The sequence below is a fragment of the Carya illinoinensis genome, chromosome 6 (assembly GCF_018687715.1).
Source record: "Carya illinoinensis cultivar Pawnee chromosome 6, C.illinoinensisPawnee_v1, whole genome shotgun sequence".
Taxonomy (NCBI): Eukaryota; Viridiplantae; Streptophyta; class Magnoliopsida; order Fagales; family Juglandaceae; genus Carya; species Carya illinoinensis.
The window spans coordinates 11,073,829-11,145,917 of record NC_056757.1 but is presented as its reverse complement, the minus strand read 5'-3'; the positions used below and the strand labels follow the sequence as shown (position 1 = coordinate 11,145,917).

Here is a 72,089-nt window from a genome sequence, read left to right as displayed (position 1 = left end):
AAAATGCCATGTCGAGAGCTTGGCTAGGGAATGGCTTAGAAATGTCAAGCATACTTATTCGGAAACTAAAATAATTCGGGATACGTTAGTGTTTAGTTTACTTTTATACATGTGTGCACGCTTAAAAGGACTCCATAGCTTGAGTTTAGTGTTTAGTTTACAGTTTACTGCCAACAAAAGAATAACATCCAGTTCTACCATTCGAAAAATTAACAACCTTGCCCACAAAAGAATAACATCCAGTTCTACAATTCAAAAAATTAACAACCTTGCCCACAAAAAAATAACATCCATTTTCAACTGCAAAAGTTTGAAGATTTACCAATCAAGCAATGTTCAATAAAAAATCAAAATCATAGTTTTTGCCCAACCACATAACATGTGGTTGGGTAGCCACTAAAATTAGAATTTTGCAAATTTGCCCAACAATTACAAATCTCCACGATGTGTGAATGGAGATATAGATGTAGCTCCATAATTATTCTTCGATGCCTTATAAATTTCCCTCTGAAGATTAAGAAAATAGTCTTGCTGCATGACATTTATGCCAACTAGATCCAATCTCATAATCTTAGGCTCAAACTTTTTCTTCTTAAGTTCTAGTTGTTGACTTCTATCGTGATCTGCCTTCATTACCGCTGCTCTCCTCTCTACCATGCACATGTGTCTATTTTCGATCATTCGAGCTAAAGCCATATTGAACTTAACATCATTAGATTCTTGAAACATCTGCTTCCTCTCCATTTTTTTCTCAGCATTTTTGCCTGGTGGTCTCTCACCAAGAACCTTCATATTCTCATCCAGAGTGTTGTCGGCAACTTGACTTGAGTGGTTAATGGTTGGATGTTTATCGTGTGGCCTTCTCCTCATATTCAATGTCATTATGTGTTGCTAACATTTGGGTTGGTGTCTCAACAGACACCAACACTCCATTGTGAAGTTCTCATTCTCTATCTATTTGTACATAAGTTTTGTCTTCTCATTTTATAAAGGTGAAGAAATATTATTAGTTAATAAATCAATCCTACACAAATGCATAATTAAATGAAAAGAATATATACTTATCTTACTCCGTTGCACCAGTCGGATGCAACGATTCTACCTGTGTTACAAATGTACAAAATTTATTTGTGCATTTTTTTTATCAAGGACTAGCGACTCATCAATGACACCACAAAACGGTTCACAATGTTTAGTTTTTTTTTATATTCATGATAAAAATCAGAAATTCTATCCCATATTTGAGTAGATTTTTTATCAGTATCCTGTATAACATCAATGCTAATGTTGAGCCAAGTGGAGACAAGAAGATTGTTCTCCTCTACAGTGAAAGATGTATCTCTTTGAATTTCTTTTAGCGGGTGGCATCTTTTCACTATTAATGGGTGTTACTTGGACCACAACATTGGAATTTTGCGTGTACATGGGATGCTATTATAACCTTCTCCTCTACTTTTTAAGAGAGTGGTGAATAATGAATCATCATCGAATGATGTGTCCATCCTTGAAAAAATTCTAATTATTAAGGAGTCGGACAATTTGAATACCACTTAATGACCAATGTATAAAACTATCCAACTATGAGCATATACACAAGTAATAAAAATGTCCAACTAGAATCACGAGCAACGAGGAGTAGTAGAATGTATGAGTTATAGGCAAATGCCAGTTAATGTACTCACAAAAATTGAGACGTAGAACTAAAAAGCAATTGGAGATAGAACTTGTACAACACCAAGATACAAACACACATATTATAGTTTGGTTTAAAACTTTTAAATGAGATAAGATTACTCCACTTTATCAAGAATGATACAACGCAGTGAAATAAGACGTAATGCGACTTGCCAAATGAGGAAATAACAGAGTATGGAAAATATTCTTTTTGTATTATTTTTCTATACTGTCATGTACATATGCGTCTATTTATAGTTACAAGATAATGGAAATAAGAAGCAAAAAAAAATAATCAATATGTATATACAGCTCAGCTAACAGAATAACAAACTGCAGTGTCCTGCAGTGTCCATATGCATCATCCTGGGTGCGTGTGGAACGGTTGGTGATTTTCCTCTTTGAATGTTAATACCCCCCCGCAAGATGGAGAGTAAATGTTGATGACTCCCATCTTGGTAAGAAGACGATTAAAGGCTGGAGAATGAAGAGGCTTTGTGAGCAGGTCGGCCAATTGATCAGATGATGAAACATGTGCAGTGATTATTTGGCCTTCGGAAATCTTGTCACGAACTAGATGACAGTCTAGTTCGATGTGTTTCGTTCGTTCGTGAAATACGGGATTTGCCGCAATATGCATGGCAGCTAAGTTATCGCAGTACAAGCGTGCAGGGGCAGAGATATCTATCTTGAGATCCTTGAGAAGATATCTGATCCATGTTAGCTCACAAGTGACAGCAGCCATTGCACGGTATTCTGATTCGGCTGATGAACGAGAAATGGTATTTTGTTTCTTTGACTTCCATGAGACCAAGGAACTGCCGAGAAATACTGAAAAACCAGTGGTGGATCTCCTTGTGTCTGGACAATTAGCCCAATTTGCATCTGAGAATGCAATGAGTTCAAGTGTGGAGGTGGCTGAAAAAAAAATTCCTTGCCCCGGGGTACCTTTCAAATACTTAAGAATTTTGATAACAGCATCATAATGTGGGACTCGTGGAGCATCCAGAAATTGACTTAATAAATTGACGCTGTAGCTTAAGTCAGGTCTAGTGTTTGTCAAATAAATCAATTTGCCAACTAGTTTTCGGAAAAGAGTAGGATCATGAAAGAGTTCACCAGTGTCTTTTTGCAGTTTAATATTCGGCTCCATTGGCAAAGGAGAAGGCTTGCAAGATAAGAGACCAGTCTCGGCAAGTATATCTAGAGCATACTTGCGTTGGCATAACTGGATGCCATTCTGTGTTCGGGCAATCTCCATCCCGAGAAAGTATTTGAGTGACCCCAGATGTTTTATCCGAAACTTGGTTGCCAAAAACTGTTGGACTAAATTGCTTAAGGCTGCATTAGAACTCATCAAAATTACGTCGTCAACGTAAACAAGTAAGGCAACAAATGCTGTGGATGTGCTCTTTGTGAACAGGCTGTAATCAGCCTTTGACTGCATGAAACCGAATTCAGCAAGTGTAGAAGTAAGCTTGGAGTTCCACTGGCGTGAGGCTTGGCGCAGACCATATAAGCTCTTGTGAAGACGGCATACTTGATTGGTTTTAGCTGCTGGATGGCCAGGAGGGGGTCTCATATAAAGTTCTTCATCAAGACTACCGTAAAGAAAAGCGTTGTTGACGTCCATTTGCTGGAGATCCCAGCCTTTGATGGCTGCAATGGCTAACAGGCAGCGAATGGAAGCATGCTTAGCTACAGGGGAGAATGTTTCGTGAAAGTCGATACCTTCTCGTTGAGTGAAGCCTCTTGCCACCAATCGAGCCTTAGCTCGTTCCACAGTTCCGTCGGCTTTGAACTTATATTTGTAAATCCATTTGCAATCAATTGGTTGCTTTCCAGGAGGTAAATCCACGATGGTCCATGTCTCGTTCATCTCTAGAGCTTTCCTGAGGTGGTTGATGATGAAGGGACCAACATCCTGGATGCCGTGGCGTGGGGATCGTGTTTAACGGCATGGTGACAATGATAGTCACGAAGATAGTCAGGAGCTTTCCGTGTACGGGTTGATTGTCTTAGTGGAGGAGGGATGATGTTGGGAAGGCTGGGTTGAGATGTAAGTTGTTCTGTAAGGGCGGGTTGAGTGGATGAGGGAGATGAGTGGTTATGTGGGGGTGTGGAATTGAGCAAGTCGTTGGTGGGTAGATGTGAGGAAGTGGGATGTGGTTCGGCCGTAGGTATGAGTGTTGATTCCGCAGTGGGTACTGATGCTGGGTGCGTATATGAAGTGGGAGGGAAATCGGTACAAACAAAAGGGTCCGTGTAAGTGCCAATGATGATGGGTGGAGAGGATGGTGTTGATCAGTCAGTGACGTTGGGCGTGTGTTTAAGTGGAAAAATGTTTTCGTGAAAAATGACGTCGCGTGAAATAAAAACATGATGAGTAGTGAGGTCGAGAAGCTTATATCCTTTTATGCCATATGGATAACCAAGGAATAAGCATTTTCGGGCTCGTGGGTCGAATTTGTGTCGATTGTGAGAAAGGGTGGAGGCATAGCACAAGCATCCGAACGTTTTGAGGTTGGAGTAAGATGGTTTGATTTTATATAAAAATTCAAATGGGGTTTTATGGTCGAGAAGTGGGGTGGGAAGTCTATTGATGAGGTATACGGCAGTGGCAACAAAATCGGACCAGTATTTCATGGTTAAGCCGGACTGAAACTTGAGGGCTCTGGCTACGTTTAGTATATGTTGATGTTTGCGTTCGGCAAGTGCATTTTGTTGGGGTGTAGCGACGCATGTAAGCTGATGGATGACGCCTTTAGAATTGTAGAAAGTAGGCATATTAAATTCCGCACCATTGTCGGATCGAAGAATTTTTATTTGAGTGTCAAATTGAGTTTCAGCCATTGAGAAAAAATTTTGGAGTGAAGTGCGTGCTTCAGATTTGGTTTTAAGTAAATAAAGCCATGTGCAGCGTGTATATTGATCAACAAGAGTGAGAAAATATTTATGACCATCGTAGGAGTGAGTGGGATTGGGTCCCCAAATATCAACAGAGACAATTTCAAATGGTTTGTTTGCTTTGGATTCAACTGTTGGAAATGGAAGTTTACGTTGTTTAGCAAGTGGACAAATTTGGCAAGGATGATTAAGGTCGGTAGAGTACTTAACATTTGGATTCAAATCATGTAAAACATGCTTAGTCATTGAGCTGTGTCCAAGTCTATAATGCCAAAGAGTAAATAAATCAAGCTTGGCAACATTATTCACGGAAATTGAAGATAACTGGGAATGGGAAAAATGGTGTAAGCTGTTGGGGTTGGGTCTGGTGAGTTGAAGATGATAGAGTCCGTCACGCACCATCCCCACTCCAATCGTCATCCAAGATGAAAGGGCCTGAATATAACAAGAATTTGATAAGAAAATTAAGCAACAATTTAAGTGATGTGCTAAAGATTTGGCAGATATGAGGTTAAACGAAAAATCAGGAACATATAAAGCATTATGAAGGATTAAATCAGGGGTCAAGTGTACATCACCAATATGTGTGACAGTGCTGAAATGACCATTGGGAAGCTTTATAGTTTGATGAATCGGCTTAACATTATGAGTGAAAAAATTGAGACTGCAAATCATGTGATCCGTAGCTCCGGTATCAATGATCCATGAGTTGGATGCATGAGAAATATGGTGGTGTGTGCGTGTAATGTTAGAAGAAAAAATACCAGACGTGATCGAGGAGCATGTATGGGCGTTGTTTGCAGCAGGAGTGGAAGCCGTATTTTGAGATGAATGGAGTAAGGCAAGTAGTTGATCATACTGCTCTGGAGTGAACGAGGGACCATTGTTGATTGTATCCTGCACAATGGAAGATTGATTAACAGAGGATTTGGATTTGAAATTAGCCTTGTGCCCGGGAGGGAATCCGTTCAATCTATAACATTTTTCTTTTGTGTGTCCAGGTATTCGGCAGTGGGAACACACTGGCAAAGATGGATTAGCCTTGAAGCAACGCTCCAAGGAGTGTCCATGGATGTTACAGTGAGAACAAAATAAATGGTCACGTCGTGAAATGGATGGATTACGAGAATCATGTCCTTTGGTGAGCATGGCAAGTGGAGCTGGTGCAGGGGTAAGTTGACGTCGTCGCTCTTCTTGTTGGACTAGTGAGAGGACACGGTTTAGGGGTGGAAGGGGATCATAAAGTAATATTTGGGCACGGACAGCGCCAAACGAATCATCAAGACCCATGAGGAATTGCATCACCTTGCCTCGATGGATAGATTGCAGCAAGTTGTTTACAGCTCCACATATGCACGCCGGCATTGGTTCATAAATTTCAAGTTCATCCCAATAGCTCTTAAGCTGGTTGTAATATTGGCTAACGGAATCATTGTTTTGTGTGGAAGAAGAGATGGCTTTTGTAAGTTGGAAGATTCGAGGGGCATTTTGGATGGAGAATCTCTCCTGTAAATCTTTCCAAACATCAGCAGCGGTTTCGGCATGAGCAATGCTCGATCGATGTTCGGGACTAACTGAATGTAATATCCAAGCGATTATTACATCATTGCAGCGTTCCCAGGCGGAATAAAGAGGATCAGATGGAGTTGTGGGTTTTACAATTTTTCCATCGATGAATCCTAATTTATTTTTGATGTTTAGAGCTCTGCGCATTGTTCTTGCCCAGGTGACATAATTCTCAGTTGTGAGTAAATCAGGAACCAAGGAAGAAGAAGCTAACTCTCCAGGTTGGATGAAGAACGGGCTGGCGGGATGGTGGGGGTTGGCTTCGGGATTGGAAAGAGTGTGAGAATCAGTCATTGCTCTGGTACCATATCAAGAATGATACAGCGCAGTGAAATAAGACGTAATGCGACTTGCCAAATGAGGAAATAACAGAGTATGGAAAATATTCTTTTTGTATTATTTTTCTATACTGTCATGTACATATGCGTCTATTTATAGTTACAAGATAATGGAAATAAGAAGCAAAAAAAAATAATCAATATGTATATACAGCTCAGCTAACAGAATAACAAACTGCAGTGTCCTGCAGTGTCCATATGCATCATCCTGGGTGCGTGTGGAACGGTTGGTGATTTTCCTCTTTGAATGTTAATACACTTTGATCAATTATGCAAATAACATTCCCAAGATTTTATGCAAATCTGGTTCTGTTTTAGTTTCCTTTTCAACAATTAATAGTTGTTTTTTTTTTTTTTGTGCATGTGTGCTTTTGGTCACTAATTAAATTAATTGATATAAACTTCTAAACTTCTGATAGGTAAGCGATCATCATTTTGCCCAATCAAGAATCTCCAAAGTTTTAAGTTTTGATCTCAAGAACAAGACTAATTAATTTCAAAGAATGGTATGACCATAATTATTGTTTTAGTATTTCCAAGATAATCACTATTGTATAATATGTATATAGGTACAAGAAAAAGGAAAATGAGCCAATAAGAAAAATGGTCATGATCTCTAAAAGAACTAATGTATAGTATTCCAAGAAAAGAGGGGCAGAAAAAACACTAATATATAAGAGTAATATAGGTACAGTTAATGCAATCTATTAATCCTTGAAAAAATGTCTAACCAAACATCCAAACAAAGAAATTAAAAACATAAGAAACAAAAAGATAAAACATGTTAAACCTATAGATTGCTTTATTACTCTAGCAAGGCCTTTATTTCTCCTCTCACACAGTTTCTTTACGTATCTTCACACATGTGTTTACACATATTTACACACATATCTTCACACATGAAAATCAAATGGGATATGTTTTTAAGATTTTTCTTCAAGTCAGCAAACAGAAAAATGCCCATTTCTAGACAACAAACAAGGTTGGTATTTTCATCTTCACTCTTGAATGTCTACATTTAAGATATGAATACATAAAATAACTCATCTTTGCCATTCAACAATGAGCCAACAACTCTTCAGTCTTCACCATAACGACATATTTGTATTTGGTGTTCACATAAAGTACCTAAAGCAAAAGATTGTTTACTCCAATAATTTTTTTATAATCAATTTTCTCTAATAATTTTATTCCAACAAACCAGAAAAAATCAAACCACAATGCAAAATATGGTGATTGTTAGAATCACTATCCCAACACAGGCCAGAATTGGACAAACTACTAAATTTTAGTAAATACATTGTCATGAACAACAAATCAATAAACATGGCACCACCCTAGATGTAAATCACACTAAAATCTACGACACAATCACTGGGAAATCACTTTAACAAAACCTAAAATCTAAAATCCATATAATAAACATACGGCATAATCATTGGATAACCACTAAAATCATCAAAATCACAACCAACAAGGGCAAAAATAACACACAATGAAGTAAGATAAAATAGAAATAAAGAAATTTTTACCCTTGCATATATCGAAACCGAAATAGAGGGCCTTAGAGAGACACTTTAGGGCAAAAATCAAAGATTCTCTCTCGGCGTCTTAGGGACACCTTCAATGTTGATTCTCAGTCCAACCAATTGTCCTAGTTGCTCTTTGGCTCTTGAGCCAAGTCGAGAGAGATGGAATTACCAAATAGGGAAGTAAACAAGCAATGAAATAGAAAAAAGGGAGACAGAAAGGAAGTGTCCGGCCAAGCTCTACAAGAGAAATGAGAGAAAATGAGAAAAAAGAAGAGAAAGAAGAAAAATGAGGGAGAGAAAGAATATTGTCATTGCCATTCAAGAGGAATAAAGGTTCTTGCCATTGTGATGATTATTTTGCAATAAAATACATCTGTGGTTGGTGAACAGTGGCTTGCCAAGTCGAATTTTGCTTTTGATTTACTGTAACTCTTAGTCTCACTTAGGTGGCTTTAACTAATCCAATGGAGTAGATTTAACAAAAAATGAGCCATATTTTTTGCTTTTTTGATATTTAGCTAAGTCAATGCCAATGCTTTACTTCTTACTTAAGCAATAAGGTGCCTAGCACAATGAATAAGGAGAACCATTGGGTGACTTGTGAGTAGTGAAAAATGAGAGAGAGTAAAGAGGTTGAGGAAAAGAAAGAATAGGTGTGCGCAATAGAGGAATAGTAAAAAATCAAAAGTGTACGAAAAAGAGAGAAAAAGAAAGAAGAAAAAAGAAGAGGGGTCTAGTAAAAGTACAACATACTTCAACAGTGTTAAAATTTATGTGATCAATATAAGTGAGAATTGTGCTAATCCTATAAACAAACTTGTGGATTATTTGTCCAGTATTAGTTATTATATTATGGATCTCGATTTTTGTTTTGCATTCACAACTAATTGTTTAAGTAGTGTTTGTTTATTTGATGTCAAATTAATAATTACTTGTCATTCTGGCATTTGTCTACTATTTATTCAATCCATTGAAAATGATTAAAATTAGCAAACTTGTATATTTTTTTCATCACTCATTAAGTTGCGCATGCTCACACAAATGATATTGTTTTAAGCATGTCCCTATAACAAGTTAATAGAATTATGAAGATAATGTTGATTAATTTTTATAATTAAAGAATTCAACTAAATATATTACAGTTTTGAGATCGGTACCAGATCCAATTATAGGACATTGCAATACATCCGATAGTAGATGTAGTCTTGGGGGGATGCATACCCCATAGTAGGAGACTACCAAGTCATATGAGATGAAAATATTAGATAATGAAGGGGAGTAAAGCACACACAACTTACTTGGGGGAAACCATGCGTGTAGGTTACAGGATGTTGTGAACAGTGAACAATGATAAATGTGAAAATTTGGGATAAGTTAAAATAAAGATGAAAAATGAGTTTGTTGATAAATGTTGTACATATTAAATGTCTATATGTTCATTGTTGCACGTCTATTATTATCAAATGAATGTTATTTGTGCACTAAAATCTAGTTAGTGTAATCTGATCATTTGTTCACACTACTAACACTGGATCTTCCACTTATTGAGTTGTTAAACTCAACACTTACCCTTCATTCTTTTATAGGTGACACATTATAGTAGAACCATGATTGAAAACTTTTGAAGTATGACAGTCACTATCATAGTAGATAATTATATTCAAATGCATGATGGAAACTTGCGAGTATTTTTCTGGACAAACTCTCGTCAAAGAATAATGGCAAATGGTAGGATATATGGGGAAATCCTTGGTTTCCCTCTAACCTCCTGATAGTCGAGATATACCATCCTTTGCTAGTATCAACTGTAGTGATTTCTGCCCTACACCAAGAAATGAGTTTATCTTTAGTACAACGGTTGTCCAAAAGATAAAATTTTTATGTATTATAATTCTCTTACGGTCAAGAATGTTTTGTAACCTTTTTTTTCAATTATTTTTCTATGTAAAGAACAATTCACTTTTACTGTTTAATACATCATTTTTATTTGTCACCATTTTCTTGACATATTTTCTTCCATTAGCCAATAACCACTCGTGCAAAGTGCTCATTACTCACCACTAAGCACATTATAGAATCCAATTGCTTGCCACCCAACGAGAGACGTAGGTAAGGATGATGCTTACCATCTATGCGAGGAATATAAAGAGAGATTGAGCTCGGGTGGTAGGCCAGCAATACCGAATGCAAAGTGATCGTTACTTGGTGAGCATTACAATGTACAATTGCTTGCCACTCAGTGAGCAATAGCACAATGGAAACAAAGTGCTTGTATCCCAAGCAAGTACTTAGAAAAGTAAAGAGCTGGCCACCTTGGCAATAAAATTAGAGAGAGCACTTGCCGCTAGGCGAGCATCTTGATGACAAAAGAAGATATAATAAAAAAATGCAATATAATGAAAAATTGAAAATATAATGGAAATATGAAATAGGATGAAAAAATTCAGGTAGGACGGGAAAATGCAAAAAGAAGGCTAGGTGATATTATAAAGTTAGAGAAAATATCCCAAGACTATATTATCTATGTGGAGTATTTTAAGTTAGGATTAATAGTTTGATATTTACTTAATTACTTTTTTTGGTAAGATTTTATGATAGACTATTTTGAGAGAAATAATAACAAATATTTAGGTTTTGGATGGCCATATATATAAGAAAATATTTAAAGGTTGTATAAAAATTAAAAATCTCGATCTTGAAAATATATGAGTCATCTAACCAAGTGTAAGCTACGTAATTGGGAAAAAACCATCAACAGTGTGACGTTGTTCATAAGATTTGAGTTGTTGCTCTCCAAATAAGAAGTCTCATGATTTACCACTTTTGAGTAACTCCTTTTTCTCTCTCTAGAATAGAGTTCTCTCCGCACCTTCTATAGTGTTCTGACAAAGTTAGGCTACCACCTTAACTCTATCATCTTTCTTTCTCTCTTACCAATTTTCCTCCTATGGATATGGAAGAACTAATTCACTAGACTGAGGCTCTCTCTTGGGAAGGATTAAATTTATCTCCAGAAAGGGAACCAACAAGTGATCAACCTGATCTAGCTCTCCTTGGTAATATAGTGGCTCCTCGACCTCTCAATCGAATTTCTATGCATGCCTCTTTCAGAGCAGCTTGGAGTTTCCTTAGTAAATTTCACATCGAAGATTTGGATGCAAACTTATTCCTTTTTACTTTCCAAAATGCTAGAGATAAAAGCAGGATACTGAATCAAGCTCCTTGGAACTTCAAGGGTCATCTTCTTCTTCTTAAAAGCTGCACTGCAGATTCTACATGGAAAGAGATTAGTCTAAACATTTCACCCTTTCATGTTCAAATCCATGGTCTTACTCGAAACCACATGACAGAAAAAATAGCTTTTAAAATAGGGAGTGCCCTTGGAAGTTTTATTGCAGTGGATATTGATCCGTTATTTGGTTTAGCTTGCAAGAAATTTATCCGGAGTAAAGTGGAGATTGACATTTCCAAACCTCTGAAACAAGGCCTTTGGGAGCCAAGAGATAACAATCTTGACACGTGGGTTTCGTTTAAATATGAACGTTTATCATATTTCTGTTATGCATGTGTAAGGATTGGTCATTCTCAAATTTTCTGCAACTTCCTGAAAATCGATTCCGGAACAAATGCCTTTTGGACCTTGGTTACGTGCAGAATCTCCAATTTTTATGACTGTTCAACCTACTCCTCGTGATCAAGATAGGTCCCAAATGCTTCTGATGACTAAATGGTTTGCATATGAAGCTAGTCCAGAAAAATCTCCATACGCTCATGGGTCAGCCGAAAATGATTTATTTGGCTCTTCGGCACTTTTTTTACAAATGCCCTCTCAGATTGGAGAAAATATGGAAGCTATCCAGGTACGAGAACAGATTGCAATAGGAAAAGGAAAAGGAAAAGCAGTAGTGGAAGATGACAGCCTCTCGGTTCATGGCAATCCTTTTGTTAGAGGAGCTTTGCATCCGATCAGAGTCACTAATACTCAGGCACTTTTTTCCAACTCATATACTGCAGGATATCGGCTGAGATCTCGGACCATAGACTGCAGCAATCAAGAATTCACTAAACTTACCTATTGGCAAACGGAGAAGCAGCAGCTACGAGTTCAAGCACTGGATTTCCAACAATCTTCATGGCGTTGGGTGGTGAAGCTCAGCCACCTTTCAGTTTTTCCGAGGGACACAACCATGCACCGACCAAACATCCTGTAGACTACAGTAACCAAATTCATTCAACCATAAATGCATTTTCACCTACCGGATATTATCCCTCAAGTCAGAACATTGATTCAAGCTCATCTACCCAAGTCCCATCAACGTTTCCAGCCATTCAAAGTTTCGGTCATGAGACTTTCTTCAATAAAGATGGGGTGGCTGCTTCTATAGGTTCAGAAGCTTGGATAACCAAATGGTTGAAATCTAGTTCAGACTTAATGCAAGCATCAAATCCCATGGTCACTTTGTCAACCGACAATATGAAGCAAAGGAATATTTTGCATCAGCCTTTTATGGATAAACCGAGCATATTGGGAAGGGGCCCACAAGAGAATACAAATATCTCTAAAGACACAGCTGCAGCGTCTTCCGGTGTCAAGGTTGGTCTCCAATCTAAACATGGCCCACCATATAATGTGAACAGCCCATCGGGATCAAAGCCCAAGGTACTTAATTACTCACCTTCTATTTCCTACATTCCAGTCCAACTAGTGGGCCCATCAGATCCAATATCTAGCCCACATTCTATCTCAAAGCAATTAAAGGAACTAGGGCCTTGTTATGTACATAGAAATGAAATCTCCTCTTCTGAAAACCCAGTATTCACAAAAACAAAAATGTCACAAAAAAGAGAGTTCACTCCTGGATTCAATGACCCACTCTTACACAGATCTAAAGTCCAAAAAATTGAAGTTTCAGAGACTCTACATTCTGGAATTCTAGTTAAAGATACAAGAGATGATGATAAGGAGATGGTTGATTTACTCCTATCTATTAAATCTAAGTCCTCTGGGAAAGCCAAAAAAACAAGAGAGGCTGCAAAGAAAAGACCCTATAGCAGAATCACACCAAAGGCATCAATGTCTAAACTCTCCAAGAAAGCTGACGAGGCGGGCTCTACCATGCCTCCAGCTAATCTATGAAGACATTAGTGTGGAATTGCAGGGGTTTAGCCCGCCCCAAAGCAATTAGAAGTTTAAGGGATTTTATAAAAAAATATAACCCTGATATTATCTTTTTGTCGAAAACCTTGGTGGCTAATAATAGCACCACTACTATTATAAATAGTCTAGGTTTCCATCTTTTTGTATTCGTTCCAGCCTCAAGAAAAAAAGGCAGTCTTTTGTTACTATGGCGACCGGGTGTTGATATTGAACCGATCTATACTAATGTAAATGTTATTTCTGTTTTGTGTTATTCTGACCCACCATATCATCCTTGGTTAGTATCTTTTGTTTATGCACCGGCTCAATGGAAACAAAAAGCAAGCTTATGGACCTTTTTGGATAGTACTCATAGTTCATTTACAGGCCCTTGGCTTTGTATAGGGGATTTCAATGACTTATTATGCCAAAATGAAAAACATGGAGGTAGGGCCGTCACATCATCATCCATAGGTGGTTTACAAAACTTAATGGATACTCATGGTCTTATTGATATTGGTTTCTCAAGACCCTCTTTCACATGGACAAATAACAGATTTGGAAGAGTGTTGATTAGAGAATGGCTTGATCGAGGAATAGCAAATGCAAAATGGCGTCAACTCTTCCCAGATGCTACTATCCAACATATCAACTATGTGGCCTCCGACCATAATCCTCTATTACTACATATTGTGAAGACATCAAAAAATCCTTCTCCTTTTAAATTTGAGGAATTTTGGACCAAGGAACCCTTCAGCAACATAATCATCCAAGAAGCTTGGAACTTACAAGTACAAGGGAATCCAGCACTCATAGTCTGCAACAAAATCAAGGAAGCAAAAAAGGCACTTAAACGTTGGAACAAACATCATTTTGGGAAAATTCAAACAAATATTCAGCAACTTGAGATGGAGCTTAGCAATCTTCAGAACAACAATCCAGATCAAGAGAGCCTACAGAGAGAAAAACATCTTCACTTCAGAATTCAAGAGCAACTCAAGAATGAAGAAATTTTGTGGAGACAAAAATCAAGAATAACATGGCTCACCACCACGGATCTGAATACAAAATTCTACCATCTGTCAACTACAATTCGTCACAGAAGAAATGAGATTGATTCGATCAAGATAAGCCCAGGTAATTGGACTGTGGATCAGAATATTATTGATTCTACTTTCATTAACTATTTTGAATCCATTTATACCACTTCACACCCTATTTTTTCGGAGCATCTTGAAAATCTTTTTCAAAGACAGATCTCAAATGATGAAAATGAATTCCTAGTTGCCATACCTTTGGAAGCTGAAATTCTAGGAGCTATAAAGCAAATCCCAAACAATAAGGCCCCAGGACCCGATGGAATGACGGGCCTTTTCTATAAATATTACTGGCACATTATCAAACTTGATGTGATTGCAGCAGTACAAAATTTTTTTCGAAGTGGGAAACTTCTAAAACAGATAAACCACATTCATATAGCTCTCATTCCAAAAATTGCAAACCCAAATGCTCCACAACACTATAGACCCATAAGCCTAACCAATGTCATTTACAAAGTTATCACAAAAATATTGGCAAATCGTTTAAAGAAATCCCTTCCAAGTATCATATCCCCTTTCCAAACAGCCTTTGTCCCTGGGCGTAACATAAAAGAAAATTCTATAATTGCTCATGAGATATTTCATCATTTAAAGCACCACAAAGGCAAAAAAGGGCAGATGGCTTTGAAGCTTGATTTGGAAAAAGCTTTTGACTATATAGAATGAAACTTTCTGTTTGCGGCTATGAAATGCCTCGGCATCAACTCGACTTGGATAAATCTCATCAAGGAGTGTATAACAACAGCTTCTTTCTCAGTTCTTATCAATGGATCTCCAAAAGGTTTTTTCAAAGCACAACGAGGACTTCAACAAGGTGATCCTATTTCACATTTTCTCTTTATTCTATGTACGGAGGTCCTTTCAAGGCTTTTGGTGAAATCAGAAACATCACGGCATTTAGAAGGTATCAAAATCAGTAGAGAATGTTCACCTATTTCTCACCTTCTTTTTGCAGATGATCTTATAATCTTTGGGAAGTCAAAAGCAAAATCTATCATGGCTATCAACAAAGCACTAGAGAAATATCAAAATTGGTCGGGCCAAAAAATCAATCAAAGCAAGTCCTCAATCTTTGTTACCCAAAATACAAGCCAGGCGACAAGAAGGCTCATCTCGTCAAATTTCTCGTATAAAGAATCGTCCTAAAAAATGAAATATCTGGGAATGCAGACCACATTTGGCCGATACAGAAAAGAAGATTACAAAGATTTGTTGGCAAACATAAATAGTAAACTGAAGGGCTGGAAATCAAAAATACTCTCTCAAGCTGGAAGAACTATGCTCCGCCGATCAGTAGTAAGCTCTATTCCAACATATCAGATGTCTATACATATGTTCCCAAAATCTATTTGTAAGTCACTCAATAGTAGTTTCAGAAATTTCTGGTGGGGAAAATCAAACGATCAAAGACAAAAGCTTTATCTGAAATCTTGGAAATCTATATGCCAGCTGAAAAAAGATGGAGGTTTGGGTTTACGACTGATGGAAAATATGAATATGGCATTGATAGCAAAAACTGGATGGGAAATGTTCAACATTCAGCCTAATAGTATTTGGCAAGAGCTATCATCGAAGAAATATCTGAAATGAAGCGTCAAAAGCCACAGACTCACCATTCTGGAAAGGATTACTCAAGACAAGACCCTTACTGAAAAAGGGTAAGTGCTTCAAAATCACAAATGGCTTATCTGTTAAAGTTTGGTCTGATCCTTGGATACCGACTTTGGAAGGTTTCAAACCTATCCCTCTGGATCATATGATAGATCTCTCCAACACTATGAAAGTATCTGAATTGATTTCTCAAGCCACTGGATTCTGGAATATACCCATCCTACTGTCTCTTTTTCAAAGGGATACTATCAATAAAATCCTTAAAATCAATATACCTCTTTCAAGCCAAGCTTCGGATGAACTTGTCTGGACTCAAACCCAAAATGGTACTTTCTCAGTCAAAATCGCTCATCATCTAGCTTCCAATCTTACTAATCCTCTTAGAGAAGTGATTTAAGATATCCAATGGAGGAAAATGTGGAGGCTAAGAATCCATGATAGGCACAAACTTCTCTTATGGAAAATAATATGGGATATTCTGCCGACAAGAGATCACATTCAACAATTTATCCCAACATTATCTTCTCTAAGCTGCCCGCTTTGTGATGGAACTGAAGAAACTTTGTTCCACCTTTTCATAGAATGTCCTGTATCAAGGATTTTATGGAGTCAGAGCAGCTGGCCTTTAAATCTTTCTTCCTTAAGACTAAATTCCATGAAAGACTGGATATAGCTCATCTTATATCCCACGCAAAAGTTGGGATTTACCTCCCAAGACGAGCATCCTTTCAAGATTTTTGCTGGCCTAATATTGGATTTTATTTGGTGACTTCGAAATGACTCAGTTCATAACCAAAATGGATTTCCCCTCCAGAAACTCTCTTCTCAGCTAAATCTCTCTTATGAAGAAAATCTGCAAGCTTGGAAAGAACATACCATCTTCAAACCTGGAAAAAAGTGGCAAAATCTTTCAACAAATCATATTTGCATATCTTTTGATGCAGCGGTTAGAAACTCCTATTCTTTAGCTGCACCAGTTTGTAGAAACTCAAAAGGAGATGTTATTAAAGTCTGGACTGAGAAGCATCCTACTACAACTCCAGTCATCGCTGAAGCTATTGTCGCACAAGTAGCTATCAAAATGGCTGAATTCATCAACTTTCCTCACGTTTCATTAGTAGGAGACTCCCAGTTGGTAATTTCCTCTATTTTAAAAACAGAGGTGATTTGGCAAATATCTACAATCTCTGAAGACATTGCAAATTCTCTAAAGTTGCATTCTAGATGGTGCTTCAACAAGATAGATCGATCTCAAAATCTACTTGCGCACTCAGTTGTGCAATGGGCAGCTACGAACTTTTTGTTTGGTAGCATTCCATTAGATTTTATCTCTCATAGTATCTTGCTTTTAGATAGTGGAAAAGACCCACCAGATAGTTTGTAATATGTTATATTTTATTAATATATGCATGCTTGATTAGAAAAAAAAAAAAGTCTCATGATTTAGGAAGAAAATCGATCCAGATATTGAAAGATAAGTCGACTAATTTCTTCTTTGAGTTCTCCCCATTATTATGTTGCTTCGCCTAAAAACCTACAGGATAATGATACTCTTACAACTCATTTATTATTGTTATACTATCTATTTTTTTCTATTTGCTCTTTGAATCTAGATTAAAAATCTCATAACACCATGCATAATTTAGAAGAAAATAAATTCAATCAACTAACGTAATCATGTAATTTAATTAAAAATAAATTTAATTTTATAAAATTGTCTCAAAAAGCAAAATAATTTCAATTTTATAAAAATTGTCTCAAAGAGTAAAATAATTTCAATTTTCTTAAAATTGAATTTATTTTTAATTAAATTATAAGAATACATTGGTTGATTGATTTTTTTTTTCTAGATTATGCAAATTGGTCATATTTTGGAATTTTTAATCCAAATTCAAATATAAAAAAAAAAAAAAAACTAAATAGTAAAACAATAGTAAATGAAGTGTAAGAGTATCATTGTCCAAACCTATGTTGACTGTATAAAAACCTTTTGTAGTCCCAACATCATGTGGGCTTAAAACATGTTGTTCGTGCCTAAAAAAACTGCTTTTATAGTTTAACACTAGGGGAGTGAGGACACTGCCACCGATCTAAGTCGAGTGTGCGCGCCTCCATTTATGGGTCGAGCATAGACCAATGCTCCCCATTTCCAAACATAGAGACTAACAAAAGGTGAAATATGAGGCTTTGACTCTTTGCCTTGAATGGCTTATAAGAGATTACATTTATAGAAGAACCTGTTTACAATGTAGAATCTATTACAATATTTGAATTCAAAAGATGATAATATTTGATCCTATAAATATTGGCTTGAGATGAAGGTATCTGAACACTTTAGATGGAGTTCGACTTGGAGCTATTTTCTTTTGAATATGAGTTGTCCTTATCCTTATCATGCCCCTGCAAGTATAACGCATGAGATTTCAAGTTGACCTTGTCCTGAAGATGTGAGAAATGAATAGAAACTAGTCGTTTGGTGAGCACATCAACAATTTGATCCTTACTTGATAGGAACCGAACATCTAAAGATTTGTTATGAATCTTCTCACAGACAAAATGATAAACAATTTTCACGTGCTTTGTATGAGCATGAAATACTGGATTAGTTGTCAAATAGGTCGCTTTTATATTATCACACCAAAAGGCTAGACAAGAAGGAATAAAAATGTGAAGCTCACAAAGAAAAGACAGTAGCCATAAGGTCTCGGTAGTAGCATGAGCGATAGCACGCTATTCTGCCTTGGTGCTTAATCAAGCCACAGTGGGCTACTTTTTGGAGCTCCAGGATATAAGGTTGTGGCCATGGTAGATGTAGTAGCTAGAAGTGGACTTACGATCGTCAGGAGAGCCAGCCCAGTCCGCATCGGAATAGACTGAGAGTTGTGCGGAGGAGCTAGGCTTGATGAGTAAACCAAAATCAATAGAAAACTTAAGATACCTAATAATTCTTTTAATAGTAGTCCAGTGGATGTCTATTGGCTTGTACATGAATTAGCACACATTGTTCATTACAAAATAGATATATGGGCGAGTGAGAGAGATACTAAAGAGCTCCTACAATGCGGAATAGACTCTCATCAGGACAAGGGTTGTCATAAAAAGGAGATAACTGCTAAGAAGAAGACATGAGAGAGGAGATAGGCCTGGCCTCTGTCATTTTGGTGCGTTTTAAGAGATTAAGAATGTGTTGCCTTTGTGAAAGGAGAAGACCCGCTAAAACTTGTCAATTATCTGAATACCTCTTCCATCAGGTTCTTTTATTATTTATAGAAGAGTTACAAAGTTGCTAGATATTTCAGCACCTAATTCCTGCCAAATTTCTTTACACTTTATGTATATCCCATGTTACCTACAACCCAGATTTTCTATATACATTAAGTATTTTCCACGTTATCTACAGTCTAAATATCTACCATATATAATCTAAATATATCTAAATTATCCTTATAACATTCCTCCTCAAATTGATGCGGATAGATGAAGAAGTAGTAATTTGTCAACCAAGAACTGATGTTAATGTCGAGAAAGAGCTTTAGTGAATATGTCTGTAGTTTGACGTTCAGTGGAAATGTGAGGGAGAGTAATCACATGTTTGTCAAAGGATTCCCATATGGAATGACAATAGACTTTGATATGTTTTGTACGCTCATGGAAGATAGGATTAACAGCAATCTGAACATCATTAGTATTATCAGCATGAAGAGGAGTGGAATGCAACTGAGGAAAACCAAGTTCACCCAATAATCCATGAAGCCATGTGATCTCAGAGCATACGGAAGACATAGCACGATACTTAGACTTTGTGGAGGACTTGGAAACTCTGTCTTGCTTCTTACTCTTCTAAGAAATGAGTGCATTGCCTAAGAACATGTACCAGCCTGTAACAGAGTGGCGAGTATCCCATCTGGCCCAATCAACATCACTATACCCCACCTACTGTAAGGAAGATTCTTTATGAAAGAACAACCCATGTGTAGATGTGCACTTTGGATATTGGATAATGCGGCGGACAACAACTAAATGAAGATGTTGGGGAGCTTACATAAATTGACTGATTTGTTACACAACAAAGGAAATATCAAGACGAGTAATCATCAAGTAGTTCAAACTCTCGACAAGTTACCGATACAAGGATGGATCGAGTAGAAGCTCACCTTCCTCCCGAAGAAGATTAAGATTTACCTCTAAGGGAGTAAGAACAGAGTTACCCGATTAGAGACAAGCCAATGAAATCATTTTCATATGTATTTGTGCTGGTGTAATAGTGTACTAGTCGGAATAAGCTGCACCTCAAGGTCAAGAAAGTACTACAAGGGACTAAGATCTTTCATGTGAAAAGAGGCCTTGAGATGTTGTTGTAATTACTTAATTAACTCAGTGTTGGAGCCAGTAATCACAATGTCGTCAATATATATTAGAAGCAATGCAATTCCTGCAGAAGTCTTGCGAAAAAAATGGGGGAATCAAACTGACTCTAAGTAAAATGAAAAGCAAGCAGTGTAGAGTGAAATTTATCAAATCATGCATGTGGAGCCTGTGTCAGTCCATACAAGGATCGGTGTAGCTGAAAAACCTCTAAGGAAGGTGTAGCAAACATGTCGGGAGATGGGGACATATAGATTTCTTCATTCAAATCTCTATATAGAAAAAAATTCTTCACATCCATTTGCCAGAAAAACCACCCTTTAGACACAGCAAGTGCCAAGGTAGTCCATCTAGTAGTCATTTTGGTAACAGGTGCAAATGTCTCTTTATGATCAATACCATACGCTTGTCGGTTCCCAAGAACCATGAGACTAGCCCTATATATGTCTAGTGACCTATAAGCTTGAAACTTAACTGATTACACCCATTTACAACCAATAAATTTGACACCAGAGGGACAAATCACAAGATCCCAAGTGTGATTGTCTTGAAGAGCTTAGATTTCTTTTTGCATAGCTTGCTGCCAACATGCTTTGGTGGCTGCTTGGGTATAAGAGTGAGGAACAAAAACAGTGTCGAGAGTGGTAGTAAGCAAGATATGAGGAAAACTATACCTATCCGATGGATGTGTAACCCTGATGGAGTGTCGAGGTATAGGAACCGCAGAATTAGATGATGGATCAGTGTCTGGAAGGGGAGTTGGAGAAGAGGAAAGACGTCGACGATACACCATACCTAGTTTAAATCACTCAATAGAAGAAAACACATCATCAAAAGCGGGAAGAAAAGTAACAGGAGGATCAGAAATAACCTGAGACTAAAAAAAATATTGATTTTCAAAGAAAATCAAATTTTATGAGACTCGAAATTTGTTTGCATGAGCATCATAATAAACAAATCCTTTTTGAGTAGGACTATATCCCATAAAGTCAGAGGGATAGATTAGGCAGCAAGCTTGTGACGCTCAACAGGTGGCAGATGAACAAAACAAACACACCCAAAAGTATGAAATGATTGATACTCAAGAGGTATGCCAAATAACCAAAAATAGGGAGAATCATAATCTAGAGTGGCAGTAGGCAAACGATTGATCAAACAGACAGTAATGGATAAAGCTTCTACCCAGAACCTAGAAGGGAGAAAAGAATGAATCAACAAAGTATGGACAACATCTAAGAGATGACGATTCTTATGCTCAGCGACTCCATTTTATTGAGGAGTATAAGGACAAGAACGTTGGGAAATGATCCCCTTTTGCTGAAGAAAAGTCTGAAAAGAATGAGACATATACTCCCCCTTGAGTCGAAGAGTAAAGTTTTGATACAAGTACTAAACTATGTCTCAACAAGCGCAATAAATTTTTGAAAGATAGAAAATATGTCAGCTTTAGAATGAAGAAAATATATCTAGGTGAAACGACTATAATCATCGATAAACGTCACAAAATAACGATACTGATCATGAGAAATAACAGGACTCACACCCTAAACGTCAGTATGCATAATCTCCAAATAATTAGAAGCACGACTACCGTACACAAGAAAAGGTAAAGTTTTATTTTTACCGACGACAAGTAACACAATCAAAAGATACATGAGAAGAACATGAATCTTTATTGCCCAAAAAACCATGTTTCATAAGATGAGATAAGACAACAGAATTAGGATGACCTAATTTCTTATGTCAGACTTCATTTGTATTGGTACTAGCCATACAAGCAAGAAAAATAACATTAGGAATAGAAAACTATAAAGGAAATAAACGTTCCACTTTAGGCCCCTTCATGATCATTGTGTCCAACACCTAATCCTGCACAAGGCAATCACCATGAGAAAAGTTAACATCACAATTTTTATTTACCAATTGTCCAACATAAATTAAATTGGTAGACAATCTAGGAGAGACAAAAACATCGCTAAATGAAGAGCATAATTTACCAATAGCAGTAATAGAAAGAGTACTGCCATCAACGATCTGAATATTTTGCATGCCTTTATACTTACAAACACCATGGAGACTTGTCATATTACCAGTCATATGATTAGAAGTACACGAATCAACAATCCAAAAAGTTGAGTTAGTACCCGTACCTTGCAGGCCTTAGGCTGTAAAAGCAAATAAAATCATCTGTTGGACCATTGTTGGTGTGAGAACAGATGAATTAGAGCTTATAATAGGTGGCACAGAAGAAGAAGAAGAAAGGGACTAAACATTAGCCTGAAAAAGCTTAGGATTGGTAATTCTGAGGCCACACTTGACAATCTTTAATGATATGACCCTATTTCTTGCAGTAGTTACAAACTTTCTTAGGATGATTGCAAGCAATATGATCAAATTCCTTTCAATTGAAACACTACAACTTGTTTCCCCTCTCCCTTATGTTGCATAGGCTACATTCACAACCTCAAAAAATACCTTCTCATAAGTCATACTCATCTGAGTGGATAATCGATGTTCTTCATGCAATAAATCTCCCAAACAAATATCCAAAGAAGGAACTAGACTACGGTTTAATAAACTAGCTCAAACTGGCTCAAATTTAGGGTGAGGTTTCTTAAAAAATTGATCACATTAACTCTCAGTATGAACCACTTGAGAAGTTGGGAGGGCCGCAAGAGAAATCTTAGCATGAACAATAGTAGAAAACTCGCTCCAAAGATTAATAAAACCATAATAAAATTATTCAGAGATCAAGTTACCTTGAGTATTATTGTTAATTTTCAAGTCCAACTAGAACTTCCAAGCACTACAAGCTTGGTGATAAATGCGATGGAGGTAGTCCCACATAGCTTAAGCCATAATAAAACAGAGAAGATTGGTCACAAGATGGGGCTCAATCGTTCCCAACAGCTAATAGACTACTTTAATATCCTTGACCTCCCATTGTACAAGTTCTTTTTCATCAATGGGAACTTGGCTAGAACCATTAATATGAGTTGATAATTCTTTCCCTTTCAAAAACATTTTAAATTGAAATTTCACGTAGGAAAATTCTTTCCAGTAAATCGAATAATAGTATTTTCAATAGATATGATGAAAGTCACTTAAAATAGCAAGAAATCCAACCATAAAATTTCATATAGCAATGGTAAGAAGCAACTTGCAGCAATAGCAAGATAATTCTTCAAAAGAGAAGTTCAAGCAAAACTAAATACTTAAACCATGCCTAAATGAAAAGAGGCTTAAGTTCACATTAGGAAGCTAGCCCAAGCCAAGTTTTTAAGCAACAAGGACAGATTTAATTCTTCAAAAGAGAAGCCTAAGCAAAACTAAAAACTTAAACCAAGCCCAAATGAAAATAAGCCCAAAGATTTAACTCTTCATATCGTATCCTATTGAGTTGCCTCTCCTCGAGTAAAAAAAAAAAAACTAACAACGTTTCTAGAATCTAGTTCAAGCAGAACTAACTAGGGCTGTATATGAGCCGAGTTCGAGAGAGCATGGGGTGTGCGAACTCGACTTGTTCACTACTCAAGTCGAGCTTGGGCTCGGCTCATTTGTCAGTTGGGCCTACGAGAACGTCCGAGCTCGGCTCGTGTATAAGGGAAAGGAGCTCGAGCTCGAACTCGGTTCTTTTAACAAGCCGAGCCCAAACTCGACTCGAGCTCGCCTCGTTAATGCAAAATTTTAGTGAAAGAAAAAGAAACATAAAGATCAACTGGAAAGGTCAAAAAAAAATTATACACACTGAGATATGAACACAATCTCTTCAAATATATCAACATCTGTTCGGATCTACAAGGGAAGAAAACCAACAACCGAAATAAAAGGTTCTTAAAAAAATGTACATTAACTCAGATCTGTAGGAAATGAACAACATGTATTCATTTCCCTACAGATCCACAATGGAAGAAAAAACAAACAAATGAGAAAAAGAACAGAGAAAAGGAGACTGGAAGAAAAATAAAAAATAATAATCAATTGAAAAGAAAAAAAAAAGTTAACAATGTTGACATCTAACACGATCTCTCAAAATATATGAAGATCTGTTCGGGTCTAGAGGGAAAAAAGGCAACAGAAATAAAAGGAAAAAATTGTTGACATCTAAGACCCACCCGTTTCTCAGCCGCTCCTCACGTCGAGCATGGCTTAAAGCTCATCACCAGATGTGTAGATGAATTGCCGCACAATTTTCTCTTGGTAACCTCTCTCTCTTCTCCCTCAAGGCATGGCTCTCTGTTACAGTGGACAGTTTGAGAAGTAAGAAAGGCTGAGTCTTGGAGGATTCGGGAAGGAACAAAACGAAATGGATGAAGAATTTGGTCTGAAGTCTTTTGGTCAAAAAGGTTAAAGTGAAGTGCAATGCGATCGTAATTGTTGGATCATGCACTGAGAAAGAAGATGGAAATCACATGTGGAGGCAGTAGCACTAGTCTTACCTTATGTAGTGGAAATTACTATTAAGTCCATCATCATTAGTTTACTACTTTATCAGCATTTATATTTGTCATGTTTATTAGATCTTTTAAAATAATACTAAAGGTTCCGCTCCCATCTACCCATCGCTGGCCTTTTTATTTATTTATTTTAAATTTTTATTTTATTTCATGATTAAAGAAACATTTTTTAATAATATTGTGAATATTTAAAAAAAATTAAAGATGATAAAAAAATGCATATAATAAAAGGACTAAAAAAACACATTAAAACCACTAACAGTAGCTCCCAATGGCTATAGCGTTGTCTATCCTTTTAATAGTTGTCATCATCCCATTGGTTGATAATTATATTTGTATATATTTGTAATACATTTAATACATAGTCATAGACTATAGTGATTATATAACTATAACTATAGTCTATATTAGACTATTAGTATTAGTTATAGTGATTTAGTATAACTATATTAGTATAAATATAGCTATAATCTATATTAGTATAACTACTAATGTCTTATGTAATTTTCAAAATTTAGTAATAATATTTGAGTGATTTTCTTTATTTATTTATATATATATATAACTTATATATATAAAATATGTTGTATAATATAATTTTTGTATAAAACTTATGTATTCATAACAACTTCTAGTTCTATAAGACTATAAGTCAATAATATAAATTTATATACAGTATATGTAGTGGACTATAAGTAAGGCTAAGTCTATATACATAATTATGAATATGATAAATTATATATATCTAACTTTTGGCTATTATATATATATTGTATTATATATGTATAAATATATACGAGTCGAGCTCACGAGTTGAGTCGAGTTTTATACGAGTTTGTTCACGAACATTAATCGAGTCGGTCAAGCTTTGTACGAGTTTGTGTCGTTTAATAATCGAGCATAATTCTATGTTTATGAACGGCCCATTCAATATTCGATTCGAGTCAATTTCGAATTTAATCGAGTCGAATTCGAGCTGCCTGTCGAGTAGCTTGTTCATTTTATAGCCCTAGAACTAACCTTAGAGTTTAGTAAAAAAATAGCCCAACAAAGAGAACCAAACAAAGAGTGATCAGGACACCATAAATAAAGCACACACAGTCACCTTCATCGGCAACACTAGGAGGAGTCCAGGCTGCCAACCACCACAGAAATTGCCGACCGCCACTTAGCCACCCACACTGCCGACAACCTCACAACCACCCACAAACGTTGTCAACCACCACAACTGACACAGATTTAGCACTCTAAACTCCAAAAAATGCCAACAACCACCAAAATGTTGAGCCCAAAATTTGAAAACACCATAGATGTGCGAGAGAGCACTTTAGGGAACAACATAGGTCTGAATACCTTTTCCATCGGGTTTCTTTTATTATTTATAGAAGAGAGTTACCAAGTTGCTAGATATTTCAGCGCCTAATTGCTACCAAAATTTTTCTACACGTTATGTATATCCCATGTTACCTACAAACCAAATTTTCTATATACATTAAGTATTTTTCACGTTATCTATAGCCTAAATATCTACTATATATAATCTAAATATACCTAAATTATCCTTGTAACAAAACTTATATAACCTCCATGCCTAAAAAATTATGTAGTGGCCCCAATTCTTTTACTGCAAAGTCACAATTCAGTTGAACAAGAAGATGAGAGATGGAACCTGCATTTGAACCTGTGATTAAGATGTCATCAACATATGCTAGTACATATAGTGTAAGAGACTCTAAGATATAAACAAATAAAGAGTTGTTTGAATGAGAGTTAGTAAACCCAAGATCCACCAATTTGTCAGTAAGGCGGAAGAGCCAAGCCCGTAGGGCTTGTTTTAAACCGTATAATGCCTTGTTGAGCTTGTAAATGTGAGTGGAAAATTGAGGATGGACATATCCCATGTGTTGCTACATTTATACAATTTTAGAGAGAAAACAATGGAGAAATGCATTATGTATGTTAATCTGGTGAATAGGATAGTTGTGAGACATAGCACGACTGAGGACAAGTCAAATACTTGTAGGCTTAATGACCGGACTGAAAGTGTCATCATAGTCTAATCCTTGCTGTTGATGATAGCCTTTAGCAACTAGGCGTGCCTTCCATAGCTCAGGACTATTATCAGAGTTTGGTTTTGTATACCCATTTGTTTCCAACCAGATTCATGCCAGCTTCTTACTTTATGAGGGTAGAAAATTTTGCATCCATTGCCTCATGTCATTTTAGAAACTTATGAGCCTCGGAATAGTAGGTGGGATTAGTAGGAGTGCTAAAGATAGTGAGGAGGACAGTGGATAGAGGATACCTGATAGTGCCATCTGTATATTGTTTGGATTTCACAATATTAGTTTGTTAGTGGGTGACCATCGGATGAGAACAAGATGGAGGAAGTTCAAGTGGCAAGGTAGTTGTGGATGGAGCAGGGACAAGGGAGGATGCAGGCGTCAACAAAAGAGTAGGTGAAATAAGAGGGAAGGACGAAGTCAACACAACAAGGGAAGACGATAGGCGTGACGATGACGTTTCAGGAATGGACGTATGCGACGTCATAGTAGTAAGTGATGGACGAGCAAAAATAGCAGGAGCAAGACTGCCGTTTGGAGGAGATGAAAAAGGCAAGACGATGTTGTGGATGATGGTACTGTAGGAGTTAATTCGGCTTGGGCTTGAGATGCTGTGGGTGATGAGAAGGGAAACAAAGACTCGTCGAAAGCGACATGCTAAGAAACAAAAACTTTTCTAGAGTCGTGGTCAAGTTGTTTGTAACCTTTGTGGAGGTTGCTGATGCCACTGAAGATACATTTTTTTGACCTAAAATCCAGCTTGTGTTTGTTAAAGGGTCGGAGATAAGGATACAAGCACAACCAAAAATCTTAATGATAAAGAAATCAAGTGCTTTGTGAAAGATTTTTTCAAAAGGGGAGATGCTAAGAGGAGCGGTTGGAAGTTTGTTAATGAGATAGGTTGCCATTAAAAAAGCATCATCCAAAAAACAATGAGGAGTAGAACTTTGATATAATAAGGCTAAGCCCATTTCAACAACATGGCAATGTTTTTTTTCAATAGAGCCATTTTGTTGAGAGATGTGAGGACATGAGACATGATGTTGAATTCCCACTTTATGAAAATACTGATTAAGTATTTGAAATTCACCACCCCAGTCTATTTGGACACACTTAATCCTGACGATTAAATTGATGTTCTACCATTTTTTGAAATTGGATAAAAATAGTTAGCACATCAAATTTATTTGCAAGAGGATAGAGTCAAATAAATTTTGCTAAAGTGATCAACAAAAGAAACATAATATTTATTGCCCTTGGTAGATAAAATAGGGGATAGACCCCATACATAAAAAAAAAAAAAAAAAATCTAAAGGATGATCAGAGATGGATTGAGAGACTGGAAAAGAAAGGCGGTGGCTCTTTCCATGCTGACATGCTAGACAAACGCCTGTTATTTTATTTGAGGAGACTAGGAGGGAGAATTTGGAAATAAGATGCTTCACTGTTTGATAGGTGCGATGTCCCAAAAGATGGTGCCATACTTCCAAAGGAACACACTGACATAAAAAAGATTGAGAAGAGGGTGAAGCCAACATGGTGGAGGGGAAGGGATAGAATCCATCCTTAGGCGTGCCTTGCAAAAGAACCTTCCTCGACCTCGTCCTTCACAAAAAAATGAGATGAGTGAAATTTAACAAATATATTATTGTCTTTTGTAAACTGGCTCACATAAATAAGATTCTTCTTAATTTGTGGGACATGTAAAACATTGTGAAGATGAAAAGAAGATTGTGAGGACTGAATTTCAGATGAACCAATATGAGATATAGCCAAATCTGCCCTGTCTCCTACTTGAATTTGATCCAAACCGTTATAGGACTAGGCATGGAGGTTCAACTTCTGAATATCATTATTGAGATGGTTGGTGGAGCCAGTGTTGGGATACCAACTATTATCAGCTGGAGTATGTTGTGTTGTAAGGAAGGCAAACATGTTATTAGGCATGCTTTGATAGGCTTGATCAAAGCGATGGAAACACTTGACAGCTATATGACCAGCTTCCTTACAGATATGGCACATTAGGTGACTACCACTCGAAGAAGTACCATCACGACCACCTCGGCCCCTACCACGACCACGTGAAATTGTGTGAGAGGGATCACGATTCTAGTGTTGTATCTTACCAGGAGGACCGCGATGTTGATCAGTGTGTGTTGCAACATTTGCAGACCCTATGGTGGCTTCAAGAGCTTGAGTGTGTTGCTATAGTCTCAACTCAAAGTTGAGAAGATGACCAAAGATATCTTCAAGCTCCATGGGATCATCCCTTGTTTGAATGGATGTAACAATGGGATCATAACAAGAATCTAGGTCACCAAGGAGATATAAAACGAGCTCAGTATCAGGGAAGGGATGTCCAATGGTTGCAAGCATATCAGCCAAGGACTTCACAGTCTGAAAGTAGTTGAAATAGACATGCTACCCTTCTTGACAGTAGAGAGTTGATGCCAAGTCGTCGTGAGATGAGCTCGAGAGTGAGAGGAATACATCTTTTCAGAAAAGACCAGACTTCTAGAGAAGTAGTAACACCAACCACCTTGGCAAGGATGCTTTCCGATAAAGAAGACATGAGAATACACAAGACAATCTAGTCTTGATCAAACCATTGAGTAAACTCGGGATTGATAAGCAGGTGAGGAGCTGTAGATGACAAAGCTGCCTCTAGGTTTGAAACATGTTGGGCTGGCTGAAGAAGAGACCCATTGATGTAGCCAAAAAGACATTGGCCTCTGAGATAAGGAGTGATATGAGCCTTCCATAACAAGTAGTTCTCACTAGTCAACTTGATAGTAACCAAGCTCTGAATGCTAGGAAGGGTGATGTGTGTTTGTGAGAGGGGTTAAGGAGGAAGCAAAAGAGGAATTAGTCACTTTGGCTCTTGATACCTTAAAACAAAAGGTGAATTGTGGGGCTTTGACTCTCTGCCTTGAATGGTTTACAAGAGATTACATTTATAGAAGAATATGTTTACAACGTAGAATTTGTTACAACAATTGAATTTCAAAAGATGATAACTTTATCTCCTATAAATATAGGCTTGGGATGAAGGTATTCAAACACTTGAGATAGAGTCGACTTGGAGCTGTTTTCTTTTGAATATAAGTTATCCTTAGGAGAGACAACCAGTCAACTATCAAGGACATCAAGTCAAGGAAGTGGAGTTTTTCATTAACCAACTCAAAACAACAAGATGCAACACACCCCTGACGGCCACAACTCCCAATGCTGATAACATAGCCCAGCAATTGGATTGCATAAAAATCGTAAATGATGGGTTTCCTTTATTGGGGGATTGGTAGGGATTTTTTTTTTTTTTTTAAATCTTCCTGAGTGATGCTACAAATCATATTTTATCCCACTTTCAGTCTGTAAAATGTAGTACTTTTCATCACCTTTAGATCATTCTTGATATTTTTAAAAGAAAATTTTAAAAATTGATGGCATATGCTACCTTGTTGTAGTGAGATAACATTGGACCGTTATAGCTCAAAAACATGTTTAAATAGCCAACAAGGCAACGCACAAGGATCAATTTGAATGAAAAAACAACATATTTGTTTTCGGGTTTCAACTTGCAGAGGCTGCAACGAACAAAGTCTCCTCTCTAGAGCTATCAAAGCTCCGGAGGTGGTGGTACTCTCACAGTCCCGTGGCTCGAATGGCTGGCGGAGAACGTGGTGGAACTGATGTCTTAATGGATCAATGGAGAAAGTTCAAACTGTCCGAAGAGGAGGAAGAAGTGGTGGAGATAATGCAAACTGGAAATAAAGAGATTGATCGCAAGGGTGAAAAGAGCTTGATAGGTAGGGTCTGTTCTGACCGACCAGTTAGCAAATCAATGATCAGTAATGCCATGGCAAAAATATGGCGTATCAGCAGAAGGGCAGTCTTTCAAGAGGTGGATCGTAATACATTCATAATCTCTTTTGAAACTCATGCAGATATGTACAGAATTCTTGATGGAAAGCCGTGGTCTTTTGATTCATCCTTGTTTGTATTGATCCCATACGAAGGAAAATTATGCCTCAGGGACATGGTTTTCGACAAAGAAAGCTTTTGGTTACAAATTCATAATTTGCCTCTAGGATGCATGTCTATGGAATGGGGTAACCAGATCGGAAGTTCAGTGGGAAGGGTCCTGGAGGTTGATGTGGAAGCAGATGGCACCGGATGGGGAAGGTTTCTAAGGGTAAGAATAGAACTAGCTTTGCTGAAGGCAATCCCGAGGGGTCGCTTTATCATGGTAGAACAAACCAAGCACTGGGTTTCGTTCCGGTATGAAAACCTTCCTCGAATCTGTCTCAAATGTGGATGGATAGTCCATGGAGAGAAGGGTTGCCAGGCTAAGCAGGCAGACCAAACAGAGGAGGGAGGGTCGGAGGCTCAGTTTGGATCATGGCTAAGGGCAGAGAGCTTCTTAAAGCGCAATCTACTCACAAACCGTAATAACAAAGGAAGGAAGGTTAGTGGGCAGGCAGAGGTGGAGGGTGAAGGAGGAAATGAGGAAGATGACCATCTAGCCAAAGACAGAAACATGCATTCTAGCTCAACCTTCTCCAACACACAGGCACCAGGGATGGTCGAGGCTAGAAGAAGAACAGTGGAAGAGGAGTTGGTACGACCCTCAGCAGTGTCAGAGGAAGGTATGGCTAACGGGATCGAGGGGCAACAACCCGGTATGGGTGACACAGTGTTAGCAGGACAGCTGAAGGACAGGAAAGCGCGGGAAGAAAAGTCTGCTGAAATACAGGTAATTAGGCCGGGCCTCTTTGTTGGGCCGGTAGGCAACCCAGACCCATCAGCCCCAAAGCCCAACATCCAGAGGTTTACTTCCTCAACGGCTAGTTCACTGGCCAACGAGATAGACAGAGTCGAGTGCACTGTACAGGAGACACAAAGCAAAAGAACGGATCGAAGATGGAAGAGGTTAGCAAGAAATGTGACGAAACAACCAGCTTCAACAATGGTTACCAGATCTCAAGGGGAAAAACGCACATCTATGGTATGTACAGCAGACCATAACCCTCTGAAAAAACTTAAGACTTTGGCAGTTGATGGCATACTGGGAAAAGGAACTCTCTCGGAGGACACGGTGGAGGCTGCTAGACAGCCCCACCAGGGGTTATGAAAATCCTAAGTTGGAACTGTAGGGGGCTTGGGAACCCCCAAACAGTTCAAATCCTTGATGTGTTGATCAAGGAAAAGAAGCCCGATTTGGTCTTTCTTATGGAGACCAAGTTATCGTATACAAAAGCTAGCAGGATATCGAAGAGGTTCAGGTTTCAAGGTAGTGTAGTAGTAGAGGCAGTGGGAAGAGGAGGGGGTCTTATGCTCATGTGGAAGGAGGAGAGTTTGGCAGAGCTCATCAATTACTCTCAACACCATATTAATGTGAGTATATGGGATGAATCTATTAGCAAGAGATGGCTGCTAACTTGTTTCTATGGCCATCCTGTTTCAAGCTTAAGAGATAAGACTTGGAGCTTATTAGCATCGTTTAAGCCTGCAGATGGGGGATGGGGTGTGATAGGTGATTTCAATGAGGTCTTGTTCAGTGATGAGAAGGAAGGAGGAAAGGCTAGGAGTGAGCTTTTGATGAGACAGTTCAGAGGGGTAATGGAGGAAGGAAGGTTATGCGACCTGGGGTGGGTTGGAAACAAGTTCACATGGAACAATTGCCATGAAGATGAATCCTTTACAAAAGAGAGATTGGATAGAGCTATAGCAAATGTTGAGTGGAAATCTCTATATCCAGTGCACTCAGTTGAGACCCTCCCTGCCATCTGTTCTGATCACAGCCCAATATTGCTAAATTTCAGTATTGAGAGGTGCTCATTTCAAAGATGGCATCATTCCTTCAAGTATGAGGCAAACTGGAACTTTGAGGAGGGCTGTAGTGAGATAGTAGCAGAAGCATGGAACAAACAGATGGGTGAGAGAAGCAGGATGGAAGTTCTGATGGGAAAGTTAGAATCAACCCAAAGGAAGTTAAGCCCGTGGAGCAGGAACTTGAATAGAGAGAGGATGGAAGCTATTAAAGTTAAAACTCACCAATTAGAGCTCCTACAGAGGAATGCAGGGCCAGAGAATGCGAGAGAACAGAAAAAGCTTCAAGTAGACCTTAATCTCCTTTTAAACCAAGAAGACATAAAGTGGAAACAAAGGGCTAAGAGACACTGGTTGGTAGAAGGAGACAGAAACACCAAATTCTATCATGCCTGCGTGAACCAGAGAAGAAAGAAAAACACCATCAGGAAAGTGAAGAACTTGAATGGGGTTGAATTAGTGGAGAAAGAAGCCATAGCAGAAGGTTTTAAGACCTTTTTCAACTCAGTTTACCAGTCTACTCAACCAGATTCAGCAAGCATCAACAGGTGTCTGCAGGGACTAGATATTAAGGTCTCTAATGAAATGAGATCTAAGCTGGAAAGAAGTTTCACTATAAAAGAGATAGAAGTGGCTCTTAAGCAGATGTCTCCCTTCAAGTCACCTGGACCTGATGGGTACAGTGCAGGTTTCTATCAAGAGCATTGGAAGATAGTTGGGAAGGATGTGTCCAGTGCAGTTATGGAGTTTCTAAGTTCAGGAAGAATGCCATGGAGAATGAACCATACTCACATTGTCCTTATTCCCAAGGTAAACCAACCTATCTCAGTCCAAGATTTCAGACCTATATCCCTTTGTAATGTTGCCTACAAGTTAGTTTCCAAAGTATTGGCAAATAGAATGAAAGGGGCCTTGGAGAAGGTTATATCGTGGAACCAAAGTGCTTTCCTCCACAATAGGCTTATCACAGACAATATTATGGTGGCCTTTGAGATGTTACATTCCATGAATTCAAAAAAGAAAGGAAGAGAGGGATCGATGGCAATTAAACTAGATATGTCAAAAGCCTATGATAGGGTGGAGTGGGACTTTTTAGAGGCAATTCTGATCAAGTTGGGTTTCGGCTTGAAGTGGACTAATCTTCTGATGAACTGTGTCAGATCAGTCACTTACTCTACTATTTTGAATGGCATACCAGGAGATGTAATAACACCCACCAGAGGCTTGAGACAAGGTGACCCATTGTCACCTTATCTATTTCTGTTATGCGCTGAAGCTCTCAGCTCACTTTTGAATGGTGCTGAACAAAGGGGTATCATAAAGGGGGTAGCAGTATCGAGGAATGGAACCAGGATTAATCACCTGCTCTTTGCAGATGACTGTGTTATTTTTTGCAGAGCTCAGCTGGTGGAATGGTACCAGATCAAGGGGCTCCTGGCTGTGTATGAGGAAGCATCGGGCCAAACACTGAACAAGGAGAAGACAAGTGTTTTCTTTAGCTCCAATACAAGGGTTGAAACAAGGTGTTTTATTTTACAGCAGATAAATGGCTCAAGGTGTAACAACTATAACAAGTATCTCGGACTTCCAACAGTGGTGGGCAAATCGAAATATAATACCTTCCAAAGCCTCAAAGAAAAGGTGTGGAGGAAGGTTAACAGCTGGAAGCATCGGTTCCTTTCCACTGCTGGAAAGGAAATCCTTATTAAAAGTGTGTTACAAGCCATCCCATCCTATGCCATGAGTGTTTTCAAGATGCCTGCCAAACTGTTGAAAGAAATAGAAGCAATTATAGCCAAATTTTGGTGGTGTCAATCAGAGGCGGGTAATGGAATCCACTGGAAATCTTGGGGCAGCATGGGAATAATCAAGAGCCAAGGTGGATTGGGGTTCAGGGATTTTATTAGCTTCAATAGGGCTCTACTAGCAAAACAATTGTGGAGAATGATTAAAGTGCCACAATCTTTAGTATCAAGAGTGTTCAAAGAGAAGTATTTCCTGAACTGTGATGTGATGGAAGCTGAGCTGAAGGGTTCACCATCGTATATATGGAGAAGCATCTGGTCTAGTATGAATCTGGTGAAAGAAGGGCTAGTATGGAGAGTGGGCAATGGAAGAGATATATCAATTTGGAAGGATAAGTGGCTGCCTCGACCAGTAACATACCAAGTACAGACACCTCCTAACATTTTGGATCCAAACTGCAGGGTGAGTGATTTAATCAATGAAAGCTCGAAGTCATGGAAGGAGGACTTAGTCAAGACCATATTCTGTAAAGAGGAAACAGATTTGATCCTCTCAATCCCCATTAGCAGGAGAGGAGCCAGTGACAAAAAGATATGGGCAGGGTCTACAAGAGGAATTTTTACAGTCAAAAGTGCTTACCATATGGATACCTGTTTGTCAAAAAGAAGAAGGGGAGAACCCTCTTCGGGAGGTGAAGATGCAGGGATGTGGAAGGACCTGTGGAAGTTAGAAGCCCCGGGGAAGATCCGAATGTTTGTATGGGGGAGCCTTTCCAATGTTCTTCCAACAAAAGATGTGCTGTACAGGAAGAACATTCTGAAGGATAACCTCTGTCCTATCTGTACCAGAGAGCCTGAATCTGTTATTCATGCACTGTGGTCATGTCCAGCAGCACGAGATGTATGGGGAGCTGACAGTAGCAAGCTCAAGAAGTGGAATAGCTCCTTTTGTGACTTTCAGCAGTTATGGAAAGATATGTCTACAAGACTGGACAGTGAGGAGCTACAAATGACAGCAGTGAAGTTTCAGCTTCTATGGAAAAGGAGAAATGCTTTTGTCTTTAAGAACCAGTTCATGAGTCCTGAATCCATCTCAACACTGGCTCAGGCTGAAGTCTCAATGCTGAGGGAAGCTAATTCTATGGATAGTCGAGGGGTGGAAGGAGGGGTTTCGGCTACAGTGGCTAGTAGGCATTGGAAAGCCCCTGAGTGGCCTGCTGTGAAGGTAAATTTTGATGCCTCTTTTGACAAGCTTCAGAAGAGGGGTGGAATTGGCATAGTAGTTAGAGATTGGGAAGGGAAACTAAAGGCATGCCTAACTTCCTCAAGGAAAAATGTGTTCACGGCAGCCTAAGCAGAAAAAACAGCTTTACAAAGGGCAGTGGACATGTGTATAGACATGAACCTGACCCAAGTTGAATTTGAAGGAGATGCTAAGGCAATCATAGAAGCTGTCAATTCAAGAGCTGAGGACCAGTCGTGGGGAGGCCAGGAAACAGATGATTTGCAGCAAGAAATGAAGCTTCATCCGGGTTGGAAGCTGTCTTTTGTTCACAGGTCAGCAAATGGAGCAGCACACAATGCTGCAAGGTTGGCTGTCGGGGATTCCAAAGAGAGGGTGTGGACTGAGAGTGGACCTTTAGTGGTCGTGAATTCTGTTTTGAATGATGTATCTAGTGCCTTTGCAAATTAATCAATGAAAGTAGGTTTTCTATAAAAAAAAAAAAAAAAATTTGAATGAAAGCGCGCCAAAGAGGATCCCAGAAAGAAATAAAATTCCACAGCATGGCGATCGAGTGTCTCGTCCTCGGTAATCCCAGTCCCTCCTTTCCATCACCCTCTCCACGTTATTGATCTGACGGGTCTCTGTTAGTATTCATTACCTGTCTTTTTTCGTTTTCGGCTCAGGCGCTGGGCAACAAGTCGGGAAGAGCTGCGTGGTAGTATCGATGAATGGTAAGCGGATAATGTTCGATTGCGGGATGGACATGGCATATCACGACCACCGCCGCCACCCTGATTTCTCCCGCATCTCCGAGTACGGCGACTTCGACAAAGCCCTCACTTGCATCGTCATCACCCACTTGTATGTGACCACCTCCTTCAGTTATCATTTCTTGGTTCGTTTATTCTGTTTAATTAAATTATTGGCTTGGTTTACTTTATTGTGCAATGGGTTAAGCCATTTGGACCACATCGGTGCTCTTCCTTACTTCACTGAAGTCTGCGGATACCGTGGACCCATATACATGACGGTGAGTCTTATACATGTTTGATGAAATGTTTGTCTCATGGCTTGTGGTTATTTTTTTTTATTTTTCTTTCAATGGGATGAGGATTATAACATATACTTTTGAAAAAATAATTTAAACATGTAAGCTTAGATTCTCTGGACCCTGATTTCTCCCGCATCATGTGGACATCCATATTTATGATCGGGAATTTGACTTGGATATTTATGTTATAATTTTTTGCATTGAAGTATCCAACCAAGGCATTGGCTCCTTCAATGTTGGAGGATTATCGAAAAGTGATGGTTGAACGAAGAGGGGAAGAGGAACAATTTACCTCAGAGCATATTGTGGAATGCATGAAGAAAGGTACAAGGATTTTTTTTCCTTGTGTTTCTTATGCTGGTGCGATAGAATGTGTGTGCTAGTAATTTTTATATTGTTTAGATCAAGGCCAGTTGAAGAGTTTTGGATTGAAATTGGCTTGGCCTGGTTGGATGGTTATGATCTATCTGGATTACCAACATGGGTGATGGGAACTTGACTCCTATATATTTTTGGCAGAAAACCATGACTCCTTTCGGTTTCCACAATTATCTTTGTTGAATGCTTGAAGTGATTTTCTAGATATTAGTTTCCCACAATTGATTATGTTATACCAGCTTATTCAATCTTTATTGCTACTTTAACATTTTTTTACCATTTTGACTAGTGCTTCTAAAGATAGGACTTATATGCGATTCTATGATTCTTGATCCTACCCTCGTGAAAACAGAGTTCAAAATATCTGCTGTGCTTGTCGTGGTTACAAGGATACTTGAGTTTTCAGCAATACCCAGGTTGCTTAGCAACTATATATTTTTAGGATATGGATAAATAGGGTGCCAGAATAAGTCTTTGGCCATCCCGATGCCTTCGAATAGTGCTCTATCATCAATGTCTTCTCTAGCAAGGCACAAAAGTGTTGAAAACTCTTGGTATTTACCTCTCTGTGCTGCGGTTGATGGTGATTCTAGCTTCTCTACTGCAGGTGAAGCCAGAAGTTGCCGACTCAACCTTAGTATGGTGTATTGAAACGAGGTGGTGCTTTGGTGAGTGAGACCACTGGTGGAGTTGGATGCCTTGTTGCAATTGCCTTCACCTGTGGAAGGTGGTGCCTTGGAGTAGGGTTCTTTGTTTCCTTCACCTTGCCTTATGAGGATCAACAAAGGAGATTGGGGGTAGTCTAGATATGCATGTAGATGGTGCTTAGGAATGGGGGTTGTGCAGGAACTTGTGATCATCAAGGGAGGGAGGAGCTTGGTTTTGATCCACTTGCCTCCACATCTCAACATGGCGGTTTCACCTTCGGAATAGGTGTTCCATAAAGTGAGAGAGATTCAAGATTTTGTGGGAATTTCTTGTTAGGGCTTTGTAGAACAATTTTGGGCATTGTTCGGACCTATTGAGTTGGGACATTCTCTATCTTCAAAATTAGCATCAAAACAAGATAGGGAGTTAAAGAGACTATGAAAATTATGATGCTACGGAGGGAAGTGCAAGCCAAGGAAGAACCAAGGTTAGGGTGACAAATTTGCTTTTATGAGGCCCTAGTTCCTATCTTGGGATGCTTGGGGCAAAATGACCTTAACAAGTGCCTCCATATTAAGAATTTGCTTAGCCTTTGGAAGGCTGATACTATGTGCTTGCATGAAACTAGATTGAGATGGGTTGATAGAAGAATCATTAGAAGTTTGTGGGGTTGTTTGTATGTGGGATGGGCTTTTCTTGCCTCTATGTGAGCCTCAGGTGGTATCCTGGTGATATGTGATAAGAGGGTAGTGGTGAACTTGGAGGAGTGTATGGGGGAGTATTTGGTGGCATGTCATTTTAAAAATGTAGAAGATGAATTTGTGGGTTTTTGCAGGAATATAAGAACCAAATTTGGATAGTAGTAGGAGAGTTTTGTTGGAAGAGATAATTGTTTTGCATGGTTGGTGGGATGTGCCTTGGTGCATTCAAGGGGAAATTCTGCTATGGTAGATTTCCCAAAGTTTATATTTGACTTGGACCTCCTAGATTTACCTCTTCCAGGGGGTGCACTCACATGATCCAATAATTGGGCCTGGTCTTGATTGGATAGATTGCTGGTGTCTCCTTCTTGGGATGCACATTTCCTAGAGGTATATCAGAAGAGATTATCCTGGATCAGCTCGGGTTATTTATCCATTCTATTGGATTGTGAAGGCATTCATGGGGGTCAAGGATACTTCAAGTTAACCCGAAGGGGTTAGCTCAATGATAGGCCACGAAGGTCAGCCAGAGCTCCTCGGCCGAATCCCAAATACTTGGGATAAAAAGGAACGTAAATTGCCGTACGTAAATGGCCGTGCATGCGGCATGCAGGTGGACGTGAAGGAGTTAATGGCACGTGAAGAGGGAAAGGGGTGCAACGGTGTGGACTGGGTCTCTTGCAGTAGCACATTTTACGTTGTTCATGTATTTCTGTTAGTTTGTTTATTTACGTGTTAGTTTGTTATTTTACGTAAGTCGCATGATCTACTTTACGTGTGTTTCCGTTCCGTAGCTTTAGCTACCAGTTGCTTGTATTTCGGATTTGTTGTACCAGGCTTTACATATTTAAAGTAGCCGCCGTTATCAATGAAAAGGGGTACGAAACATCTTATTCAATCTTGCGGTACTTCTCACCCGAAGAGAACGTGTTATTTACTTTATAATTTCTGAGTTGGGACCTATCACTCAAGTGGTAAGAGCCTTGGTCTTGGTGGTATGCTCCATCTAAGGTCTGAATCCTTGGGTGTAAACAATACCTAGGGGCCATTGGACCAAGGGAGTCTCCCTTTAAATTGCCCGAGGTGCACTTGTGAGAAACTACTTGCTAAGGGCCTGTTCACCCCTGTGATTAGTCAGGGCTTTAAACTAGACACCCGGTTCCAATAAAAAAATATACTTCAAGTTTGAAAAACATGTGGCTTCAGGCGGATGGTTTTGTGGACATGGTGAAACAATGATGATCATCTTATTAGATTCAGGACATCTCGAGTTTTATATTAGCAGTCAAATCAATGGCTTTGAAGACATGGAATACGCAAATTTATGGGAATGTTGACAGCCAGAAGAGGTCTCTTATTGAGGAGGTGCATGGTTTGGAGAATAGGGTGGAGAGTAGTGCTCTTTTGGAATAGGAGACTTTGAGGAAAGTTATATTGATCCTAAACTCGAGAGGGTGAGCTTGATGGAGGGGATTTCATGGAAGCAAAAATCGAGGGATCTTTGGTTGAAAGAAAGGGATAAGTGTGCACAATTTTTCCATTGGGTGGCCAATTCTCAGGGGGGACAATGCTATCGAGATGATTGAGGCTGATGGTGTCGCCTTTCGGAGCTTTATGAGATTGAGGACCACGTAATCCAGTTTTATGAGAGACTTCTTACGGAGTAGTTTGCTTGAAGGCCTAAACTTGATGTTCGAGTACTAATTGACTGGAATGATCATTTGAGGAGAATGAAGTTTTACAAATAGTAAGAGGGATGATCAAAGATAAAGCTCTTGGTCTAGATGGCTTTACCATTGCATTTTTCATGTTTGTTGTTATATTGTACAGGGAGATAATATGAAGGTTTTTCACAAATTATATTCTTATGGTAAGTAGAAGAAATTCTTAATGTGACTTTCATAGCACTTATTCCAAAGTGGGTGGGGACTTAGATGTGATGGATTTTCGCCCCATTAGTCTTGTTAATGGGTTTATAAAATCATATCCGAAGTTATTTCCTATCCCATGACTATGGTGATGGAGATGATAATCTCGAAATCTTAGAATGCTTTTGTCGAAGGAAGGCAAATTCTAAATCAATATTAATTGCCAATGATTGTTTGGAGAGTAGAATTAAATCGAGAGTGTTGGTATTTGCTGCTAGCTTGACATGGAGAAAGCTTATGATTGTGTTAATTTAGACTTTCTATTTTCCTTGCAGGATTTTTGGTGAGTTGTACTAATAATGGTTTTGTCAATGTCTCTCATCTACTGTTTGCAGACGATACATTACCTTTTTTTCAAGCTGTACCATCACTTGTTTACGCCCTTGGACCTTGGCCATTTCCCTCTCTTTTCTGGATTGCTCATCATGATGATTCGATGGTAGACCTTTTGGAAATCTCTAGTGGTTCCCTCTAGTGGAATGTGTGTTTTATTTGCACTAAGCAAGATTGGGAAACTGGTGCAATTTTTTATTTGTTTAGCTTGTTGTATGCCACGAGTGTTGGTAGGGTTGAGATAGGTAGGATGATTTGGATTCATTCTGGAAATAAGAAGTTAACTGTTCAATTATGCACAAGGTTTTGTCGTGTCTGAACATTGCACATTCTTTTCCTTGGAAGTGCGTATGGAAGAGCAACGTGCCTTTCAAGGTCACTTTCTTTGTGGACTGCATCTCTTGGGAAAATATTGACAATGGATATCTTGAGGAAGTGTGAACTAGTTGTTACTTCACTGTTATGGATTGATATTTCATGCGTAAAAAATGTGGTGCATCGGTGTATCATTTATTACTTCACTGTAAGGTGGCAAGGGTGTTATGGGATAAGGTTTTTAATAGGATTGGAATAACGTGGGTGATGCCTAGGAGGGTGGTGGATCTTTTTACTTGTTGGGGAGGCCTTTGGGGTAACTCTGAAATCGTTGTTGCATGGAACTTGATCCCATTATGTCTCATGTGGTGCATTGGAATTGAGAGGAATGGCTGAAATTTTGAAGATCAGGAACACTCATTGGATGAACTTAGATGTTTCTTTTTACATACCTTATTTCTTTGGGCTTTGGCTATTGTATGGAACTAGTGCTCACTAGTTTCTTGAGTTCTTAACTTGTAATTAGGTTTTTGATTTATATACTTCATGTGTACTTGTGCTATGCCAATTTACTTGTTTCAATAAATTTTTTTCTTGTCAGAAAAAGGGGCGCACCCACCCACCCACCCACTCACAAAAAAGGAAAAAAAAAAAAAACACACACACACACACAATTGCTTGGTCTCTGAAATAACGTTTGTCTTTTCCCCCTCATTTATCTTATGATCGGCAGTATATTGAGAATGTTGCACTTTTGCTAACATGGATACATATGTAAACAAAGATTTTTTACTGGACATATCTATGCTGCCCAACAGTCTAAATCCAAAATTTGCTACTTCTTTCCACATAGATTTTTGCTTTTGTTTTCTTGATTTGGTTCCTCATTGCAGTTATAGCTGTGGATGTAAAGCAGACGGTACAAGTTGATAAAGATCTTATGATTCGTGCCTATTATGCAGGACACGTAAGGCTTCTGAACTTTACCTATAAATTACATTCTCAATTGGCAAGCATGCTTGTATCTGTTACCGACTCAATTGACAGGTCATAACTATCTAGACCTCTGCCTTGCCTATTTGAGCCAATTCTTGTCTTGCAATTCCATTCTCATAAAGATTCTCACCTGGGGTGGTTAAAAATAAAAACATACAAAATTGGGTTGAATTCTTAGTAAGCAACACATCATATAGTAGACATAATATGAACATGGGGTTTTTTGGAAAGTGTGCATACTCATAATTACATACATAAATAACATGAGCATAGACTTGAACTGTGCATGATATGCCTTAACTTGTCTTTCACTTTTCCTCATTGGTCAGTATCCATTGTTGACTCCCGTGAGTTAGGGTAAGCAAATCTCGAAGATTTTGATTTCATCCGTGGCCATGCGTTGGGAACCCATATATAAGGATGACAACACTGGGTGTACTACTACCAGTGTGTCCATCCTGGCAATGCAATATTCCCCTTAACCACATGGCGTCTTCACTGTCGTAGCATAGGCCATTATGTATCTTAACTGTCATACCTCACCATAATCATACATGCACATTTTTTTGTCATATCTTGCCATATCATATCTTGTCGTATAATGGATATCTAATGAAATCATAAGCTTTCATAAATGTCGTGATACATGTTTCCTCATCACGACTTTCCGTAAAATATTTTGATGCAAAATTCCTCGCATATAGTCATGAATTTTCATAAATATTTTGATGCATGACTCTTCGCATAAAATCATGACTTTTCATAAAATATCGTGATGCATGTGTAAATTAACAGGAATTTATGCATGAAATCATGGCATTTATAAATTTATCATGGTAGTAAAAAATCACTTTCTTCATGACTTGGGTATGTAAAAAGGGGCTTCCAATGAAGGGTGTACATACATACTATTTTCAAAAAAGACATGTCGTTTACCATACAACTGTGTAAGGGTATGATCATGCTACTTACCTCATAGCGTAAATCCGATATTTCCGGCTCGTGATCAATCAACTTACATAAATTTTCAATCGCGCGTAAATCTCTAATTAAGCACGTACTTCATAATTACAACCCAAAATACTTAAATAACGCGTGTTTGCCTAAAGCCTAAATCCTCGTAACCCTAAAATATCGATATCCACATCATGTCTCCAAATAATCATGTGATTAGACCCTAAAGATATTATGATGCCTAAACATGAAACTTACTTATCTAACCCATGATTAAAACAAATCCATGATCCGCCAAGAGCCTAATGGCCTGATAGCATATGGCTTGGTTTTCCAAATGGAAAATCTGGGTTTGAACCCCCCCCCCCCCCCAACCCCCTTCTATTAAAAAAAAAAAAAAAGGAATCCATGATCCACCGGTAACTATTCATTGACCCATATAACAAACTCATAAGCTAGATGGTAACTACCATCTGAGCCCATAATGCATGCACTAACCGGTAGCATCTATGGAAACCAACTATGACATACCACTGTTTGGCACTAGAATAGCAATAGATAATGTGCATGAGAGAGAGAGAGAGAGAGAGAGAGAGAGAGTGTTACAATGGCTTGCTAGGGAGATGGAAAACCAAAAAGGAAGGGAGGGTTGATGGTGCAGCGGTGTCTCTAATTGGGTGACGGAAATACTTGGGTACATGGCTTGGCAGCCAGCAATGCCTTGCTTGGCGTCGGGTGGTGTTTTGGATGGCACGGCTGACATACTCAGTGCACTTGGAGGCGTTTCCATTGGCTGGATTGAAGCCTGAGGCTAACAATGGAGGTGTTACCGTTGGCTTGGGGCCTGTGGATTTTGAAGCTTGATTGTTCACCTTTCTCATGCCTACTTGAAGTGGCAGAGAAAACTCTACTTTGCTAGACTTACCCCAAGTGATTGTATTAGTTGATGCAACACATTCTTGTGTGCCCACAAAGGATGCATCTTATGATTTTCATTTTTTGAGCAATAGACTGACCTGGTTTTCATCAGAAGAACTTTAACATAATCATCTCTGATAGCAAGCAGCTTTCAATGGTTTGTATGAATAACTTGGAGAAAGCAGTCTGTTTTTTTCAGTCCATATTATGGGTCCATCCCATGTTGTTCATTGAGATCTCCTTGTTTATTATGTCTCTTAAGGTTCTTGGAGCAGCAATGTTTTACACAAAGGTAGGAGATTCTGCTATAGTCTACACGGGAGACTATAATATGACACCGGATAGACATCTGGGAGCAGCTCAAATTGATCGACTACAACTGGACCTTCTAATCACAGAGTATGCAACAATGCATGTTTAGATTATTATGTGCTTATCTATTATTTTTCATGGGTCCTATCTACCTTCTAATCACAGAGTATGCAACAATGCATGGACCTTTAGTCTCCCTACTTTTGTGCCACGATATGTATGTTTCCACATGGATTAGGGAGACTTTCAGGACCATATTCGAGTAAATTTTGGTGAATGGTTTATGATAGAATAATACGTTCTCTCTATTCTTGTTACAGGTCCACATATGCAACGACTATACGTGACTCGAAATATGGTCGGGAGGCGGAATTTCTTAAAGCTGTATGAAAATAACAGCACTACTAAATCTCAAATATTTTTGCATATACTATTTTTTTTTTGCTTCATTCTTGTCTCCAATGTTTATAATATTTGGAGGTACAAGGTACGACACTTGTGCTTCCAACTTCTTGATATCGATTCCTTTGTAAATCATGCTTCTAATCAAGTACTTTTAGTTTTAATGAATGTTGAAATAATCAAGGCAGTCAAAATGCTAGTTCTTAAATATGATAATTCTTGTTGTACTGTCAATTTTTCAGTAGGATTTTGGACAAATGATAAAAGTTCTCTCATTGTATGATACTTGTTGCGTTGTAAATTGGACACCACTGATTTTAACAATAAAAATTTTATGAGTATTTTCTGATTATTGTGCACTAATATATTCTTCTGTTATGGAAGAAAAAAATTATGGAAAAAGGGATCCAAATGTGTATGGACCAAATTAATTACTGAGTTTTTTTCTCTCTAGTATATGTTTCACATTTCATACTTTCTTTTCTTTCTCAATGATTGCTTTCTTTAGATATGCATGTGTCTACATATACTTATTAGTTTCTTGTATTATTGTAACAACCCAAGGAATGCCCAAGTCACATCTGGGCTTATAGTAAGATCACCAATCGTCATAGTGTGGATTGAAGACAAGAAGGTGGTAAATGAAATCCCACTTGCGGTAGGAGAAGTTCTCGTTCTTTATAATGATTCCAAGGGATTTCAATTGTAACCTTGCATATCAAATGAAATCCCACCTCCTTCCCTAGCAACTGTTATGAGTATTTTCTATTTATTGTGCACTAATATATTGTTACTTTATGAATGAAAAAATTATGGAAAAGGGGGATCCAAAAGAGTATAGAACAAATTAGTTATTGAGTTTCTTTCTAGTTATGTTTTGCATTAGAAATTCATATTTTCTTTTCTTTCTTGATTGCTTTATTTTGATATGCATGTGTCTAAATATACTTTCTTAGTTGATTGTATTATTGTAACAACCCATGGAAAGCCCAAGTCACATCCGGGTTTTTGCTCTAAAGGACTAGTCAAGTTTACAGTTGAAGTACATTGGAATCATTATAAAGGACAAGAACTTCTCTCCCGTAAGCAATTGGGATTTCATTTACCACTTTCTTATACTCAATCCGCGTTATTACAATTGGTGATCTTACTATAATATTTTTTTGAACACACGAATACTGGGGTCAAGAGTAATATTATGCATGTGTTTGTTTGTTTTACTCACAGTTAAAGGTTTAACATATATGGCCTCCAATAATTATTTTCACTTTTCTTTCCATAACAAACAAATGTAGGTTCATAAATGTGTTCTGGGAGGAGGAAAGGTGCTCATTCCTACATTTGCTCTTGGAAGAGCTCAGGTGTTGTCATCAGTTTAGCTGTTAATTTATATTTTTTTCTAAATTCCAAATGAACTTTAAGTTTTAAGTCTGTACTTTACTCATATGAAATTTCACCTATTACGGAGTATGAGATGTCTTACTTGATTAAAGGAAAATAATTCTGTTGGATTGGTGTTGCATTTACGTGTAGTGGTGAGTGCTTGATCACCTTCTGTAGTCACATTTATTATCTAGGTTTGATACTAAGATACCATATCACGTAAGATGCTATTTTATTATATTGTTTTTGTAACCTTTGTTTTCTGTTTTCTATTACTGCATTCTGATGCTTTTTATTGAGTTTTTGATACCATCTTAGATATCTCACCTGTCAGCTCAATATTTACATTATGTGGGTTTCTTGTGAACTAGTCTCTAGTATTATTTTTGACAATCGAATCCATTATCAATTAGGAGCTCTGCATCTTGTTGGAGGATTACTGGGAGCGAATGAATTTAAAGATTCCCATTTACTTTTCATCAGGTTTGCTTTGTTGGATGTTCTCTCATTTAATTGCATGCTTGACGCTTGGCCACAATTTACTGGGTGATTCATCCAATGCTAAGGTGATAATCACCAGCTGAATGAAATTGTCTTTAACAGGGTTTTTTCCTGGTTCTTTCTTGTATGTATTTATCCCCATGTTGGGATTTTGCTCCTTTTTTCAATTATCTTTGATTGAAACGTGGCCAAGCATTTTACTAATGTGCCAAGTTTTTCAATAGCTCTCTTCCTATAAGTGTTTCCCCTGAATTGGTGATTAAGATATTTGTTTTTTAGGTCTGACCATGCAAGCCAATATGTATTACAAAATGCTTATCAGTTGGACCAGCCAGAAGGTTAAAGAGACATATTCCACACGTAATGCATTTGATTTTAAACATGGTAAGTTATCATTGCTATCTGTTAATTCTGTATGATTTAATATTGCTCTGTAGGATTTAGAGATGCAATTCCCTCTAATATCACAGGTAAGAAAGAAATTATTGAACGAAAAGAATTTCTGAAGCGTCTGATTCTGCTACTATCAGCTGCCTTTCTAACAAGATCAATTTCATAAGATATTATATGGCAAGGCTTGTTAATCTTTTTGTTAAAGCCTCTTAGATTTTTCTTATAAATAAAATTTTTATTAATGTCAATAGGCATAGCCTAAGTACACAAAATGTATAAAAGAGAAGCACCTAACTAGGAAGAAAAAATAGATACAAGGAAATCGTGAAAAGTGAGCCCATTATAATATAAGGCTATTGCCCAAAGAAATAACTTGTTGAAAAGAAGCTTCTGAGTTCCTCTAGTGAACATTCCTTAATATTAATATTGAAGTTCTAGTTGTTTCTTTTCCTCCAGATATGATGGTCCATATTGATGCAATTTAGGGATGCAATAAAAGTTTCTCCAACTAGCTATAATATCGACCACCCTCCTAGGCATAACCCATGCTACCCTAATTCTGCCAAAGAAATCATCCCACAGGGCCTTGGCAGCCTCACAATGGAATAACAAGTGATCCACAGTTTAACCACTTTTCCTGCACATATAGGACCAATCAAATACAATGACTTGGCCTTTTCGTAATTTTTCCATGGTCAGAATCTTCCCTAATGATGCAGATTATATAAAAAAGGCAGCCTTTAGAGGCGCCTTACTCCTCCAAATGGTCCTCAAAGGGAAGTGTTTGTTACCCTGATTGATGATGGTACTCTAAAATGAGTGTACAAAGACTTTTCCTTTCTTGGAGGGACTCCAAAACATCTGTTCTACTTCTTGATTACCTATTTTGGTGGAATACAGTAAGCTGAAAAATTCTGTAACAGCACTAACTTCCTAGTCATGGGCCACCTTGAGGAAGTTAATGTTCCATTGAGAAGAGCCACCTGGAAACTCCAATAGCTCTGCCACCAATAGTTTTTGACTGCATGCAATCAGATACGCAGTAGTAAAAGTGTCCTTAAGCACTGTATTGCCACACCAAATATCATGCCACCATCTAAGATTGGGGAGCATAACTTATCCCAGTTGACTAGGTGAAATTGAAATTCTTCATGTAGTCCCCTCCCAAAAAGTCATGTTGGAGCTTCTTAATGTGATTCACCACATCGGTCGGAGGAGGAAACAATGCGAGATAATAAGCAGGCAAATTGAGAGCATGCTCGTGTTTAAGTTGGTTCCAGTACCTTTTAACAAGTACAACCTCTTCCAACTTGCCAATCTACACTCAATCTTCTCGATTAATTCATTAGAAGATAACTTGTAATCCCACAAGTTAGCCAATCTCGTTAAGTTGTCGGCATTCCCTACTTGGACCATTTTAGACTTGGCAGTGGTAGCCTACTGGGATGGTCTTTGTTATCTGCACCCTCAGCTAACAACACAAGGTGTACTTCAGCAAGCATATTATGTGGTGCGGTCATACTATTCTAGAGGAAAGAGTTGGCTCTGGCATCAATGCCACACCTTCATTATTGTTTCTTTTCTTTGTTGCATCAAATATTTCCTTATTTGTGCATAATAATGTTTCTAAGTTTCAATGTGAAACTTGTGAACTCGCAAAACACCATCGCATGTCATTTCCTTCTAGTACCAACAAAAGTACCGAGACTTTTGCCATTGTTCATACTAATGTTTGGGGGCCTTCTTGGTTTGTGTCTTTGTCAGGGCATCATTCGTTTGTTACTTTCATTGATGATTTCTCTTGCACACTACATTGATCTACATATTAAAAAATAAAAGTGATGCACCGTCTGTTTTCAAGATATTCACAAAATGATTCAGGCCCAATTCAATTTCTCCGTCAAAATCATTTGTTCTGACAATGGAAGCAAGTACCTATCTAATACTCTTCATACCTTTCTTCATGAGCATGGCATTGTTCATCAAACCATGTGCTAATACACCCAAAAAAGGGTGTGGCTAAGAGAAAGATACAACCTTCTAGAATCCCTGGCAACGGCGAAATTTATTTGTTTTTCTACAATTTGAAACTGTTTTTTTTATTTATTTATTTACTTATCAAAAAAAGATAGAACCTTCTAGAAGTAACTCATCTATTGTTTATTATGAATGTTCCTCAGTTATTAGGTTGATACCTTGCTCACAGCAACATATCTCATCAATAGAAAGTCATCGTGTGTCTTGGACTTCAAGACACCAATTGGAATTCTGTCCTCATCCATGTCTCCCAAAATTTGTATTCCTCCCTATGTCTTCGGATGTGTTTGCTTTGTCCATCTTTAAACTGGATCCTTGTGCCCTTAAATGTCTCTTATTGGGTGACTTGGGTTCTCAAAAAGGCTACAGGGGTTACCATCCTCCAGCTCCCAAGCACTTTTTGCTGATAGATGTAGAAATACCTTTTGCTGATGAAGGTCTGACGAGGCACCTGTTAAGGAACTAGGGGTTTACTCCAGACGTAAGGCCATGAGAGAAGCTCCTAGCCAACCATCTGACTTGGGTGTTTCTACTAATAACCCTGATGTAGATCCTCTAATACCTACTGGTAATGATTTTGATCTTCCTATTGCACAATGCAAAGTGGTGAGGTTTCATACTTAACATCCCATATCTAAGTTTGTGTTTTTCTAGCATCTTTCACCTTCATTTCAGTCATCTATATCGAAATGGTCCTCTACACCCGCTCCTTAAAATTTACAGGAAGCACTTGGTGATTGGAAGCAATGTGATAGGAGATGAACGGCTTCAATAAAAACAATACATGAGATTTATTTGAGTTGCCTGTTGGAAAAGGGGCAGTGGAATGTGAATGGGTGTTTACCATTATGCACAAAGCCGATGGATTTGTAGAAAGATACATGGTCAGATTGATTACAAAAGGGTACCCAAAAACTCGAGTTAAATAATGAAGAAACATTCACACCAGCAAATTTGGACCTGTCATTCATCAGTTTGATGTAAAGAACGTATTTCTTCATGGCAACCTAGAAGAAGTATATTGGAAGTTCTCACAGTCTTTAGTTTTTGAGTTGTAAAAGTATGTGTGTAAAGTCAAAAAGGCACTGTATGGTCTACAATAGTTACTGAGGGCATGGTTTGAAATATTTTCTAGAGCTATGCATAAGTGTAGTTAAAAACAAAGTCAGGCAGACCAAACACTACTAATTAAGCATTCTCCTCATGGATGAGTAACTGCTCTCATTATATACGTCGATGACATTGTGTTGACTAGAAATGATGAGGAGGAGGTGCAAAAACTAAGGAAAACTCTTGCCAAGGAATCCTTTTGATATTTAAGACCTGGGAAATTCGAAGTACTTTCAAGCAAGATCAAGACATGGCACACTCATCACATGGAATTTGCATGTGAGCTGTCTATATAATCCTTAATCATTGGAATTCTTCACCTGGTAAAGCTTTGATGTTTTACTCGACATGGTTACCTGAAAACAGATGCTTACACTACTACTAATTGGGCAGGTTCAGTCACCGATATGTGATCTACCTCATGATATTGCACATTTGTTGGGGAGATCTGGTAACTGGGCATAGCAGGAAGCAATCTGTTGTTGCTAGATCCAGTGCAGAGGCTGAGTTGCTCCAAGACTCTTGAAAATATTATTACCAGAGATAGTTTTGAAGGAATTGGTATGTGTCACCAAATATCCCATAAGGTTGCTTTGTGACAGTTTGCTGCTATTAGTATTGCACACATCCCCGTCCAATATATCAAAAGCATATTGAGATAGATAGACACTTTACTAAAAAGAAACTTTGTAGGCATCATCTCCACACTTGCAAAAGTCTTGACAAAGGGAGTCACAAATAATAATTTCCACACAATCTTGGATAAGCTGGGCATGCAAGATATCTATCCCTCAGCTTGAGGGAAGTGTTGACAGACTTTGTGCATAATTATTGGTGATAGATTTGGCGCTGGATTGGTGACAGATTTGAGGCTCAATTGTTGTATGATTATCTGGAAGATTAGCTCTCCTGTTATTTGATGATTTTATTGTTAGTCTAAGATCTCAACATATTTATTTTGATTCTATGGCACTTGTATAACAGTAGAATACATCAACGGGGGGAACTTAAGCTATGGAAGTTTTTCTTGGCAATTTCATATGCTCTCATCTTCTATGCCATTTCAACAAAATCTACTTATCTTTTACTCTAGTTATTTTAATTTACTTTGAGTTTCCTGTGCCAAACCTTTTACTTACTAGGCTATTTTAGACATTTCCATGTGAAAAGACTACTGAGAATTTAGCCACATGCCCTTGCTGGAAGTTGTACTTGTTAGATTTGTGCTTGACTTGAATACTTTATACATTCATGGAATACATTGTTTTTCCTTTGAAGAATGCCGTTTGTGCTTATTAATTAGGAGTGGCAAGAGCTATTCATTTTAGTGTTTATCTAGCACCACTTGATCACTGCAACTGTGTAGCATATGCACATACTTGCAGATTGTATGAGTATTCTCATTTATAAGACTGGCACTGTGAAGTGTGAACAATATTTTGTTCCTATTAAGAAAAAATTCCTTTCCACCCCACTCAGTTGAAATGTCGTTATCCACAACATGCAAGCTACATTTGCAAGATATGCCAAATTAGTCACAATTACAGCTCCCTATAATTACTCATACAGTCCAGTTTCCTGGTACAAAACCAGTCCCATATTGGGTTCTGTACTAGGAAGAATTGGACTATATAACCATTTATGCATAGCCCCTATAGTAATTTGTCCTTTTGATGCCGTAGAGATGTGACTAACACGTCTATAGATCATGCTAGCACGTGATTCTTACTGTTCTATTTTCCTCCTTTTAGATCTCTAATTTCTCCTCGGATCTCTCTCTTTCATGCACCTTTCTATGGTTTTGACTTGTACACTTCAGTTTGGTGACAGTTCTTTTTTTTAATTGATAAAATATTAATCAGCATTACATTGTCAAGTTCCCATGAAATACGTAAAATCAAATAAAAAAAATCAAGTTCTCATAATGTTTCCTGTGATAAATAAAACACGCCCAACACACCAATGGATTTTACAGTTACCAAAGAGAAGTTTTAGAAAAAAACAAATCTTATTACTCTGCCTTGTTTGAAAATCTAGAGGAAAATAAAATGTGTCCCGATGCAGTAGGTGCAATGCAGGTGCCTCTGATGAGATTGTCAGGGATTTAAGTGAGATCCTATGCTATTATATTTTTTAGCTATAGTGCGTCTGTGTGAGGACATTGCAGAGGCACGCATTGAGTTCCACATCAGGCATATATTAAGATGGCCTTCATTCACACATTCTCTCTCTCTCTCTCTGAATAATGATAAATGGGATATGCAAAATAAGTATCTTTTGTCTAGTTTTGTTATATCGAATCCATTCCACAAAGAAATGTCCCAATACTGAGTGTAAATCAATTGATATATGAACCCTATAGAACTATCGTCATTTCAATGTACTACAACTTACCGATTGTGTTTGGATGATGCAGTTCTCAATTTTGACCGTTCTATGATATCTGCTCCTGGACCTTGTGTTCTTTTTGCTACACCTGGCTGGATTAGTGGCGGTTTTTCGCTTGAGGTTTTCAAGCAGTGGGCTCCATCTGAAATGAATCTTATCACCTTGCCTGGGTACCAATCTTGTGACTTGCATATTGATTAAGAATTACTTTACATGGTTTGGGAGAAAGTTATTATAATTACAATCCCAATTCCAACCCTTTGATATAGTAGCTAGAAACCTGGTAAATATATGATGCTGATCCACAAAATCTTGGTCAAATGCCCATTTAGTTCTATATAGTTTTATTGGGTCGTTGAAACTGTTTTTATGTGCATCAGAAGATGAAATAATTTGAATGTCCCTATTGCTAGTCATTCTATGCTGATTGCTCAATGTTGATGTCAATTGGTAATATCATGTCGCTTGTTTTAAGATATATAGTGTAATCAATACCTCTGTTTGAATAGGCAATTGGGAATGCACATTTCTGTATACCTACTTCATGCATCTTGCTCTGATATTCTTATGTGATGACCTGAATTTGGAATGTAGAATAGAATTAACCTCATACCATCATATTCTTATTGTATGGAGAAATTCACCTCTACTAGCAAGTATTCAGATACTTTAGCTAATTTCTTAGTAAATAATATAGCTAGTAGTACTCTGGACATTTTCTCTAAGTGCACAACTGATATTCAGTTTCTGTTGAGAGCCAGCTGTGTGTTTATGTGCCAGACCCACCCTGTGCACATCAAACAAGACAGGTGGCACATTACACGAAACTGGTGGTCCTATTCACATGTGCCAAGCCCCATTCACAACTGATCGGTCACTCAATGTTATTACAAATTACAAGAAAAATGCCATAAGTTTCCATTAAAAACTGATTTTTTGACACTGCTAAAAAGCTTCAAAAAACAATGGTACTGTAGGTACTGCGCGGCTGGAACCATAGGACATAAATTGATGTCAGGTAAACCCAGCAAAATTGATCTGGACAAAGATACTCAACTCGATGTGCGATGCCAGGTTCATAATTATTGTCTACCTCTTGTACTTTCTGCATTTTATCCTTTTTATTTATTTTTCCTTATCTTATCACATCTTTATTCTTTTTTGTTTAGTTCTGGTTACTCGGCTGAAAGGAATTTCAAGTCTTAAACTGGATAGTTATATTTTCCTAAAGGCATACATGTTCTCTTTTGAAGTTATTTGTTTTATAGCAGAGCCATGTTGAGGCAGCAGAAAGCCGTATCCCATGTCACCACAAAACAATATATGCGAAATATGATCCACATATCATATGCAAGAAGGGATAGTAGTCTAAAATTTCACCCAAAAAAAAAAAAAACCAAACCGTAAAGTTACAGCATTTTTTAAAACAAGAATGCTACTATCGCTCTAATTCTTATATGAATGTTTTTATGTTTTTATATATAATCTGCCTCATAATTTGTCACATTAACATGAAAATTTCTTGGTGCTTATTTGTGTTGCACATTGCCAGTTAGTATAGTTTAGTATGATTTACTTCCTTCCAATGTCCATAATGTATAACATTGCATAGCGTACATGCCATAGATCACACATAACAATCTAGCTTGGCATCTATTTTGTGGAAGAGAGAAATTTTGTTTGCATGACTGTCCCCCTTTGCTTTGAGAAACATCTAAGTACACTGCAGCATAACCCTATTTCAACTTCAACCTCCCCCCCCCCCCCCCCCCCCCCCCAATTCTCTCTCCTCCCCTCTCTTTGTTTTGTTTGAAAATCAAAGTTCCACCCACTGGATACCGATAGATGCTGAAGGTAGTGATGGTACTATATCCTTGTTGCAGAGCTTCTTTAGGAGAAGAAAAAATGAGCTCATCTTCTCCATACATTTTTGTTCTTTTTATGGTATCTATGTCATAATTAACTTTTACTGCAGGCAAATATCAACTTTATGTTTCTTCATTACTGCAGAAAAATATGAACTTGTAATCCTTCTGCAGATAGATATAGTTTTCTTTCCCCTGGCCAGCAGTATAATCCAAATTCAATGAAATTAAAAATTTTGTATAACGATGTTAAAAAATGAATACAAAATCATGTAATTGATTGGAATTAATAATATTGAATACAAAATCATGCCATTTATGTTTATTAGTTCGTTGACTTATAAAAAAAAGTATCTTAGTTCATTATTAGAAGATGACTTTTAAGACATTATAAAAAACAATGACTTATAAGTTCTCTTTTTTGAATTTTCCACTCCTTTGTTTTTCTGCTTTCATTATCAATTTTTATAAGGAATGCTTTGCTTGAAAGTTTAAAATTTTGGTCATGCCATGAAAGTGGAGTTCAGGTTAACTGTTTCTGCAACCTGTTTGTTGGTGATATGTGACCTGAAGTTCCCTGTCAAAAACTTGAGAGAAAAGACATTTTTTCCTTTCACATTTACTATCTCATTTTTTACCATTGTCATCACTAGGCGTCCTGTATTTGGTGGTTCAGAGATTAAAAAAGAATACATGCTTGTTGGGTTTTTGACCTCCTTTGGTGATCCTTGTTATGTGTCTTGCCACCTCCTTGGACGTTTTATTGTGTTACCGTGCATCAAATTTTGTCCTTTATCTTTGTTAGAGGACATGGTTGTGATAAGTGTAACTTGTGAGGGTATAATTGTCAATTGTATGTAGTATATATATTATTGTACATCAATGAATGAAGTAAGTTTCCCCTCCATGAATGTCTACGTGGTATCAGAGAGGTTTGAGTACTCGTTGGTGGTGCCGTTGTTTGTTAGTTACTAAATTGATGTACTATGTTGGTATTTTCGGATTTGAGTTTGTATTTTCGAAGTCCATCATAGTTTCTAGATTTTAGTTGGTATTTTCGGATCCAAGTTGGTATTTGTCACCGGATCAAAGCTCACCAATGTCTTTGGTTGCCGGATCCGAGGTCACCGTCGTCCTTTGTGCATCCCGGTGGCTTCTCCCTCTGTCATCGGCGCTTATCGCAGTTTCAAACTGTTTCTGGCACTTTTCTGGTGTTGTCTCCGATACTGGGCACCACATTTGAGCTCGCTGTCATTTTCTATGAAGTCCAGCGAGTTTCACGTCGTCATTGGCCGCCGGAAGGGTAGGGGATTGCTGGCAACGCCAAAAGGCTTGGAGCGTTTGGTTTCAGGTGTAAGCTATTCAACCTCAAGTGTGACTGCTCCCAACCTGGAGTAAGATTGTGTTCCTATCTAGAATGACGTCTGTTTGGTAACAAGGATAAGGTAATACCCAGATCATTTATTCTCGTTTAGGATAACATAATCCAGGCTTAAGGATAGTTTGAAATCGATACCTGTATATCAAACCCGATATAGTTCAAGTCAAACCCAATACGAGCTGAGTCAAGCTGATTTCGACCCGATACAGGCCGATTCCGAGCCGATACATGACTGTTCTGGCCAATTTAGACTGATTTCGACCGATACAAAGCTGAAATTTGGTTTTTCAAGTTGATTTTTCGGGTACTTGAGCTGGATTTCTTGTTATCCAAATTGTATTCTTTGATTCTGTTATCCATACTTAATATTCTGTGCAAATTTTCTGTCTCTAAGTTGAATTGTGACATTTTCCTATGTCCATGGCAACTAAATTTGAGCCACAGTTGCTTGATGCCACTTGAGGTCCATGTGGGGATAGTGGTCCACATGAGGGACGTGATGCCAAACGTAATCGCACTCGAGATTGAGAATCTTGTAAGTGCATCCATTGTGGTTGTACTAACCACTAGGCACTTGATGGACTATTGTTGGGATCTACATGGTAGACCATCTGGGTTCGTTAATCAGGCCATTTTCCAAGATGTCACATCACAGTAACCATGTTACAACCAAACTCCATATATGATTAGCATATCAGAGGATGAGTATGATCATCTTTTGGGTTGTACACGGGCTTCATCTTCCACAGCTCTTTTGTCCACTCAGGTACAACTTCCACATGTCTCGTCTCATCTAGGGGTCAACACCGACTTAGTCGGAGTTGGATTCCCCTAAATCCGACTCCAACTCCGACTCCGATTTCCCTAAATCCAAACTCCGACTAGTGTAGGATTCGATCCAACTCTGACTTGTCAAAGCGGAGTCGGATTTGGGCATTTAGTTTTGGGTTTTTTTTTAGCTTCATATTTAGCCTATTTTAAAAATGAATTTTTTGTGACCTTTCAAATTGAAATTGTTCCAAAAACTTTAAAACTAAAACTAAATCATTCACTGCTAATTTACTTCTATACTAATATCTAACTTATTTTTATACTAAACTTATACTATAGTTTCAAATTACATGTTATCATATTATGGTATTACATATTATTTTTAGTGTCTAATTACATATTATTATACATTAATATTACATGTTATTATACTAAGAAAAATTCTACTTATCATCCCCACACAGCACACAACACACAGCACACATAATTTTTTAATTTTTTAATTTTTTTTCTTACCAAATGTGTAGTGTATGGATGATGAATAGACGAATTCAATTAGTTTAGGAATAATAAAATAAAAAAAAATTAAAAAAACCAAAAAATTTAAAAAAATGTGTAGTGTGTGGGGATGATGAGTAGCAAAACCCTTATACTAATGTCTAACTTATTTATAACTTAATTATTTACAATATTTTCTAGTGTCTAATTACATGTTATCATACTTTAGTAAATTAGTATGTTATTAATTTATTATACTAGACTTATTTAAATACTAGTGTCTAATTTATTTCTATACTTGATTATGCATGATAGTAATACTATGACATTTACATATACTAAACTATCATTACTCTATATTTATTATAGTATGAATGTATTATTTTATAATAATTAGCTTATACTAGTGTATTATTGAATTTAACGATATAAGTTTTAGTTATATAACTACACTAGTATATATGATAAATATATAGATAAATACATATTTTTATAATATATGTACAATATCGGAGTCAGATTCAAAGTCAGAGCATAAAGTCAGAGTCAGTCTAGCGACACCTTTGACTCCGACTCGGACTGGAAAATTTAAAAAAGAAAAGTCCAACTCCGACTCTATTTTTTCGGAGCAGAGTTGGAGGAGAGCTGGATTTAGAGTCAGATTTTTGGATTTTTGCTCAGCCCTAGTCTCATCCACCCAAGATCCATGGATCATTGATTCAGGAGCTAATGAATATCTGATTGGTTTGTCCTCTGCCTTATCTAAGTTAGATATTGTGACATCTCCCAAAAGTGTTACTCTTGCTAATGGTTCTCTTGCTAAAGTTATAGGCGTTGGATCAACTAAGCTCACTAGCTCTAAATCCTAGTCATCTCTTCTATATGCTCCTAGTTTTCTCTTTAGTTTGGTATCCATTAGTAAAATTACTCAAAATCTTCAATGTTCAGTGACTTTTTATCCCTCCTTCATAATTTTTCAGGATCTCAAAATGGGGGAACGAGATTGGTACAGGGCATGAAGTTGGTGGTCTATATCATCTTGATGTTGAACAGTCACACACGAGCCTTTACATCCTTCACATCGTTTGCTTATGAATGGCACTGTTGCCTTGATCACCCTTATCTTTCCCTTTTGAAGCATCAAGTTAGGAATTTAGGAAATGTGTCTCTCTTTCCTTGTGAAACATGTCAACTTAGTAAGCGTCATCGTGTTTTTTGTACCTCGTGTTGATAAACGAGCACCGAGTCGTTTTGAATTGATTCATTCTGATGTATGGGACCAATCAACATTCAATCAAACAAGTTTCAGTATTTTGTCACAAAGGTGCTAGCAAACAGGTTGGGGCGGCCATTGGTAAGATAATCTCAAAGCCACAAAATGTTTTTGTTAGGGGTCGTCAAATACTGGATTCGGTATTAATAGCCAATGAATGCTTGGATAGTAGACTAAAATCTGGTATTGTAGGGATTATTTGTAAGTTAGACATGGAAAAAGCATATGACTATGTAAATTGGGACTTCCTGATTTACCTACTGATGAGGTGTGGCTTTGGAGAAAAATGGTGTAGGTGGATCAAATGGTGCATTTCAACGGCAAAATTTTTAGTTCTGATTAATGGCAATCCAGAAGGATTCTTTAACAGCTCGAGAGGCTTAAGACAAGGGGATCCATTGTCCCCACTCCTCTTTGTTATCATCGTGGAGGCCCTGAGTAGAATGTTAATGGCGCTTGTTACCAATGGTGTGCTGGCTGGATTTTCAGTGGGTGATTTGAATAGGGGCTTTATCTCGATCTCTCACTTACTTTTTGTATATGACACTCTAATTTTCTGTGAGGCTGAACAAGAACAACTGAGGACACTAAAAGCGCTACTATTATGTTTTGAAGCAGCATCGGGTTTGAGAGTGAATTTTAATAAATCAGAACTAGTTTCAGTTGGGAATGTTAGTAGAGCTCGTCAGTTGGCTAGCACGCTGGTGTGTATTCCTATGACATATTTGGGTTTACCGATGGGGGCGGCTTCACGAGCAATAGCTATTTGGGATACAATTATCGAGAAAATAGAAAGAAGATTAGCTGGTTGGAAGAGATTGTACTTGTCGAAAGGAGGCCGAGTGACCTTGATAAAGAGTACTCTCTCTAACTTACCCACTTATTTTATGTCTTTATTCCCAATTCCAGCTTATGTGGCGGCAAGAATCGAAAAATTGTACCGTGATTTCCTTTGGAGTGGTTTGGGGGATGAATTCAAGTTTCACCTAATCAGTTGGGATAAGGTGTGCAGACCAATTGCTTCAGGTGGATTGGGGATAAAAAACTTGTGAACCTTCAATCGGGCACTCCTAAGGAAATGGTTGTGGAGATATAATATGGAACCAGAAGTTTTATGGAAATTAGTAGTGGATAGTAAACATGGCAGTCTATGGGGGGGATGGTGTACTAGAGAGGGGAATGGATCGTATGGAGTGGGGATCTGGAAGCAAATAAGAAGAGGGTGGGGGACGTTTGTCAATCATACTAAACTCTTGGTGGGGGAGGGCACACATATAAGATTTTGGAGGGACATTTGGTGTGGGGAGGAGGCACTGAAGGATTCTTTTCCATCGGTATAACAAGTGGCTTGCGATCAAGAAGCTTCGGTGGCGGACCTAGTGGTTCGTGCAAGGGATCAAGTCGTTTGGAATGTCACTTTCTATAGAGCAGCACATGATTGGGAAGTAAACACTTTCGCGGAGTTCTTTAACCTCCTGTATTCTATGAAGCCAAATGGTTTGCAAGAAGATAAGCTATGGTGGAAACCTACGGGTAAAGGTACTTTCTCGGTTCGCTCTTATTATAAGGCTCTTACAGTTATACCAAACTCTCCGTTTCCATGGAGAAGATTGTGGAGGAATCAGGCGCCTCCCAAATCATTTTTCTTCATGTGGACAGCAGCTCTAGGTAAGATATTGACTACCGATAACTTGCGAAAGCGTCGGGTAATCATTACTGATTGGTGCTGTATGTGTAAGAAAGATGGTGAGTTAGTGAATCATCTCTTGCTACATTGTGAGACAGCTAGGGTATTGTGGTGTGAAGTATTCAGCTGAGTAGGACTAAATTGGGTGATGCTGAAGTCAGTAGTGGAATTATTAGCCAGCTAGGCGATGCCGGGAGGCGATCCACAAATCAAAGCTGTGTGGAAGATGGTACCGATCTGCATTATGTGGTGTTTTGGCAAGAGCGTAACGAACGAACATTCGAAGATAAGGAGCGGACTACGGAGGAGATTCGTAGCTTATTTTTTAGTACTTTATTCCTATGGTCTCTAGCTATAGACTTCAATAGACAAAATGTACATGACTTTCTAGTGACTACTATAGCCACCTAGATAGGTCTTATCTCTTGTATACCATCTTGTGTACTTGGGCTATGCCTATTATTATTAATAAGATTGTGTTTACTTATAAAAAAAAAAAAAAAAAAGAAGTATTTTGTCACATTTGTTGATGACTATTCTTATGTGACATGGTTGTTTCTGATGAAGTCAAGATCTAAACTTATTTCCATATTCAAAGTGTTTTGGAAAGAAATTAAAAATTTGAAACCCAATTTAACAAAAAGGTTCAAGTTTTGTGTTAAGATAATACTAGAGAATATCAATCTAGTGCCTTTTACTACTTGTAATAAATGAATTGTTCATCAAACTTTATGTTCCTATATACCCCAATAGAATAGGGTGACTGAATGCAAAAATCGTCATTTGTTAGATGTAACCCGAGCTCTTTTATCCATGTTCCTAAACGTTTTTGGAGTGATGGTGTTCTTATTGCTTGTCACCTTATTAACCGTATGCCTTCATCAGTTCTCAATGGTTCCTCTTGCTTCTTCATTTTGTTCCCTTCATCTCCACTGTTTTCTCTCCCTCCAAAAATCATTAGGTGTGTTTGCTATGTTCATAACCTTGGCCCAGACTTTGATAAGCTTGATCTACGTCCTACCAAGTTTTTTTTTGTTGGTTATTCTTGGACTCAAAAAGGATATCGCTACTATAGTCCTGTTCTTAGACGCTACTTCACAGGTGTTGTTGTTACCTTCTTTGAGTCCATATCCTATTTCTCGGACACATATTCGAGTGTTGAGCGTGATCCTCTACCATTACCTACTCTTAACACTTTTTCATTCATTCTCACCCAATTTTACGCAACCCTCCTTAGTGCCTTCACAAGTTCATTTGCAGGTTTACTCATGTTACTTGCCACCAACGGCTCCCATGCCTCCACCAACCGTGTCTCCATCTTCAGATAATGAGTTACCTAATATTTCAGACTCTCCATCTATTACTCTCTGCAAAGGTACTCGTTCTTGTGTTACTCAACATTTGATTAGTCAATTTGTCTCATATCATGCATTATCTCCTTCATTCTCATGTTTTAGTTCTCAACTTTCAAAACTTTTTGTTCCTAAAATAGTTTAGGATGCTTTATTTGATTTGGGATGGAGAACAACTATGAAAAATGAAATGGATGCTCTTCACCATAATGGAACATGGGATCTTGTTCCATTAGCACTTGGTAAACAACCTGTTGGCTGTAAATGAGTATATACAATCAAGTTTCATCCTGATGGTTTTGTGGAACGTTTGAAAGTCCACTTAGTTGCTAAGGGTTATGCTCAAACATATGGCATTGATTAAGAGGAGATTCTCTCTCCAGTTGCCAAAATATCCTCTATTTGAGTGTTGATCTCTCTTGCTGCTAATTTAGACTAGCCCTTATTTTAGGTGGATGTTAAAAATGTATTTCTACATGGTGACTTGCATGAAGAAGTTTATATAGAGCAACCACCAAGGTTTGTTGCTCAGGAGGAGTATTAGGGTTCTGTATGCAAGTTAAAAAAGACATTATATGGTTTGAAACAATCTCCTCAAGCATAATTTGGGAGGTTTTCTGATGTTGTATTGGTATTTGGTCTTCGTATATGCCAAACAGACCATTCGGTATTTCACCTACATGGTGATGTAGATCACATTTTGTTGATTGTATATGTGGATGACATTGTAATTACTGGGAGTGACTGTTGGAATTGCTAGGTTGAAACAGTTAGCTCGGTCTAGTGCAAAAGCTGAACACAGGGTAATGGCTCATACTACTATTGAGCCGACATGGTTGCAACACTTCCTTCAAGAGATTGGGTTTCCAACTCTTGTCCCTCTTTAGTTATTTTGTGATAATTAAGCTGCACTATATATTGCATCTAATCCTGCATTCCATGAGAAAACTAAAGACAGAGAGATTGATGGTCACTCATGATAAGATACTAAGTGGTGCCATTTCTACACCTTTTGTGAAGTCTGCAGATCAACTCGTAGATATGTTTACTAGGTCATTGTATTGTATTCGGTTAAAGCTTATTTGTTTCAAGCTGGGTTTGATATATATGTGGGGGTGTTAGAGGACTGGTTGTGATATGTGTAACTTGTGAGGGTATAATCGTCAATTGTATGTAGTATTTATATTGTTGTACATCAATGAATGAAGTAAGTTTTCCCTCCATGAGTGTCTACCAAGGGTGTAAAAATTAATTGGAAAACCGGATCGAATCAGCCCAAACCGTTGGAATCGGTTTGATCTGGTACCCGTTCCCTTAGTTCCAAAATCAGAAACCGGCCAGTACCGATCCAGTTCTGGTTCTATGCTTTTTAGGACCGAACTGGTTTGCTATATTATATATTTTAAATTAACTTTTTTAATATTATATATAATATTTTTTATATCATATATAATTTATATATATAATATAATAATAATATAAATTATAATTATATATAAGATAATGTTATTATAATTTATAACATAAAATTTTAATCTTAAACATGAAAATTTATTTGATCATATGCTTTAATCATAATATATATATATATTAATAACATTTTATGGCCTAATAAATTCTCAATATATTTTTTTTGATAAGTATATTAGTAAATTAGTAATACTAATATACATTAGTATATAATGTATATTAATTATAATTTACATTTTATGGCCTAATATTATAATACTATTAGTAATATATTTTAAGTCTATATATAAATTACTATATAAATCACTATACTAAATAATTATATATGAAATAATGATATAGTAATACTAATACTATCACTATTAATGATATAGTTGTAATAAATTAAAATCACTAGAGCAAATACTAATATATAGTTATTCTAATCACTATAACTAATACTAATATATATACTAATATTATAAACATGGAAAAACCGGACCGGAAGCAGTAAAACCAGAGGTACCGGTTTAGGAGGGTAACTGGTGCGTAATCAGTTTTCGAAAATGCAAAACCGGTGTATATCGGTTTGGTCCCAAATTTTGTCCAAAACCCAACCAAACCGGACCCGTTACACCCCTAATGTCTTCAATCTTTATATATGGATGTATGATTGAATTTACCTGTAGTCGACTTTGTGTGATGAATGCCTCTTAAGCTGCTTTAATCGAAGAGTTCTGGACATTGAAAACTCACGTTATTTGAATAAACAGTAAAGCCTTTTGAAATATGAAAAGTTGAAATGGTTTGAAGAGTCAGAGGTTAGGTGTGTACAGCCTTTTACATGGCAATTACAAGTATGGGGTGGCTATGTCAGTAAATAGTAATTGCTTAGAAACACATTTTAGATTCCTGTACAATTTTAACCCCACAAACGTTAAGACTTCCCAAAAAAAGAGTTGGCAGGAAGTCAGTTCATGTCTACATTTAATTATCTTGTAAATCTTATTGTCTTTTGCCCTTCATTTGGATTTTTTTTGTCTAAGCTTTGCTGATTATCATTTAAGATTTCTCCTATTCAATCTTCTTTCCAACTGTTTGTGTTTCTGCTAGATTAATGAAATCAGGTATTCGCTTTTAAATTTTTCTGGTTCTCTTTTAGGAAAATTTTTACAAACAAGTTTCTTTCTACATTAACAATGACAGCAATGTTTAGGATATACACATCACCCAAAATAGAAAATTAGGATTCCATTCTTTTCTTTCTTAAAGAGTGCTCCCTGTGCTAATGTCCAAGTTAATATTAGCATCTTGATTGACAGTCTGGAAGGGCAAAGCCAGATTTGAAATAATTTGATTTCAAAACCAGAACAAGACAGTTTGCTCTTTATATGCTTACTATTATCTCTTTCCAGAAAACAGAACAGGAAGAAGTAACAGTAAATTTCCTGTCAAAGATGTGCAAGTGTGTCTGCCTATCAAAATTCTATTTTCTGCATTAAATTGGATATAATGCTTAGTCATTCTGAAACTAACTCTCTCTCTCTCTCTCTCTCTCTCTCTCTCTCACACACACACACACACACACCCACCCATGTACAAACTGAATTTCTTTTCCATCTTAAATATCTTTCCCATTTGATCCAAAGTTCACCTCAACATGTCTTATGTTGCCAGATTCATCAATTGTCTTTCAGTCCTCATACAGATGCCAAAGGGATTATGGATCTTGTCAAGTTTCTCTCCCCCAAACATGTGATCCTAGTACATGGTGAGAAACCTAAGATGGCTACTCTTAAAGGACGAATATATTCGGAATTGGGAATTCGATGTGATGACCCTGCAAACAACGAGACAGTTTGCATTCCTTCAACTCATCATGTGGAAGTAGGAGCCTCAAACACTTTTATTCGAAGTAGCTTGAATCCAAACTTCAATTTTTCTAAAATGAGTTCAGAAGATGAATCCGATTCGCGTTTAAAAGATGGAAAGTTCATGCCATGGCTGCAAGTAAAAGATGAAAGGGCAGCTGAAGGGATATTGGTTGAGGAAAAGGGTAAAAGAGCAAAGATCGTTCACCTAGATGAGTTTCTTCTTATGTTGGGAGAAAAGAAGCATGATATTCGGTTTGCTTACTGTTTCCCCATAAATACTGACAATTTAGAAGACACCAAGAGCACAGATGTATCTTCATCAAGTAATGCACTTTCCGTGTCTGGCAGAAGCTCTTGGCTTCCCATGTTGTACATTAAACTTTCAGATGAACTTTCTGGAGGTAACATCCAATATTTCGGGGAACAAATTCAAGTAGAGTCATTTAGTGTATCACTCTGTCTGAAGGACAGGTGCCCTTACAGAATAGTTGACAGTCCTCCAAATAAATGTGAAGCGGTGTTTTTTTGCTGCGCTTGGTCGATAGCAGATGAGAAACTTGCTTGGAAAATCATCTCGATATTAGAAAATCGCAACTATGGAACTCTTTGAGTGTATGGTATCAATTAATTTATGAGCTATGAGCCGAGAGGAATCGCCTGCTAAAATGGTACAATTTTTGTCAGATCTGTAGCATCGTATGCATGATGAATTTATAGAATTTGATTCTGAACACTGGTCGTTGTAACAGCTTCAGCATAAAATGCAAACATTAGAAAGATCCTAGTGTTCCTTTAAATTGATTTCTTCTTTGTATTTGAAGCCGTGTAACAATGAAGAAGAGAGGATGTTAGAGTGCCGGAGGAAAAAGAAAAGGATAGAAAGAATTGTATTGTTAGAGCTAAACCCATTGATGAAACTAAGGACTAGACTTTGGGGGTGGTGAATGGTGAATAGGTCTACTCGAACTTCTCATCTATTCTATTGATCTGAATTATAAGTATTGCTCCAAATCTCTCTATGTTTGGTCAATTCCTACATTATGGAGAGGATCAACATTAAAGACAATAAGAATCTTTTTGATAGGTAACATTAAAGACAATAAGATTATCAAATGATTTCCATGACTCATGATTGTGAAGTAACTTAAAATGCAAAAGCTTTTATCCTTTCCCTCTCATGCCTCCGCCAATGAGTTTTGCCTCTGTTAAGTGGTTCCCATTTTTAGTGTTTTCTTATTAGTTTCCTGGCTTGCCAATGAGCAAGGAGCAGCGAATCCATTTCTTCTATGATCCTTGTCCATACGAATTGCTTATACCCGTTAAATTTGTGTTTTTAATATTTAATTCGAGTTAGTTTTTATTGGCATTCATGCATATGCCTTTTTAGTTTATACAACAATCACTCTTTTAACCTTGTAATTTTCAAGGGTTGCAAGAGGAGCTGGAGTCATGAAGAAGTGTTCGAAGTCCGGAAGAAGAGTTAGTTAAGTTGGTTATTCTTCTGGTGCAGCGCAGTCGTTTTGAAGAGAAGAGAAGGTGTGTAGTTGTGTGTAGCCGACGGTATCGTTTAGAATAAGTTGAGCGATGTCATTTTAATATTGTATGCTGTAATGTCTCTTAAGTGTAATGCTAATACGCTGACATTTTGTGTCTTTTACATTCTGAACACTTGAATACGATGTCGTTAATGGGAAGTATATATAGTTGGAGAAAAGGAGGAAAGATCATCTTCGAAGTTCAATCAATTTCTTCTTCTATCTTTCTCTGTATTCTCTTCTTCCTCTCTTTCTTCTTATACATTTTGGAGAGTGACTATCTCAAACGTCTCCGTGAAGTGGGTCCATTACAGTAATAAAGTCAATTATTTTGTATTGTGCATTTTGTGCTGCCTTGGAATCATGCTCCAACTTTTTTTATAGTGTGCAAATTTTCATAGATTTTGCAAAATTATCCCATTTTTAATATTAATTCCATGACGATAATCATAAAAAACTCATACATTTACCCCTAAAAAAATAATCTTAGATCCATCATGGTTAGATGCTGTCTTCATGAGTTTTGAAGATGTCTTTTAATCATCTTTTCTCATTTATGAAAATAATAAGATGTCTTTTAATGTAAACAATTTGGCTGACTCTAACCCATTGATTTCACCTCATCAAAATATGTCAATGTGTCGTAAACGTAATATGAATTTCTCTGAATTGGCTTGACTGTTAAGGGCATTAGTTTTGGGGTATGCTCTCTCAAGTCCAAGATTTGAACAATAATTTTTAGAGGGAACACACATTCATTCGATGAAAAGTAGATAATCTACTAGATCATGTGGATGCGCCACACGGTGTTTAGATTTAGTTTTCAAAGCGCTTTTAAATTTTTTTTTCCGTTATGATAATGCCCTAGAATATACTCAACATGCATTTCAAGATATCTTTAAACATTTTGGCACTATTTCTCAACTTTCATGTCCAATTACCTTGCAGCAAAGTAGGAAGGCTGAATGTAAACTTGAACACATTTCAGATATTGTTTGAGCTCTAGTCTTATCATTGTTTGTGCCGACCATTTTGGAGTGAAGCATCTCTCACGGCCGACTACATCATCAAGTTGCCTTCTCCTATTCTTGATAATAATACTTCTGTAAGAATGCACAGCGAAAAGTACCTCAGGCTTAGCTTAAAGAAATGCTCCACAAGTTTCTCCAGCGCGACAAAAAATCAAGCGTTTTCTCTTAGTGGTAAAGTGTATTACGTAGTTATAAAACTAGAGTAACACTTAATAAATCCACAGCCTATAAACTATTTCAAGAGAGAACAAGTGAGAGAGAGATTTTCACTATTGTGATTGATGCATCAATATCAAAAGGAGGGGGGCTATATATAGCCCCCCTACACGGCTGGCCTTAAAGGCCAGCCTTCAATACGCTGGAAAAGCCATGCGTTTACCGGCTGTGTAACGCATGGCTTTAAGCCATGCGTTACAACGCATGCAGCAATAAAGGGGGGGTCTGCCCGTGTGGGCGCCCCCTCCATTTAACATCTCCCACTCGCACACAATGGGCATGACCCTAGGTCTGCATCTCTCTAATGTTCTCAATCTTGTTCACACAAGTAAATAGGTCGTGCGACCACCAAGCATATCTTCAGAAAGGTGGGAGTACATACACTAAATCTCTCCCAGAGAAGACTAGCATAGTAACATCCCTAAAGTGTTTGGTTATGTCCTAGACTCATTCGATCGCATTAGTTCAAGCATTTTCGAAACCCTCTTGAGTTTCAGAAAACTCAGAACAATGCTTGACTATCTCTAAATCATTTCAATATGTTCACAACCTTAGTCGCTACCTGTATGTAGCGTCATAGTTTGACGTCAGCAAACACTATCGAAGATGCGATATCGAAGAATCTTCCCTTTACTCTCATATGATTCAATTTTGGTCAAACCGCTTTCCTAGCAATGCCTCTTTAGACCGTATTAATCATGGCCATAGACAACATGCCAAAGTAGCAGACATTATAACCTCCATCTTGTGACATAGTCAAAAGTAAAGGACACTTAAAAAAAAATGAGACTCACACAGTGAGAAAGAGGAGAACCATTTACTCACTTACTCATTTGGTTGAATAAGCACATGTAGTATGAAATACATGCTACGGTGGATTTCTCTTTTCTTTTTTAAAGAGCATATGTCTATATCAACACCGTACAGATCTTAGTCTAGTCGCTCCTAAAGCGTCTAACCCGAGTTCCTCTATTTGCTCACCTCCAAGGTGTCAAAGAGGATCTCACATCTGGCTAACCACAGGCTACATAGGTTGTGGGGTAACCCATGCATAGTCCTCTCATTGGACCTGATCTTAGCTCCCACTAAAACCGACATATCTTTGTGTCAACTAACTTTTCCACTTGGACAAGTATCTTAGAACACAATGTCTCATCTCTACTCGCTTCTCAAGCGCTAGAGGCGATCGCTCGTGTGAGTGAGCCGATCTAAACCTGTTGACATATCTTGTGTGTGAATTAGAAAGACAATACAATAAAGACAATAACTGAATCATATTGTATTAATATCCCAAAGAAAAGGTTACATCTCAATGTCATTTGAAACACAAAAAACATTTACAATCTACGTAGTCCTAGATTCCTAACATGAGCCTCAAAGACATCTCTTGCTATAGGCTTCGTTAAGGGATCAGCAACCATGCGACTTGTAGAGAGGTGTTTTAGAACCACTTCCTTTTGCGCTACCATGTCTCTGATGTAGTGATATCTGATATCTATGTGTTTGGTTCTTCCATGGTACTTAGAGTCCTTAGCATATGCGAGAGCAGTCGTGCTATCGCAGAATATTGTCACTGAATCTGAAGAATCCGTGCCAATGTCTAAATGCTTGAGGAATCTCCGTAACCAAACAGCTTCTTGAACCGCTGCAGAACAAGCTATGTATTCTGCCTCCATGGTGGATAAAGCTATACAGGGTTGTTTCTTGCTGCTCCATGTAATGGTGCCATTGTTGAGCAGAAAGGCATACCCAGTGGTTGATTTACGCTCATCTAGGTCACTGCCCCAGTCGGCATCGCTGTAACCTTTTAGCTGCAAATCTGAACCTTGATAGCACAGCACATAGTCTGCAGTTCCCTTGAGATATCGCATAATCCTCTTGACTGCTTTCCAGTGAGCCAGTCCGGGGTTAGATTGGAATCTACTCACTAAGCCAACTGCATAGCATATGTCAGGCCGAGTACACATCATTACGTACATCAGACTACCCACAGCATTAGCATAAGGGACACGGGCCATCTTTTCATTTTCCATTTGAGTCTTAGGACATAACTCTTTAGACAAGTTCTCGCTTTTTGCAACAGGGGTGTCAATGGGTTTACATTCACTCATTAGGAAACGCTCGAGAACTTTCTTTATGTAAGTCTGTTGGGACAAACACAAAAGTCTCTTTGAGCGATCTCTGTAGATCTTAACTCCCAGAATGTATTCTGCTTCACCCATATCCTTCATCTCAAAATTGAAGGATAACCACTCTTTTGTGGCGACTATCAACCCTTTATCATTTCCAGCTAGTAGTATGTCGTCAACATATAATGACAACATAATGAAACTCTTCTTGGACCTTTTGACATAGACACAATGGTCCTCTGTGATCATCGTAAACCTATTCGAAAGAACGGCTCGATGGAATCTGAGGTACCATTGCCTAGATGATTGTTTTAGGCCATATATTGATCGTTTGAGCTTGCACACTTTGCGCTCTTGACCTTTGACCACAAAACCCGTTGGTTGATCCATATAAATCTCCTCATCTAGTTCTCCATTGAGAAATGCTGTCTTAACATCCATTTGGTAGAGTTCCAAATCCATGTTTGCTACTATAGCTAGAATCAGGCGAATTGAAGCAAATCTCACCACTGGTGAAAAAGTTTCCTCATAGTCTATACCCTCCTGTTGGGTATATCCTTTCGCCACTAAGCGAGCTTTGTACTTATCTATCGATCCATCCGACTTGCGTTTGACTTTAAGAACCCATTTGTTCCCAATAGTCTTACGCCCTGTCGGTAGATCAACCAGATCCCAGACCTGGTTAGTCTTCATAGACTCAATTTCATCATTAAGAGCTTTCATCCACTCATCTTTAGTAGAAGATGAGAGAGCCTCATGAATTGTCCTAGGCTCATCATCATCATGCGGAGCTACCATAAAAGCTTCCCCTTCAATCTCAAAACGACGACGGGGAATACTTTCACATGTGCTTCTACGCGGCTGAGGTTGTTGTGATTGATTGACAAGCGGTGTGCTCCCACTCGGATTTAAGTCCCTTTTATCATTTGTAGGAGCTTGAAGAATTTCTTCCTCATTCTCAACTAAATTCCTTGGAGCACTTTCTTCTTGTTCCACAATCTCATGAAGTTCTAAACTCCTGTCAACCTCACCTCTACTTGGAAATTCATTTTCAATGAAGTCCACATCTCGTGATTCAATCTCAGTTACACTTCCATCAGTTTGTTCACCTATTAACATATACCCTTTAGAGTGTTCTGAGTACCTTATAAAGATACACTTCTTCCCTCTAGGGCCTAATTTCCCATACTTATGAGAAAGATCATGAACAAAACCCGTTGAACCCCATGGCCGCAAGTTACTCAAATTAGGTTTCTCGCCGGTCCATAGTTCATATGGAGTGGAAGTTACTGATTTGGAGGGCACTCGGTTAAGAATGTAGGCAGCAGTCAAAAGTGCATCCCCCCAAAAAGAAATTGGTAGGTTTGCTTGCGCCATCATTGACCTAACCATCTCAAGCAGTGTTCGATTTCTCCTTTCCGCCACGCCATTTTGCTGTGGCGTACTTGGCATCGTTAACTGTCTTTTGATTCCTTTTTCATCACAGAGCCTTTTAAATTGCTCAGAGAGATATTCTCGTCCTCGGTCAGTTCTTAGAGTTTTTAAACTCTTATCTACTTGATTCTCAACCATTCTTAGATATCGCCTAAAACATTCCAATGCTTCAGACTTATGGGAGATTAAGTAGATATGACCGTAACGTGAAAAATCATCTATAAAAGTGATGAAGTAGACACCTCCGTGTCTTGCCCTCACACTCATTGGACCATAGATGTCTGAGTGAACTAATTGCAGTGGAAAAGATGCCCTAGTGGCTTTTCCAAATGGTTTTCTCTTAGCTTTTCCCATTAGACAATGTTCACACGTGGGCAAGATGACCTTAGCGAGATTGCCTATTAGGCCTTCTCTAACTAATCGAGTCATTCTATCTTGCCCTATATGGCCAAGCCTAGCATGCCATGTGTATGAATCCAAATTATCAATAGATGAAGAAATAAAAGCAATAGATTCATTTATATTAGAATAAACCAAATCCAATATCATAAAACCGTCTTGAAGAAAAGCATTGCCATAAAACACATGGCCCAAATGAAAGGAAACATAATTGTTTTCAAAAACAATCCGAAAACCAAGTTTTAATAGAGTGACAACTGAAAGTAAGTTTCGTCGGATCTCGGGAGCGTATAGCACATTGTGGAGAAAAAGAGTGCGGCCACCCCGTAAGTCCAGCTTGTAGGTACCAAGTCCCAGTACCTCCATGCTAGCTCCATTCCCCACCTTGATATCACGGCTCCCAGTTGGAATCCGGCGATACTCCACAAATTCGACTCTATCTCGCGCTATGTGCTCGGTCGCTCCTGAATCAACAGTCCACAAAGGATAGGAGTCAGCAACCATCACATGGCTAGTTACAAAAACAATGCGAGAAAAGTCAGAGTGTACCTTCTTCGGCTCAGTGCAGTCACGAGCGAAGTGGCCAATTTTTCCGCAGTTGAAGCACTCTAATTTTGACTTGTTTTTCCCGCGCTTGCCCCTCTTGGTGCGCTGAGAAGTTCCTGACACTTTTTTAATATGTCCAGCAGCCACTCCATTCTTGGGCTTTTTGCGCTTAGGCCTTGATGCCTTGCGCGAACCAGCATTAGCCACATAGGCCGTATGATTGGGCTTAGCAGCCTCTAGGCGCTCAGCCTCCAATTCCAAATGACGCGAGACATCATCAAAGTCTTTGATATTCTCGTTATGCGTCAAATTCTGGCTCATGTTCTCCCAAGAATTCGGTAGTGATCTTATC

The 72,089-nt window shown here is 38.0% G+C and overlaps 1 protein-coding gene across 2 annotated transcripts; it reads left to right on the top strand.

The window, feature by feature from the left end:
* Positions 1-29,905: 29,905 nt before the first annotated feature.
* LOC122312479 (cleavage and polyadenylation specificity factor subunit 3-II) lies at positions 29,906-66,206 on the top strand. 2 transcript variants are annotated; one of them, XR_006243192.1, is made up of 16 exons: positions 29,906-30,048; positions 30,215-30,284; positions 36,056-36,134; positions 36,233-36,410; positions 36,507-36,579; positions 36,807-36,924; positions 41,797-41,870; positions 44,034-44,170; positions 44,404-44,467; positions 45,781-45,846; positions 46,282-46,351; positions 46,649-46,753; positions 52,326-52,467; positions 53,275-53,371; positions 64,251-65,115; positions 65,875-66,206. XR_006243192.1 is itself a non-coding variant. In XM_043127100.1 (15 exons), the coding sequence occupies exons 3-15, from the start codon at positions 36,062-36,064 to the stop codon at positions 65,055-65,057; spliced, it is 2,004 nt and encodes a 667-aa protein (XP_042983034.1). In that variant the 5' UTR covers positions 29,906-30,048; positions 30,215-30,284; positions 36,056-36,061; the 3' UTR covers positions 65,058-65,244. The 2 variants fall into 2 exon arrangements, 1 of the variants encoding a protein (XP_042983034.1); XM_043127100.1 differs by lacking the exon at positions 65,875-66,206 and having other exon boundaries at positions 64,251-65,244.
* The last annotated feature ends 5,883 nt before the right edge of the window (positions 66,207-72,089 follow it).

Bases quoted from the DNA above. Each gene is read 5' to 3' on its own strand.
- LOC122312479 (XM_043127100.1), top strand. From the start codon at position 36,062: ATGAAAGCGCGCCAAAGAGGATCCCAGAAAGAAATAAAATTCCACAGC. The intron at 45,847-46,281 runs GTGTTGTCATCA...ATTATCAATTAG, and splicing joins TTGCTCTTGGAAGAGCTCAG to GAGCTCTGCATCTTGTTGGA. The intron at 53,372-64,250 runs GTTCATAATTAT...TTATGTTGCCAG, and splicing joins AACTCGATGTGCGATGCCAG to ATTCATCAATTGTCTTTCAG.